At 47.8% G+C, this 71909-nt stretch overlaps 1 non-coding gene and 2 gene segments (V, D, J or C); all 3 read left to right on the top strand.

Annotated features, from left to right (window-relative positions):
- The first annotated feature begins 33310 nt into the window (after positions 1-33310).
- On the top strand, positions 33311-40456 carry LOC121438463. The segment is given in 6 exon segments: positions 33311-33551; positions 36490-36780; positions 37125-37445; positions 37547-37861; positions 39209-39339; positions 40373-40456. Coding segments are annotated over 6 exon segments (1383 nt in total).
- Positions 40457-61415: 20959 nt separating this feature from the next.
- On the top strand, positions 61416-67482 carry LOC121438462. The segment is given in 7 exon segments: positions 61416-61461; positions 62611-62895; positions 63203-63250; positions 63359-63688; positions 63799-64113; positions 65431-65561; positions 66102-67482. Coding segments are annotated over 7 exon segments (1239 nt in total).
- Positions 62137-62260, top strand: LOC121438722. Its single transcript, XR_005973110.1, has one exon. It is a non-coding gene; the product is annotated as a small nucleolar RNA SNORA40 (small nucleolar RNA).
- Positions 67483-71909: the final 4427 nt, after the last annotated feature.

Here is a 71909-nt window from a genome sequence, read left to right as displayed (position 1 = left end):
TATGAGCATGTTTTATTACCATTGGTCATTAAAGAAGCTATTTGGCCAATGGCTTAGTAGAGTAAAGCCAGGTGGGAAATCTGAACAGAGATATAAAGTAAGTGGAGTCAAAGAGACACCATGTAGCTGTCCAAGAAGAAAGATGCCCATGGGACCCTTACCAGTAAGCCACAGCCTTGTGTCGGTACACAGATTGATAGGAATGGGTTAATTTAAGATATAAGAGCTAGTTAAAAATATACCTAAGCTACTGACCAAATAGTGTTGTAATTAATATAGTTTCTGTGTGATTATTTGGGCTGGGCAGCTGGGAAATGAACAAGCAGTCTCTGCCTACATAGCAGAATATCATTAGAAATCAATTTATCACTACATTTTCCCCTCTTTTTTAGACCAATATTTTTTGGTTTTCTTCTATGTCCCTGGGCTATCTTGGTCACCCAAGCCTTATCAGATAGGGGTTACATCTTGTGGAATAGGCTTAAGTCAGATAAGTTTTTGGTTGGTTCTTCCCACAAGCTTTGTAACACCATTGCCCTAGCGTATCTTACAGGCAGGACACCATTGTAGATCAAGGGTTTGTGACTGGTTTGTGCTTATCTTTCCCTTTTAATGGTGTGCATAGTCCCTTCCTGTACCAAAGACACTGGAACACAGGTGTGAAGGCTCTAGGTAAGCACCAGCTCAACTTCTCCATGTTCAATATAGTATTGTGTTCATCAATGGGGTCTTGCTGTCCATTTGTAGAGAGCAACCTATACTCTTGACAACAACCTAGGTTGTTTGGGGATTCCCATGGGGCTCCTTTGGCCAACTACTCAATTAGATATAATCCAATCCTGGTACTGGACGCTTCAATGAGTAAGAAATGGCCTGTCTCCCCCATTATTTGGTAATTTCATTTCAAGGACCTTCATACATGCACATATTTTAGGAAAGTTATACTGTATTAGATTTCTATAATATCCCTCAAGTGTCCCTCAATTTTAACTATCTCTCCCTGTATTTCCTCCCACAAACCCCTCTTCCCTCTCTCTCTCCCTCCCAACTTGATCCTTCCATTCTCACCAATGCTCTTCCATCCATATCTACTTTATTTCTCTTTCCTAACAAGATTTATGGGGCTGGAGAGATGGCTCAGAGGTTAACAGCACTGGCTGCTCTTCCAGAGGTCCTGAGTTCGATTCCCAGCAACCACATGGTGGCTCACAACCATCTGTAGTAGGGTCTGGTGCCCTCTTCTGTCCTGCAGGCATACACACAGACAGAATATTGTATATATAATAAATAAATATTTAAAAAAATATTTATCTGTTCCCTCTGTCCAGTGGATCTCCATCTTCCTAATGTATACAGTGGGTACTTGTAAGTGGAAGGATCCACCTGGAGACAGAGAGAGGAACAATGTCTCAGTTCTTCAGATCATCAGAAATATGTGCTTTCTGGTTGCCTTAGGTGATCCCTGTAAAAGAGCCATTTACTACCCCCGAAGGGGTCATGACCCTCAGGTTGAGAACTACTGCTCTAGTTCCTTGCTCTATACCTACCTTTTGTGGTTCTGTGGGTTGTAGTTTGGTAACCATTGCCTTAACAGTTAATATCTACAATATAAACAAAAACATATTGTATTTCTTTTTCTGGTCTGGGATACCTCACCCAGGATGATTTTTTTCTAGTTCCATCCATTTGCCTGCAAATTTCATGATGTCAATTTTTAACAGCTGAGTAATAATACATTGTGTAAATGTACCACATTTTCTTTATTCTTTTGTTAAGGAACATCTAGGTTTTTTCCAAATTTCTGGCTCTTATGAATAGAACAAAAAAAGAACATGGTTGAGCAAGTGTCCTTGGGGTAGGAAGAATCATCCTTTGGGTATGTGGCAAAGAGTGGTATAGCTAGATCTTGAGGTAGATCAATTGCAGTCTTCCTGAGGAACCACAACACTTATTTCATAGTGACTGTATGAGTTTGCACTCCTGCCAAAAATGGATGAATATTCCCATTACTCCATATCCTCCCCAGTATGAAATGTCATTTGTTCTGTTGATTTTAACCACTGACAGGTTTAGATTGAATCACAAAGTAGTTTTGATTTGTATTTCCCTGGCTAAAACACTGAACATTTAAGTGTTTCTCATCCATTTAAGGTTTCTGTATTGAGAATTCTCTGTTTAGAGCTGCTCACCACTTTTTACTTGGGTTGTTTTCTTGTTATCTCATTTCTTGAGTTCTTTATATATTTTTGATATCAGTCCTCTATCCAATATGTAGTTGGTAAAAGCTGTGTACCATTCCTTAGGCTGCTGCTTCATCTGAATGATGCTGTCCTTTGCTGTGCAAAAGCATCTCAGTTCCATGAGGTCCCATTTCTTGATTGCTGATCTTAGTGCCTGAGTTAATGCATGTTAATGCTGTTCTGTTCAGAAAGTCTTCTTTTGTGCCAGTGAGTGTATCGGCGTAAATAAATGCAATGCAGATAATAAAGAATATTTACCACTTTAATGAAAAACTTACAGAACCGAAGTTCCAGCGTAGTACAGGAGGTAGGAAGGAAAAAAGGGCCGAGCTGCCTCCCCGCGAGCCCATTTATTGGCAGGCATTCGCCCGAGGCAAACCACGCCCCCTAAAGAGGCTGTCTTAACCCTACATCTCCCCCTTTTGTCTAAATAAGACAGAACTAAACCAAATATAACTATAAACAATAATAACAAATGATAAATATAACAAACAATATTGAGAACAAAAGTTTTGCTAGAGAGTAACAACAATTAAATAATCTTCAACTCCATCAAAGATCTGAGAAGGAAGTAAATATTACTTAACAAATGAAAGATATCCAAAATGTGCAACAAATGACAGAGACAACTGACTACCTGGGCAATCACCCAAAATCTCGTTTGCAATGTTGAGTCAACCAACTTTGGCTAAGGCCTAACATAACTGACATACAATTATCAAATGCAAGGAACTTTCTTAGAATTATCCTATCCTGTCTTGGCAAGATAAGACAATCCTGTTTCATATCCTAGTCAGTAGTTGAGGTATGGGTTTTTCTTAACCCAAAGGCCAGTTCTGCCAAGAAGACAAGCTCCCAGTGGAGTGTCTTTGGTGCTCAACGTTCTCTCGGGAGTAGAGTGGTGTTGCCAGGAGTAATTGTGTCTCGATGGCACAGAATTCTAGGTTAGATTAAAGGCCATTTTCTACAGCTCTTCAAAGAGGCTGAAGATTATACTATCTATACTAAAAATAATCTCTATGTATCTAAAAGACCTGATTAACCTAAAAATAATATGACAAACATATAATTCTCAATACCTATCTAATTTGAAAACTAAGAGAATAAACAACTGTGCAATATATGAAGACAATAATCTTCACCTGTAAACAATGTCATTACATATCAAAATGTAAACAATGTTATTACATAAATAGTACCAGAGGTAGAAATGTACATTGTGATATGATAGATGTATCCATACAATATAAGCATACTCTTATACAAAAATAGAGGTAGGAGCACTCACATTCAATATTCAATATATCAATATACAAGAAACAGTACCAATATAATTTTCTAAAAACAGTAAGTCACAAATACCAATCAACCCATCAAACCAGTTAATCCCCCTCTTTTTTTTTGAATATACCTCTAATTCCATACAATATCTCCCCATCCACTCAACCCTAAACCAACCACTAAAAGATGTCCCTAACCCTATGGGCAAACTCTGTTGGGAGAAGGGACGTCGTCCTCTTAGATTGCTTCTAGCTGACATGGGGGCGACATTCTTCTTAGGGGCCCCTGTGAAAGCAAATGATGGTAAAATTCCCAAATTAACCTTTGAGTTAAGAAAATTATAACTGGTCTCTGAGTGTTTTGAGAAGGTCCAGCCAGAGTGTTGTCAAAAATGTGCATCATTCGAAATTGTCTCTTGCAGTTGGTACCAAAAAACAGGTCTAATATTAGCGCTTAAAAAAAAAAGAAAAATTCATGATGTCATAAAAGCCAGATTGAGTTGATGTTGTGGGGCCCCATCTTCATCCTGAAAATTTCAAAGATTACTATAGGAAAATATGTTGCTTGTTATGGGAAATTTAAACATTAACAACAAGGACATATACTGACATATAAAGAAAGACACAGATATGAGGAAAGGCAAAGAAAGTTTATCAAATATAAAATTATTCTTATTCTGTCCCATTTCATGGCTCCTGACCTGAGACAGAAACTCTGAAATATCTCTTATCAACAGGCTTGGAATTGAAGAGGGACTGAGCCATAGTCCAACTCCAAAACCAGCTCTACACATTTATAAAGAAGTGTTCAATAAAACATATAAATATATATTAAAAAAATCAATACTTACAATATGTATAGAATTTTATTGTTGATGTTTAGTGGGTCGTAACTATTTTCCATCCATCAGTAATTAAATATTCAGGGTCCCTTAAATTCTTTGGAGATGAATATTTTCCTGTGGAGATAAGAAAAGAACCCTGCCCCCATCCTATCTGTAATCCTTACCATCTGAATGCTGGTCATCCTTGTGAATGAATTGTTATTTATCTTTTCCAAGTGACTTCTCTTCCTCAAACCGAACCTTTATTAATTTTGAGGGTATCCATAATTTTTCCTCACCTGTGGAGATAAGAGCAAAACCCCTTCCCCAACACAGCACATCTCCTGGCTTCCATTGTGAGGTCAGCACATCCTTGAAATAAACTGGTTGATTTAGTTCAGCAGACTTTTCCATTATCCAATGTCTTTCTGCAGCTGTCATTCCCTTCTCATTAGCGTTGAGAAAATTCAAGGTTAACAAAGCATTATGTAACCTATTTCTGGGGGTATTTTCCACCCTTTTCTGTTTGTTCAACATATCCTTTATAGTTCGATTTGATCTTTCTATGACTGCTTGACCTGTAGGATTGTATGGTATACCTGTAACATGCTTGATATTGTAATAATCAAAAAACCGTTTCATTTTCCTAGAGACATAAGCAGGACCATTATCTGTCTTTATTTGTGTAGGTATACCCATGATAGCCATGACTTCTAATAAATGAGTGATTACTGAATCAGCTTTTTCTGAACTTAAAGCAGTTGCCCACTGAAAGCCAGAATAAGTGTCAATGGTGTGATGAACATACTTCAATTTGCCAAATTCTGCAAAGTGGAACACATCCATCTGCCAGATTTCATTCCTATGGGTGCCCTTTGGATTAGCCCCTGCTGGCAGTGGCGTTTGGTTATAGAAAGAACAGGTAGGGCATTTCTTTACAATCTCCTTAGCTTGTTGCCATGTAATAGAAAACTCTTTCTTCAAACCTTTGCTATCAACATGATGTTTTTTATGAAATTCAGAGGCTTGTAGCACACTACCAATCAATAATTGATCAATTTCTGCATTACCTTGTACTAGAGGACCTGGCAGACCCGTATGGGATCGGATGTGTGTTACGTACATAGGGCAAAGCCAGTTCCTGATCAAATCTTGAACCTGGATAAACAGTGAGGTTAGTTCTGTATCATCAGGTATAAATTCAGCAGTTTCAATATGTAAAATAACTCTTTCTGCGTATTGTGAATCAGTAACTATATTAATAGATTCTTTAAAATCTCTTAGTACCATAAGAATGGCATATAATTCTGCCTTCTGGACAGAATCATAAGGACTTTGTTCCACCTTACCCAAGTCTTCTGATTTGTAACTTGCCTTCCCTGATTTATTGGCTCAGTATAGAATGTACAGGCTCCAGTTTTTTTTTTCTTTTTTTATTGAGAAAAGGAGAGAAAAAAAAAACAAGTTTCCACCTCCTCCCAGCCTCCCATTTCCCTCCCCCTCCTCCCACCCTACGCCCCCTCCTCCCACCCTTCTCCCCCTCCCCCCACTCCTTTCCCCCTCCCTCTCCAGTTCAAAGAGCAGTCAGGGTTTTCTGCCCTGTGGTAAGACCTAGGACCTCCCACCTCCGTCCATATCTAGGAAGGTGAACATCCAAACTGGCTAGGCTCCCACAAAGCCATCACATTACGTAGGATCAAACCCCCGTGCCATTGTCCTTTGCGTCTCATCAGCCCTCATTGTTCGCCATGTTCAGAGAGTCCAGTTTTATCCCATGCTTTTTCAGTCCCAGTCCAGCTGATCTTGGTGAGCTCTCAATAGATCAGCTCCACTGTCTCAGTGGGTGGGTGCATCCCTCGTGGTCCCGACTTCTTTGCTCATGTTCTCCCTCCTTCTGCTCCTCATTGGGACCTTGGGAGCTCAATCCAGTGCTCCTGTGTGGGTCTCTGTCTCTATCTCCATCCATCACCAGATGAAGGTTCTATGATGATATGCAAGGTATTCGTCAGTATTGCTCTAGGATAGGTCCCTATCCTCAACTGCCCAAGGAACTAACTGGGGACCTCAGCTTGGGCACCTGGGAGCCCCTCTAGGGTCAGGTCTCTTGCCAACCCTAAAGTGGTTCCCTTAACTAAGAATTGTGGTTCCGTGCTCCCCTGTCTAACCTTCCTTTATCCCAATCCTCCTGTTTTCCCAAGGCCCGACCTCCTTCCCTTCTAACTTTCAAGAAGTTCTCTTTATGAAGTTAAGCTGCTTGCCTTTTGGATAGTTGTTATTAATGTCTCCCAAAAAATTAGCACAAGCTCTTTGCCATGGTTCATTATCTTCCCATAATTTCTTTAGTTCATCAGCAGTGAAAGGCACTATAATTTCTGCTGGGTCTATGCCTGCTAGTTGACGAAGTCTCAGCTTGCCTTTTATAATTAACTCAGAGACTTTTTCCACATAAGTTTTCAGTTTCTTACTTGGTTTATGTGGTAAAAAGATCCATTCCAAGATAATATCATCTCTCTGCATTAAAATTCCTGTAGGAGAAATTTTTGATGGTAATATGACAAGAATACAATCGAGCTCTGGATTCACTCTGTCCACATGTGCCTGTTGTAATTTCTCCTCAATCATTGTCAGTTCCTTTTCTGCTTCAGCTGTTAATTCTCTGGGACTGTTTAAATCTTTATCACCATCCAAGGTTTTGTTCAAATGAATTATTAGATCTGGTGTTATCCCAATAGCTGGTCGTAGACTGGAAATGTCTCCTAATAGTCTTTGAAAGTCATTAAGAGTCCGTAGGCGATCTCTCCGAATTTGTGCCTTCTGTGTCTTAATTTTTTGCAAACCTATTTTATAACCTAAATAATTAACAGAATCTCCCTTCTGAATCTTTTCAGGAGCAATTTGCAATCCCCATTTAGGTAACAGTATCTGTATTTCTTCAAACAGTCTGTTCAAGGTATCTATGTTTGAATCAGATAACAATATGTCGTCCATGTAATGGTATACTATAGATTTGGGAAATTTCTTGCGTATTATTTGCAATGGTTGGTTCACAAAATATTGGCACAGGGAGGGGCTATTTAACATACTTTGGGGGAGGACGGCCCAATGGTACCTCCTCGAAGGTTGAGAATTGTTATAAGTAGGCACTGTGAAGGCAAATTTTTCTCTATCTTCTTTTTGCAAAGGTATAGTGAAAAAACAATCCTTTAAATCAATAACTATGAGAGGCCATCCTTTTGGTAATAAAGAGGGCAAAGGAATTCCAGATTGCAGAGGGCCCATAGATTGAATAACCTTGTTGATGGCCCTGAGATCTGTCACCATTCTCCATTTACCTGATTTTTTCTTAACCACAAATACAGGAGAATTCCAAGGGCTGGTAGATTCTTCTATATGTCCAGCATCTAGTTGTTCTTGTACCAGCTGTTCTAAAGCCTGTAACTTTTCCTCAGCTAAAGGCCATTGCTTTGTCCATATTGGTTTCTCAGTCAACCATTTTAGAGGCAAGGCTGTTGGTATCGCTGAAGGGACATCAATTGCTTGTTCTTGCACAGCCCTAATGGCCGGTTTTCTCCGTTTGTAATAACTTTTAATATTATTTTCAGAAATATGGGCTCTAGAAGTAGCAGGAATGTTAATTTTGGTATTCCATTGTTGTAATAGGTCACGACCCCATAAATTCATTGCAATATTGGCTACATATGGCCTTAATTTTCCTATTTGTCCCTCAGGCCCTATACATTCAACCCATCTCGTGCTCTGCCTTATTCGAGATAGGGTTCCAATTCCCAGGAGCTGAACATTTACATTCTGAAGAGGCCAATATGGATGCCAAGATTCTGGGGTAATGATACTTACATCAGCACCTGTGTCCAGCAGGCCAGTAATAAAAATGCCATTTACACACACTCTCAGCTTAGGTCTTTGATCATTTATAGAAGTTTGCCAAAACACATGTAACTCATCTTTCTGATTACTATTGCTTGTAACAGTAGGCATGTGGCTTTCTAATTGTCCTGACAAGGCATGTTCTCTGCAGAAACTGGAAATGACTGAACCATGTTTGCCATGGGGGCCTGAGAGGCCCCCCTCTCACGTTTCCCATCTGTATCAGGTTGCCTTGTCTATCTCTTGTAGACCTGCATTCATTCGTCCAGTGTCTGCCTTTTCCACATCTTCTACATAAACCTGAAGGCTGAGTCCTTCTATTCCTGTTATTTCTAGAAGATGCATTATTATTATTTCTGAAAACCCGTTGTTTACAATTCCTTTTCATATGACCCATTTTGCCACAATTAAAACATTTGGTATTCTGGTGTCTCCTTTTACCATTGGAAATTGCTTCTTCTACCCATGCTTCAGTGCCATAGTCAAATGTGTCAATATTTAGTGTATGCAAGACCCATTCTTCCAAGGACGCTGATCTGAACTTTAAAGGCCCCAAGATCTTTTTGCATTCCACATTAGCATTTTCATAAGCCAAAGACTCAATTATTATACGTCTTGCTTCTGGGTCAGATATCCCTATTTGTACAGCCTCAGTTAATCTTTGTAAAAAGTCACTAAAGGGTTCTCTCTGACCCTGTTTAACTGTGACAAATGATTCCATTCTCTGTCCTGGGTCTTGTACTCTGTCCCAAGACCTTAAGGCTGCTGTAGTACACATGGAGAGTATGTTTTCATCCAAATTAGCTTGTTCCTGAGGGTCAGAAAAGAGCCCTTCACCTAGAATTTTGTCTAGGGAAACGTCAATTCCCTTTGCCTTTTCCTGCTCTTCTAAAAGTCTAGCCTCTTGCCTGAATAAGCATTTCCATTTTAATTGCGGTCCACTCTCAAGGACCGCTGAGCTCAGCTGGAGCCAGTCCGGGGGGTTGCTCTGCTTGTCGTGGCCCAAGATTTTAGCATCTCTTTGACAAAAGAGGCGTGCATCCCAAAAGTCATGACGGCCTGCTTAATTTCTTTGAGATCATTCATACGGACAGGCTCCCATGTATCTTCCTTGATGACCCTAGGGTTTCTGGAACCAATCACCTTTTCTGTTGTTATTACTGGAAAGGCATGTAGAGCTGTAGGTAGAGCTTTGTGGAAATTGTCCCGGAGGGATTTATCCACAGATGTAGTTAAAATTTGCCTTTCTACCCTTTGCTCTTCTTCATCAGAATTTAGAAATTCCTCAATCTTTTCAATTCTATTCACCATTGCTTTTTGTAATGTCTGAATCTCCTGCCCAGAATAATGTTCTAACGCCTTCATTGAGGATTCTAAAGTATGAAATTTGTCCATTAGAGATAACTTGTCATCTTTGGACATAATTTTTATGGCATAAACCGTGCCTTCTTGTATTGATAATCTTTCCGCCAATCTGTCATAAGCTTTAGACAAAATTCAATTGTCACATTCAGCAGTTTTGATTCTCTCAGTTAATGTTTCAGTTCCTACAGAAAGGGACTGCTGGAACTTACTATCTAATTCAGCTGTTCCTTCTTCCATAGTAATGAATTTCTCCTTAACATCAGCCTGTACCTTTTCTAGATTTTGCTTAGTTAACTGAGTCATGTTAAACAAAGATCTGTTTTCTTCTTGGAGAACTTCAAACTGATTCTTGAGAAGATTGTTGTCATTCTCAATAGTTTTTAAACGTTCAACCTCTGCCTTAAGAGATTTGATTATTTTCCTATTATCAAACCAAATAGTGCTAAGGAAAATTAAGAATCCCAGAAATATCCATAGATGTGGGATGATAGACACCTCTTGTAAGATCTCCCAAATGGTGCACTCAAAAAAGCTGTTGAAATCTGAAATTGTCACATTCTCAGACATTATTTATAAAAGAAAAAATTCTGTTACCTGCAATGACCGATTCCTGCCAGTGGTGGCGAAAGAGTCCAGTTGAGTTCACGTGGCCTAAATCTGAAAAAAATGACTCAAAAACAAAATTGAAACAGATACCAGACTGATAAGGAGCAATTGGGCCAGAAAGGCAATAGAGAAAAGCCAGCAAAGTGAACAAATCAAAGGGATGCCGGCGTTTTTGTGCCGGGGCTCGCAAGGCCGCTGTCACGTGACCCGAGCGCTGGCGGAGGTGGGAGGGGAACAGAGAGTGATCACGCTATTACAGAGGCGCTGCCGATTTCAAACCCGGGGAGTGCTACCTCTCCCATCCCGCTGCATGATTCTCTAGCAAGCAGCAGGGAAAATTGAGTTACTCAGAATCTCAGCTGCTTCCGCGCCCAGGGAGACCACCACCACGGCCCGGCGGGGGGCCTCCAGAGACTCCGATTTGGGCCGGATCTGTGAAAGCCCCACGGGGAGGGCGCCAAATGTATCGGCGTAAATAAATGCAATGCAGATAATAAAGAATATTTACCACTTTAATGAAAAACTTACAGAACCGAAGTTCCAGCGTAGTACAGGAGGTAGGAAGGAAAAAAGGGCCGAGCTGCCTCCCCGCGAGCCCATTTATTGGCAGGCATTCGCCCGAGGCAAACCACGCCCCCTAAAAGGGCTGTCTTAATCCTACAAGTAAGTTCTAGGTTATTTTGCACTTTCTCTTCTATCAGGCTCAGTGTATCTGGCTTTGTTGGGGTATTTGGTTCATTTTGAGTTGAGTTTTGTGTTGGGTGGTAAGTATGGATCTATTATTCTCCCTGCTGCCACCCAGTGTGACCACCACCATTTGTTGAAGATGCTGTCAAACATCAGGTGCCCATAAGTATATGAACTTATGTATGAATTTTCAAGTTGATTCTATTGATTAATGTATCTGTTTTTGTGCCGATAGCATACTTTTTATCACTATAGCAATGTAGTACAGCTTGAAATCAAGGATTGTGATACTTCCACCAGTTCTTTTATTATTCAGTGTTGTTTTAGTTGTCCTGGGTTCTTAATTTTCATATGAAGTGAATCCTTTCAAGATCTGTGAAGATTTTGTGTTGGAATTTTGACAAAAATTATATGAAATGTGTAGATAACATTTGGTAGGGTGGCCATTTTTACTCTGTTACTACTACCAGTCCGTGATCATAGAAGCTCTTTCCATTTTCTGAAATCTTTTTCAATTTCTTTCTTCAGTAACCAGACATTTTCATCACACAAATTCTGGTGGTTTGAGAGAAAATGCCCCCAAAGGGAGCCTCCAACCTGGGTAGAGTTCTTCTGCTCAACCACAGACCACTTTGACCAGAAGACCAGAGAGGAAACAGAAACTGAGGAACAAATACTCATCCAACAAAGACAAACTCAGAAATCAGCACCTAGATCAACCCAAACCTAGATGTCTAGGTGCCAGTGAACACAATCACCAAAAGTCAAGGCAATATGTCACTGCCTAGAGTGCACTTATCCTACTATTGCAAGCCCTAAATATTTCATCCCCGCTGAAGCACAAGAAAATGAGCTTAAAACCAAATTTATAAAGAAGATGCAGATCTTTAAAGAGGAAATGAATAGATTCCCTTAAAGAAATAGAGGAAAAGACAAATCAAAAATTGGAGGTAATCAATAAATCCCTTAAAGAAAGCCAAGAAAAAAAGAAAGCAACAGGAAATGAATAAAACTGTTCAAGGCCTGGAAATGGAAAAGGACATAATTGTTTTGAAACACAAATTAAGGGGATTCTAGAAGTAAAAAGTTTAGATAAGTGAACAATAACTACAAACATAGGCATCACCAACAAAATACAAGAGATGAAAGAAGGAATCCTAGGCATTGAAGATACAATAGAAAAAAATAGATACATCAGTAAAATAAAATGTTAAATCTAAAAATATCCAGAGACAAAGCATACAGCAAATCTGAAACACCATAAAAAGACAAAATCTAAGAATAATAGGAATGGGAGGAGAGGAATTTCAGTTCAAAGGGCCAGAAAATAGTTTCAGAAAAACCATAAAATTTTCCTAACGTAAAGAAGAACATGACTACAAAGATACAAGAAGCTTACAGAACACCAGACAGATTAGACCAGAAAAGAGAGTCCCCTTGCCACATAATAATCAAAACACTAAACATACAGAACAAAGAAAGAATATTAAAAGCTGCAAGGGAAAAAGACCAAGTAGAATATAAAAACAGACCTATTAGAATTACACCTGACTTCTCCAGGGAGACTGTAAAACCCAGAAGGGCCTGGAAAGATGGCTGCAAACTCTAATTTAACACAGATGTCAGCCCAGAGTACTACACCCAACAAAACTTTCAATCACCATAGATGATTTTGGTAAGTATTCCATAATATAGTCAAATTAAATGATATCTATCTATAAATCCAGCCCTACAGAAGGTACTAGAAGGAAAATTCCAATCCGTGAAAACACAGGAAATAATCTCATACCAGCAAAACCAAAAGAAGGTGTTGAAATACGAGCGGTGGGCTGTGTCCCGCCACCCGGCTAGCTTTACCCGAAATAATTACACGGAAACTGTATTCTTTTAAACACTGCCTGACCCATTAGTTTCAGTTTCTTATTGGCTAGCTTTTACATATTGATCTAATCCATTTCTATTAATCTGTGTAGCCCACGAGCTGGCTTACCAGGAATGATCTTAACCTGCGTCTGTCTGGAGTGGGAGAATCATGACGACTCCTTGACTCAGCTTCTTTCTCCCAGCATTCTGTTCTGTTTACTCCACCCACCTAAGGGTTGGCCTATCAAATGGGTCTAGGCAGTTTCTTTATTAATAAGAAATCATTCCCACATCATTTCCCCTTTTTCTGTTTAAACAAAAAAGAAAGGCTTTAACTTTAACATAGTAAAATTACATATAGCAAAACAGTTATCAAGCAAGAATTACAGTTACAATATTTATATCTATTTTATCTTTTATCATAACTAAGGAAAACTATAACTATCTATTCATTCTTCAACTCCATCAAAGACTCCAGAAGGATATAATACTACCTAAGTAAACAAGAAATAAGAAAACTCTAGAAATGACAGAGACATCTCGCTGCCTGGACAGTCACCCAAAGTTCTTTTGTACCGTTGGGGCATCCATCTTCAGCCTTCAGGCCCATAGTATCCAGCAGACATTTTCATGAAGCAGGAAATTCCAAAGACAGTTCAGTCACTTTCTGCTGTATCCTGCAGAATGTCTCGCAGACTCTTTCATGAGTCAGGAACCCCGAAAGACCATCTCACCTTTAGGCAAGTTCAGCAGTCCTCTCTCTGCAGGTTCTCTGTGTCCGGTTTATGCAACAGTCCAGGCAAGAGCAGTTTCTTGCCCAAATGGCTATCAAACTCCATAAGGATCCTTTTTGATGCCCATCTTCCTCTCGAAGTAGATTGGTGCCGCCAGGAGCAGATATGTCTCATTGTCATGAAAAGTCCTAAGTTATTAAAATATTTTAAATGCCATATTCTGTAGCCTTTGAGAGATATGAAGAATGCCTATCTGAAATATATCTCTATATATCTAGAAAATCTAAGTAACATGACTACAAACTTGACTATTATTTATGATTATCATCAACAACCTATATTTCCTAATTATACATTACATTTTAAAAATGAACTACACAACCTTATTCAAGATCAGAAATACATATACATATAATAAAATTGACCTTAAATCTCTATCAATAAAGCAAAATCTATACTAATGCAAATTATTCATATCTATATCATATCCCCCTTTAAATGTAAAAGAACATTTATAAACAATATTTTGGGAATTATGGGCGCAGTTTTTTCTCTCCAAACTGCTTCCTGCTGAATGGGGGCGTCGTTAATTAGGTCATTTAGGGTGTAACCTGGGTGCCAGGTTTATCTCAGTTGCCAGTTGAGTGAAGTAATTTTTTGAGGGTGTTCACAGGAACTTTTCAGGAGGTTGTGGTCTATCATACCATATCGGGATAGATGCAATCCACAGGGTCTGGTCCTCTGTGAAAACAAAAGAAGACCCTTTCCAAAGCATCATATCCTTAGACCCAAATTTTGAAATCGTAATACCCTTATATCCATCCTGGTTTAGCTTGGCAGCCCATGTAATGAAATGTCTCTCTGTACTTAGCTCCTTCACAGTCAAAAATTTTAAAGAAAACACAATATACATAATCCAGACTCTCTGTGAATTTTCCATTTTTACATGGCTTATTTTTCTTTATTTCTTTTAATCTCTTAACTATCTGTACTCTGTCTCTTTAAAGACTTTACCTTTTTAAAAAAAAAAAAACATTAACTTTATTTTCTATATTCTCTTTCTTCTCTCTCCCAAGTCTACGTACATTCATCCAACAGTGTGGTCTTTTATGTCTGAATCTGTTTTATTGTGAATCTGTAATTTTTTTTTTACTATCCAGGAGCATTTCTTAAAATGTTAAGCAGTTCTTAAAAACTTAAGTTGCACCATGTACAGGTAATACGGTAATAAGGTACAGCCTGTTTCCTGCCCAGTCTAAACCTTAACTGAGCTGTTTTTATGGTAATTACGGTAGTTCCTGCCTGAGACCAGCACAGTTCATCATGGCGGAGCCGAGCAGCTCCTGCCTCAGAGCCATTTGGTGCCCCTGAGCCACACACAGTTCCAGGCACACAGCAGGCCACACTGCCATCAAGCAAGCCGTAGCACATTACTCCAAATGCTCCATTCAAAAGCTCTGTCTCCCGCAGGATCCAGACAGAGATCGCATTGGTGGCACAGCCCAGAAAGTCACACTTTAAAATGACGCAGCTTTTTTTCTGCTGTTGTTGCTGATTCAGGAACTCTCTCTACAGCAAGCCACCAACAAACAGCCAAAAGCTGTGTTAAACTCTGTTTTTTTCTGTGATAAAAATTAAGCTCTCTCAGGTTTTACGTGGAGTTCATTAGCACGTTGGGAGCCACTCTGTTGAAATACGAGCGGTGGGCTGTGTCCCGCCACCCGGCTAGCTTTACCCGAAATAATTACACGGAAACTGTATTCTTTTAAACACTGCCTGACCCATTAGTTTCAGTTTCTTATTGGCTAGCTTTTACATATTGATCTAATCCATTTCTATTAATCTGTGTAGCCCACGAGCTGGCTTACCAGGAATGATCTTAACCTGCGTCTGTCTGGAGTGGGAGAATCATGACGACTCCTTGACTCAGCTTCTTTCTCCCAGCAAGAAGGGAAGAAAACACACACACCAACTACAACAGCAGCAGCAACAACAAAAGAGGAATTAACAGTCATTGGTCATTGCTCTCTCTCAATATCAATGGACTCAATTTCCCAATAAAAAGACACAGACTAACAGAATGGATTTGAAAGCAGGATTTAACCTCCTGCTGCATACAAGAAACATACCTCAGCATCAAAGATAGACATTACCTCAGAGTAAAAGACTGGAAAAAGATGTTCCAAGCAAATAGACCTAAGAAGCAAGCTGGTATAATCATTTTATTATCTAACAAAATAGACTTCAAACCAAAATTACTAAAAAAAAATGGGTCTGGACACTTCATACTCAGCAAATAAAACATCCATCAAAAATACATTTCAATTCTTAACATCTACATTCCAAATGCAAGGTCACCCATGTTTGTGAAAAAATTAATAAGGCTTACATCATACCATTAACCCTCACACTTTGATGTGGAAGACTTCAATACCCTACACTCACCAACAGAGACGTCATCCAGACAAAAGTTAAACAGAGAAATATTGGAGTTAACAGATGTTATAAAACAAATGGACCTAACAGATGTCTATAGAACAGTTCACCCAAACACAAAAGAATTTACTTTCTTCTCAGCACCTCATGAAACTTTCTCCAAAATTGGTCATATATGTGGTCAAAAAAGCAAGTTTCAACAGATACAAGAAAATTGAAATAACCTCCTGAATCCTATAAGACTGCCATGGATTAAAGCCGGATTTCATGTACACTATCATATCATCTGCAAATAATGAAAGTTTAACTTCTTCCTTTCCAATTCGAATCCCTTTGATCCCCTTATGTTGTCTTATTGCTATTGCTAAAATTTCAAGCACTATATTGAAAAGGTATGGAGAGAGTGGACAGCCTTGCATATCACCTTAGAACCTACATCTGGTGATAGATCGAGATAGAGACAGAGCCCCAAATTGGAGCACCGGACTGAGCTCTTAAGATCCAAATGAGGAGCAGAAGGAGGGAGAACATGAGCAAGGAAGTCAGTGCCGCAAAGAGTGCGTCCACCCATGGGACAGTGGAAATGATCTAATGGGAGCTCACCAAGGCCAGCGGGACTGGGACTGAATAAGCATGGGATGAAAACAGACTTTCTGAACATGGCAGACAATGAAGGCTGATGAGAAGCCAAGGACAATGGCACTAGGTTTCGATCCTAACATATGAACTGGCTTTGTGGAAGCCTAGCCTGTTTGGATGTTCACCTTCCTGGACCTGGATAGAAGTGGGAGGACCTTGGACTTCCCTCAGGGCAGGGAATCTGGACTGCACTTCATTCTCGAGAGGGAGGGGGAATGGAGTGGGGGGAGGGAAATGGGAAATGGGGAGGAGACAGAAATTTTTTTGCAACAACTAAAAAAAATAAAATAAACAAAAAAATAAAAAAAGCTGAATTTCAACAACAGAAAACCTAAAAACTCATAGAAAATGAAAAACTCTTTACTGAATAACCACTGAGTCAGAGATTAAATAAAGAAATAAAGACTTCGTAGAACTCAATGAAAATGAATGTAAAACATACCCAAACTTATGGGAAGTGGTGATAAAATGAAAGTTCAAAGCACTAAGTGTATCATAGAAAAAATGGAGAGATCTCATACTAGCAACTTAACAGCACACCTGAAGGTTCTAGACCAAAAAGAAGTAAGCACACACCAAGCAGAGGAGATGGCAATAAATAATCAAACTGAGGGCTTAAATCAATGAAACAGAAACAAAAAGAACAAACAAAGAATCAATGAAACAAAGAGTTGATTCTTTGAGAAAGACAACAAGATAGACAAGCCCTTATTCAAACTAACTAAATGACACAGAGAATAGCCAAATTAACAAAATCAGAAGCAACAGGGGTACATAACAACAAACACCAAGGAAATCCAAAGAATTATCAGGTCATACTGCTTTTAATTTTTAATTTTTCATACTAGCCCTAGTTCTTCCTTCCTCCCCTCCTCCTACCACCTCACCTTTTCCCATTCTACCCTCATCCACTCCTGAAATGGGATAAGGCCTCCCTTGGGGAGTCACAAAGTCTGGTACACCAAGTTGAGATGGGACCAAGCCCCTCCACCTTGTATCAAGTCTGAGCAAGGTATCCCACAATAGGGAATCTACCATAGGGAATGGGCTCCCAAAAGCCTGTTTACATACCATTAAATCCTGGTCTCACTGCCAGGGTTCCCCCAAACAGATCAAACCACATAACAGTCACCCACATTCTTAGTTTGGTCCCATGCAAGATCCCCAGCTGTCAGTCCAGAGTCTGTGACCTAGGGTCAGTTATCTCTGTGATTTTCCCAATCATGATCTTGACCCCACACTTGCTCATATGATCCCTATTTCCTCTCTTCAACTGAACTACAGGCAATGCTTGGCTGTGGATCACTGCATCTACATCATCAGTTACATGTAGGTTCTAGGACAATTAGGGTTGTCGCATTACAAGGGAAGACCAATTTAGGCACCCTTTCCACTATTGCTAAGGAGTCTTATCTGGGGTCACCCTTGTGAATTTCTGAGAAATTCCCTAGCACCTCCTTTCTCCCTAATCCCAAAGTGCCTTCTTCTATCAATATATCTCTTCCATTGCTCCCCTTCCCTGTCCCTTCTCCAGCTAGGCCATTCTCGAGCCCTTGTGTTCCCATCCCCCAACCCGTCCCTTCTACTTCCCTTCCCAGTTTAACCTGTACTCCACAAAAGTGGAAAATCTAAAAGAAAACATGGATAATTTTCTCAATAGATAGCCCTTACCAAATTTAAATCAAGATCAGATAAACAACTTAAATAAAGCTATAACCCCTATAATAAAATAAAGCAGTCATTAAAAGTCTTCAAACCAAAATAAACCCGGGGCCAGGCAGTTTTAGAATAGAATTCCGTAGTGGCATTTCAATTGCATTTTAGTAAATAAAGACTGCCTGAAGATCTGAGAGTAAAACAGTCCCACTGGACAGTCTTACAGACCAGATTATGGTAACATGCACCTTTAATCCCAGTAGCCACTAGTTGCCATAGAAATAGGGTGGTGCATGTCTTTAATCTCAGTGTTGCACGACTTTAATCCCAGCCCTAGAAAAGAATATAAGACAGGAGGAGACAGGTCTCAGAGACAGTCTCATTCTGAGATTCCTGGAGGCCGGATAGCCATTTTGGACTGATGTTGAGGTAAGAATTGGCTGTTTTGCTTTTCGGGTATTCAGGTTAAACCCCAGTTTCTGGCCCTGAGTTTTTATTAATTGTGCTTCAGAATTCTACCAGACTTTCAAAGGAGAGTTAACCACAATACTCCTCAAATTATTCCACAAAAAAATAGAAACAGAAGAAACAATAATTTTATGAAGCCACAGTCACCTGGATTCCAAAATCACACAAAGATTCAACAAAGAAAAAAAAACTACAGACCAATTCCCCTTTTGAACTTTGGTGCAAAAATACTCAACAAATTTTCACAAACCAAACGCAAAAACACAACGTAAAGGTAATCCACCATGATCAAGTAGCTTCATCCCAGAGATGCACGGATGGTTCAACATATGAAAATCAGACTCCACACTCCACACACCACGCTCCTCTGAATTCCAGTCTCTTCCCCTTTATATTCCTTTCTCTCTGTCCAGCCATATCACTCCTGTCTCCAACTCCCTAGTGCTGGGATTAAAGTGTGTGACTCCCAAACACTAAGATTAAAGATGTGAACCACCACCACATGAATATGTTTCTGGATTGATCTTATGTGCCACATGGTAGCTTTAAATTCACAGAGTTTTGTCTGCCTCTGTCTCCTGAGTCCTGGGATTAAAGGTGTGTGCTACCATTCCCTGGCTTGTATGACTAAGTAGTATGGCTGCTTTGCCCTCTAATCTTCAGAAAAGCTTTACTTATTAAAACAGAAATAACATGCCACTATATTTGCCCTTTCGTCTAAAACAAAAAAGAAAACTGTAACTAATATAGGAAAAATATATTCAATAAGTACAATAACTATATGCATTATATACAGGTACTAAATACATCATCAATGTCTAGTTCATTTGTATTTGACAAATTCAGAGAAAATATTTCATTTCTATCCTATCTTGGTGAGTCCAAAGTCTTGTACCTAATTTACTTTCTATCATAACTTGCTTTCTGCATCTGGTAAACAAGGAAAATTTTATAACTATCTAAACATCAATTCCCTCAATGACCCAAGAAGGAAATAATATTAACTGAGAAAGCAGGAATTGTGAGCAAGAGACTTCCAAAAAATGTGAGAAATGACAGAAAAGGATAGCTGCCTGGACAGTACCCAAAGTTCCTCTGCAACATTGGGCCATCTATCTTCGGCCTACAGGTCTAGCATATCCAACAGACATTTCTGTGAAGCAGGATATTCAGAAGGGCTGCCCCTCCTTATCTTTCTTTCTTTTTTTATTTTATTTTATTTTTTTAATAAAAATTTCTACCTCCTCCCCGCCTCCCTTTTCCCTCCCCCTCCCCCTACTCCCCATGTCCCACTCCCCACCTTCTCCCTCTCCAGTCCAAAGAGCAGTCAGGGTTCTCTGCCCTGTGAGGAGTCCAAGGTCCTCCCCCCTCCATCCAGGTCTAGGAAGGTGAGCATCCAAACAGGCTAGGCTATGCTGCAAGTACATGCAGTAGGATCAAAACCCAGTGCCATTGTCGTTGGCTTCTCAGCAGCCCTCATTGTCCACCATATTCAGAGAGTCCGGTTTTATGCCATGCTTTTTCAGTCCCAGTCCAGCTGGCCTTGGTGAGCTCCCAATAGATCAGCCCCACCGTCTCAGTGGGTGGGTGCCCCCCTCGCAGTCTTGACTTCCTTGCTCATGTTCTCCCTTCTTCTGTTCCTCATTTGGACCTTGGGAGCTCAGTCCATTGCTCCAATGTGGGTCTCTGTCTCTATCTCCATCTATCGCCAGATGAAGGTTCTATGGTGATATCCAAGATATTCATTAATATGGCTATAGGATCTGGCCATTTCAGGCTCTCTCTCCTCAGCTGCCCAAGGACCTAGTTGGGGACATCTCTCTGGACCCCTGGGAACACCTCTAGAGTCAAGGCTCTTGCCAACCCTGAAATGGCTCACTTAATTAAGATATATACTTCCCTGTTTCCATATCCATCCTTCCATTATCCCAACCATCCCATTCCCCCAAGCTCTCCCTATCCTCCCCTTCTCACTTGTTTCTCCCCATCTCCCCTTTCCCCCATCCCACCCCACCCCCCAGTTCCCAATTTTTGTCCAGCAATCTTGTCTACTTCCAATATCCAGGAGGATAGCTATATGTTTTTCTTTGGGTTCACCTTCTTATTTAGCTTCTCTAGGATCGCAAATTATATGCTCAATGTCCTATATTTATGGCTAGAAACCAATTATGAGTGAGTACATCCCATGTTCATCTTTTTGGGTCTGGGTTACCTCACTCAGGAGAGTGTTTTCTATTTCCATCCATTTGCATGCAAAATTCAAGATGTCACGGTTTTTTACCGCTGAGTAGTACTCTAATATGTATATATTCCACACTTTCTTCATCCATTCTTCCATGGAAGGGCATCTAGGTTGTTTCCAGGTTCTGGTTATTACAAATAATGCTGCTATGAACATAGTTGAACAAATACTTTTGTAGTATGATAGGGCATCTCTTGGGTATATTCCCAAGAGTGGTATTGCTGGGTCCTGGGATAGGTTGATCCCAAATTTCCTGAGAAACCGCCACACTGCTTTCCAAAGTGGTGGCACAAGTTTGCATTCCCACCAGCCTACAGTTTCTCTATTGTTAAATGCCATTGTGCAACCCATACAGGTAGTCTGTCAATCATTTTAAAGGAGAGATATTGGTGCCTTTGAAAGATCAGCAGTTGTTGTGCCCTATTATTGTACAGCATGAATGGTCAGTAACTGTTCTTGTAAAACCTTCTAGTATTTTTGGCAAAAAAAAAGCATATATTAATTTATGGTTTGTTTCTAAGATTGCGAAAATGTTAATCTGAGTGTTCCATTGCTGTAACAAATCATGTTGCTACAAATCATTACTATGTTAGCCACATATGATTTTTTCTTTTCTATATTTTTATTAGATTTCTCTTTAAAAAATAGCAATCTAAATTCCCACTCCATCCCCTCTACATACCCCTCCACACCACCCCCCTAATGCTAAGAGAAGGTAAGGCACTTTGTTTTGTGGAAGGCCCAAGGCCCTCCCTACTTCATCTAGACTGAGCACGGTATATACAAAGAGAATACAATTCCAAAAAGCCAGTTCATGAAGTAGAAATAAATCGCTGTGCCATTGCTCATTGGCCCCAGCTATACAACTGTCAGCCACATTCAGAGGGACTAGTTTGGTCCTATGCTTGTTCCTTCCCAATCCATCTGGAGTTGGTGAGCTCCTATTAACTCAGGCAAACTGTTTCAGTGGATGAACCCTTCATGGTCTTGACCTCTTTGCAGATATTCTCATTCCTTCTACTCTTCAACTGGACCTTGGAAGCTCAGTCCAGTGCTCTGATGTGGGTCTCTGCCTCTGTTTCCATCTGTTGTTGGATGAAGGTTCTATGGTGATATTTAAAATAATCATCAGTCTGACTACAGGGCAAGGCCAGTTTGTGCACCCTTTTCTCTATTGCTTAGGGTCTTAGCTGGGGTCATCTTTGTGGATTTCTGGGAATTTCTCTGGGGTCAGGTTTTTGCTAACCCTATAATGGCTTCCTCAATCAGGTTATCTCTTTCCTTGCTCTCATATCTGTCTTTCCCCCATCTCAACTAAGTCATTCCCTCAAGTGCTCTTTAACCCTCCCCTTTCCCCTGGTCTTCCACTTCTCCCCTTCCTTCTACTCCCTACCCCCATGCTCCCAATTTTGTCAGGTAATCTTGTCTGTTTCCAATTTCCAGGTGAGTCTATATATGTTTTTCTTGGGGCTCACCTTATTACTTAGCTTCTCTAGGATCATGAACTATAGGCTCAATGTCCTTTGTTTATAGCTAGTATCTACTTATAAGTGAGTATATACCATATTTATTTTTTGGATCTGGGTTACCTCACTCAGGATTATGTTTTATAATTCTATCCATTTGCATGCAAAATTCAAGATGCCATTGTTTTTTTACCACTGAGTAGTACTCTAATGTGTAGATTGCCACACTTTCTTTATCCATTCTTCAGTTGAGGGACATCTAGGTTGTTTCCAGGTTCTGGCTATTATAAATAATGGGCTATGAACATAGTTGAGCAAATGCTTTTGTAGTATGATTGAGCATTTTTTGGGTATATTCCCAAAAGTGATATTGCAGGATCCTGAGGTAGGTTGATTCACAATATTCTGAGAAGCCACCATACTGATCTCCAAAGTGATTGTACAAATTTACATTCCCACCGACCATGGATGAGTGTTCCTCTTACTCCAGATCCTCTCCAGCATAAGTTATCATTAGTGTTTTTGATCTTAGTCATTCTGATAGGTGTAAGATGGTATCTCAGAGTTGTTTTGGTTGGTATTTCCCTGATATCTAAGGAAGTTGAACATGTCTGAAAGTATCTTTTGGCCATTTGAAATTCTTCTGTTGATAATTCTTTGTTTAGTTCGGTACAACACTTTTTAATTGGGTTATTTAGAATTTTAATGTCTAATTTCTTGAGTTCATTTTATATATATTTGGAGATCAGTCCTCTGTCTGATGTAGGGTTGAAAAAGATCTTTTCCCATTCAGTAGGCTGCCTCTTTGTCTTATTGACTGTGTCCTTTGCTTCACAGAAGCTTCTCCGTTTCAGGATGTCCCATTTATTTATTGTTGCTCTTAGTGTCTGTTCTACTGGTGTTATATTTAAGAATTGGTCTCCAGTGCACCCACGCACTGAGACAATGGGGATGTTCTTTCGGGAACTCACCAAGGCCAGCTGGACGGGGTCTGAAAAAGCATGGGATAAAACCGGACTCTCTGAACATAGCGGACAATGAGGACTGCTGAGAAGTCAAGAACAATGGCACTGGGTTTTGATCCTACTGCACATACTGGCTTTGTGGGAGCCTAGGTTGTTTGGATGTTCACCTTACTAGACCTGGACGGAGGTGGGAGGTCCTTGGATTCCCCACAGGGCAGGGAACCCCGTCTGCTCTTAGGGCTGATGAGAGAGAGGGAGTTGATTGGGGGAGGGGGAGGGAAGAGACAGAAATCTAAATTAATAATAATAAGAATAATAATAAAAGAATTGGTCTCCTGTGCCAATTGAAGGCTACTTCCCACTTTCTCTTCTATTTGGTTCAATGTGGTCAGATTTATATTGAGGTCTTAATCCAGTTGGACTTGAGTTTTGTGCGTGGTGATAGATATGGAACTATTTTCATTCTTCTAACATGTTGACATCCAGTTATGCCAGCACCATTTGTTGAAGATGCTTTCTTTTTTCTGTTGCATAATTTTAGCTTCATTGTCAAAGATAAGGTGTTCATAGGTCTGTAGATTAATATCTGGGTCTTCAATTCAATTCCATTGGTCAACATCTCTGTTTTTATGCCAACAAAGCTGTTTTCGTTACCTTAGCTCTGTAATAGAGCTTGATGTCAGGGATGGTAATGCCTCTGGAAGTTTCTTTATTGTATAGGATTATTTTGGCTATTCTGGGTTTTTTGTTTTTTTCATATGAAGGTGATTATTGCTCTTTCAAAGTCTGTGAAGAATTGTGTTGGGATTTTGATGGGAATTGTATTGAATTTATAGACTGCTTTTGGTAGGATTGCCATTTTTACTATGTTGATCTTTCCTATTCAAGAGCATGAAAGATATTTCCATTTTCTGGTATCTTTTTCAATTCATTTCTTCAAAGACTTAAAGTTCTTATCAAATAAGTCTTTAACTTCCTTGGTTATTGTTACCCAAGATATTTTATGTTATTTGTGGCTATTGTGAAAGATAATGTTTCTCTGATTTCCCTTACAGCTTCTTTATCATTTGTGTATAGGAGGGCTACAGAGTTTTTTGAGTTTATTTTATATCCTGCCACATCACTGAGGTATTTATCAGCTGTAGGAGTTCTCTGGTAGAGATTTTGGGGTCACTTATGTTTGGGTGCCCAAACAAGCCTTGCCCTGTAGTCATACTGGTGATTATCTTAAACATCACCATAGAACCTTCAAGGCACCAAGCTCAGGAGAGAAGAGTTTGACACTGGCATAGGCTCAGAATAGACCCCTCATGGTATTATCCTTGATAGGTCAAGACCTCCTTCCATCTCTGTGTCCAAGGTACAGAACATGAGCATTTGGCCAAAAGGATTACTCCTTGAGCAGATAGGGAATGAGCTTCAGGAGAGACAGAAGGGAGTCCTTGCTTCCTTAGGCTTAGTACTCTTCGCTAGCTGACAGGATGAGCCAAGCATCACTTCCAGGGGACCCTTGTTTCTCCTATCCTCTCACTAATTTTCTTGTCCACTTTGATCTGCTGGCTGGGTGGTTACATTGCAGGTGACAGTCTAGCTGGGCTGGTGTAGGAGGCAGAGAGGTTATTGTGCTTAAATGTAAGCACTAGGTAAAATAGGATTGTTAAACATGTGGGGTTGTCTCTTCAAAGGGGAGATTGTATAAGTTGTTTGTCACCCAGAAGGCTGGAAGTGGAGGTAGCATATAGTGCTGTCTATATGACTAAAACAACATCAGATCCCTACCCCCCCCCAAGACCCTCAAGATGTCACTTGTAGCCAATCTATAGGACCCATCTTTATGGAAGATGTCACTTGTACTTTACAAAGACTTTCAATGCAGTCATGCCTTAAGCTCTGTTCTGCACATGTAATTGATTTAATTATCACCAGGAAACTTTTTTCCAAATTATACTGTGCTTAAATATGCCTAAAACAAACAACCCTGTGTCAGACCCTCAAAGTTTAAGCCAACAATGGCTACTGAATTGTGTTGAACTGAACTTCCTCTTGCCTCACACACATTGACACTCCACTGTCTGTGGTGTTTTCAGAGACCCCCATAGACCAGATGCTGGTGGGCACTTTCATTGAGTAGCTGAGTGAGTAGAGCCTGGATGAAAAGGTCACTGAACATACCTCCAGAGCTTCAGGACATGGTCACTGACCAGGCAACCAAAGGTCACTGCAGAGCCAAATGTGTCCCCATACTAGGGCTCAGGTATAAGACAGATTGCACCGTAGTACTTGATACAAGAAAAGGAGAGTGTGTAATCACACTGCCAGATATGGCTGAGCACAGGCACTTGGAAACTCTCAGTCCTCACCCAGACTTCCCAGGACCCTAGCCTTCTGCAAATACCAAGCAGCGTCCAGAACTGGACTCACAGGTACTACATGCACACCTGACTAGTTCTACCTGCTTCAACTTTATTATTTTTAACCTATGGATCACCAGGCTAGGCCAACTCTGTGGCATTCTAAGCCCATCCCATCCCTAGTCCATGTCCAGAAGCTGCTGGAGTGGCTGTCCAGGAAGGCAGTCCACAGACCACTCTGATGCCTTTCCCTCCTGTGCTGCATGGTTTCAGAGATGATCAGTGTCAGTATCCAATGGCCAACCACAGGCAGCTTAGCTCAGGGGCCTCCAGACCCTTCCCCATCTTTGCCTGGCTTTGGCTCTTGCTATTTTTTAGGTTCCTTGTCTCACTCTGACCTGTTAGTCCCTTACTTGACTACTGGTTTCTGTTCTCAGGAACCCTGAGTTCTCAACAATTCCAAACACCCAGCCCTGGCTTTTTCTAAAGGCTGTGTCTTCTCAAGTTGTCTCTGAGGCAATCAGCACCCTCTCCGGTGTATGGACCCACATCCTGCCCTCATACAGCCCTCCAGAAGCCTCCTCTTCAGCCCATGCCCTCCCTAGCCACCCCAAGCTCCTAAATATGTGTTCTAGGTCTCAGCCTTGGAACTCAAAACTCTTGGACCTGCTTCTGCTTGCTACAGTTTTCCAGCATGGGAACCCCTGACCTGTCCTGTCCTCCCAAGCCAACACCTGCTTCTTGTTCTCTGCAGAGCAGTCTTCCTGATGAGGTCCTCCTAATCTCCTGGCTCTCCACCTTTCTCTTCCCCTTCTCAAAACTTTCTGCCTTGTTTTGCCTTGTATAATGTCAGAGTCACTAAGTCCAGAGAAATGCCAACTAGTCCCAGGCCTTCAGGATGGGGTGGACACTCACTCTCTTGGGATAGGCAGTCCCTTGACCCCTGTGACCCTATTCCCCTTCCTTCAGTCCTAGGACACTACTCCCCCTCCCTGTATCCTACCTCCTCCTGCCTCTGCCCAAACCCTAAATGAGCTCCTTCTTCTACTCTGTGGGATGGCCTATGCATCGCACTGTTACAGCAGGTTTGAGCCCCCCGTTCCATATCCTCATGCCAGATCTCTGGCATCAGAAATGAAACCCCTGATTCCACAACTATAATCCACCAAGTTCCTTTGGCAGTGCCAGTGTTAGGGACTCTCTGGACAAGGTGACCAGGTCCCCTCTTAATTTATTCAAGGGCTCCTCCTGAATCCCAGTATGGCTTTTCTCTGTAGCCAAGATTTCTACTTCTAGAAAAATCAACCAGAGCCCCGAGCCTCTTCCTTTTACCATTCAATTTGTACTTCATACTCTGTCACAGCCCTCAGTCTCTTTCCTGTGCCTCGGCTTATCTGAGTTTTCTTGAGATAGCACTAGCTGGAGACAGGTACATGGAGATACGGTCACAAAAGCTGGACTTAGGTCAGACCCGAATGAGAGGCCCAGGTACTCTCCAATGAGGTGGTCAGGAAAGAGTGGGCATAATCAGTCAGCCTCAACCAGACCAGGGAGCCTGGAAGGCCCAGGTGCACAGAGCAGAGGGTGCACAGTCTGGCTTGCCCCTGAATCTCAAGTGTACCACCTCACCCACCCCCACACATCCACATGAAGTAATCTCAGTCAGCTTTTGGACTCTCCCTCACCCCCAAACATAGAAACCCCCAAAATAAAGGGGAACTTCAGGAAATGCCTTAAGCCACCCACTGTCAATCCTGTTCTTAGTCATGCATGGGGTGGAAGTGGGTGGCATTCACATCTCTGGGACAAGGGCTGTGACTCTGGAAAAAACAAGAGAAAACCAAAACGGCTTCCACAAGAGTGGGTCCAGCAGGGACAGGAGCTGTGAAGGGAAGGGACCAGAGACTGGGGGCATCAGTGGCCCTTCTAGCTTTCTGAGTCATCATATCACAGCAGACTTGGAAGGACTTGACAGATCAGCCCCGACAGAGGAAGTCTGTGTGTTGAAGAGTAAAGGTTCCTGCCTGCAGCCTGATGTCAACCAAGCAGACTCTGGGAAGCCCATGGAGAGAAGTACAAGCAACTAAAGCCACGTACACCCACAGAAGGACTGGCCACATCAAACCTCAAAGAGTAGGGCAGGAGGATATATCAGAAAGTCTGAAGGATGGATTTGACCTGGACTACAGGTTGATCGAGCCAAGGCAGCTAAGCCAATGAAAAAAGGAGCTCCAAAGGAGTGAGTGTTGATGCAGAGACCTGCGGTAAGTAAAGGAGGCAGGTGACGTCCAGGAGCTCATCTGGGAATGCCTTTAAGCCTGCTGGGAAAAGATGGGAGAGAAAGTAGGTACTCTGAGGTCCAAGGGTCAATCACAGCATTCAAGAGTCACACCAGGAGTAAGGCCAAGAGAAGAAAAGACATGTAGAGAGAAGCTCAAGGAGCTCAAAGAACCAGGCAGGACAGCTTCAGGTGAGCAGTGGATAACAGTGTGCTGGAGGAGCCAAAGTAAGCCCAAGAGGTCGCAGGAACCAGCGGAGCAGCTTCATGGGGCTCAGGTAAGTAAGAGTCTGGCTGGACAGAGAAACCCCAGCTGTCATGGGGCTGAGGGGTATGCAAGCATAGGTCACCAAGCTGAACTGCACAAAGGATCTAAGGTAAACGGGAATGTTAGGGGTCTAAGGCTGAACAGCTTACACAGGGCTAGGTAGACAGGAGGGTTAGGGGGTCAGGTCATCACCAGGAGCACAAGATGCCAAGCTGGGCAGATAAAGCTAACCTGGGGCAGGCAGCCATATTGGGGACCAAATTGAGCAGATAGAGAAGAATTGGGACAGGTGTAGTTAAAGATGGGGGACACAGGCTGGCCAGCACATGTCAACGGAGACTGATAGAAGTGCTGGGGTTCAGGGAATTCCAAGAAGCTCAGTGGACCGGACTGAGGTACACATGGAAATTAGGACAAATGGAGTACTGGGAACTCGGTTCGTCTCCCAGGACCTTAGGGAATCAGGCTGATTGGCAAAGGGGAACTGAGGCACGTGGCAGAGCTATGAGGAGGCACAGGAAAGTCCCAGGATTCGGAGATCAGTCCTATCAGCTACAGAGGAACTGGAAAAGAAAAGGATGGTGAACCAGGCTGAGCATCAGAGGGAAGCTGAGAGATGTTGGGCGTACTGGAGCTAGCTGGGTAACCACAGGAATTTGGGACTGAGACAAAATAAATGAAGATGGCCCAGGAGTAGGTGGGAATGCTGGGTGCCTAGGGTAGTCTCAAGAGCTTAGGAAACCAGGTTGAGTAGCTACAGGGGAGCTGAGGCAGGAGGATGTGCAGACAGATCCAGAAGGAGCAGCTACAGGGGAGCTGAGGCAGGAGGATGTGCAGGAAGCCAGAAAGAGCAGCTACAGGGGAGCTGAGGCAGGAGGATGTGCAGGGAGCCAGAAGGAGCAGCTACAGGGGAGCTGGGGCAGGAGGATGTGCAGGGAGCCAGAAGGAGCAGCTACAGGGGAGCTGGGGCAGGAGGATGTGCAGGAAGCCAGAAGGAGCAGCTACAGGGGAGCTGGGGCAGGAGGATGTGCAGGGAGCCAGGCAGAACAGCTACAGGAGAGCTGAGGCAGGAGGATGTGCAGGGAACCAGCAGGGCAGCTACAGGGGAGCTGGGGCAGGAGGATGTGCAGGGAGCCAGAAAGAGCAGCTACAGCTAAGCTGAGGCAGAAGGATGTGCAGGGAGCCAGAAGGAGCAGCTACAGGGGAGCTGAGGCAGGAGGATGCTCAGGGATCCAGGCAGAGCAGTTACAGAGAAACTGAGGCAAGAGGATGTGCAGAGAGCCAGAAGGAGCAGCTACAGGGGAGCTGAGGCAGGAGGATGTGCAGGGAGCCAGCAGGGCAGCTACAGGGGAGCTGGGGCAGGAGGATGTTCAGGGAGCCAGAAAGAGCAGCTACAGTTAAGCTGAGGCAGGAGAATGTGCAGGGAGCCAGAAGGAGCAGCTACAGGAGAGCTGCGGCAGGAGGATGTGGAGGGAGCCAGGCAGAGCAGCTACAGCTAAGCTGAGGCAGGAGGATGTGCAGGGAGCCAGAAGGAGCAGCTACAGGGGAGCTGCGGCAGGAGGATGTGCAGGGAGCCAGCAAAGCAGCTACAGGGAAGCTGAGGCAGGAGGATGTGCAGGGAGCCAGAAAGAGCAGCTACAGGGGAGCTGAGGCAGGAGGATGTTCAGGGAGCCAGAAGGAGCAGCTACAGGGGAGCTGAGGCAGGAGGATGTGCAGGAAGCCAGAAAGAGCAGCAACAGGAAAGCTGAGGCAGGAGGATATTCAGGGAGCCAGCAGGGCAGTTACAGCTAAGCTGAGGCAGGAGGATGTGCAGGGTGCCAGCAGGGCAGCTACAGGGGAGCTGGGGCAGGAGGATGTGCAAGGATCCAGGCATGGCAGCTACAGCTAAGCTGAGGCAGGAGGATGTGCAGGGAGCCAGCAAAGCAGCTACAGTGGAGCTGAGGCAGGAGGATGTGCAGGAATCCAGGCAGAGCAGCAACAGGCGAGCTGAGGCAGGAGGATATTCAGGGAGCCACCAGGGCAGTTACAGCTAAGCTGAGGCCGGAGGTGTGCAGGGTTCCAGGCACAGCAGCTACAGGGCAGCTGAGCAGGAGGATGTGCAGGAAGCCAGAAAGAGCAGCTACAGGGGAGCTGAGGCAGGAGGATGTGCAGGAATCCAGGCAGAGCAGCAACAGGAGAGCTGAGACAGGAGGATATTCAGGGAGCCAGCAGGGCAGTTACAGCTAAGCTGAGGCAGGAGGATGTGCAGGGAGCCAGCAGGGCAGCTACAGGGGAGCTGGGGCAGGAGGATGTGCAGAGATCCAGGCAGGGCAGCTACAGCTAAGCTGAGGCAGGAGGATGTGCAGGGAGCCAGCAAAGCAGCTACAGGGGAGCTGAGGCAGGAGGATGTGCAGGGGTCCAGGCACAGCAGCTACAGGGGAGCTGAGGCAGGAGGATATGCAGGAAGCCAGAAAGAGCAGCTACAGGGGAGCTGAGGCAGGAGGATGTGCAGAGAGCCAGAAGGAGCAGCTACAGAGGAGCTGAGGCAGGAGGATGTTCAGGGAGCCAGAAGGAGCAGCTACAGGGGAGCTGGGGCAGGAGGATGTGCAGGGAGCCAGAAGGAGCAGCTACAGGGGAGCTGGGGCAGGAGGATGTGCAGGGAGCCAGAAGGAGCAGCTACAGGGGAGCTGGGGCAGGAGGATGTGCAGGGAGCCAGAAGGAGGAGCTACAGGGGAGCTGGGGCAGGAGGATGTGCTGGAGCCAGAAGGAGCAGGTACAGGGGAGCTGGGGCAGGAGGATGTGCAGGGAGCCAGAAGGAGCAGCTACAGGGGAGCTGAGGCAGGAGGATGTGCAGGGATCCAGGCAGAGCAGCTACAGCTAAGCTGAGGCAGGAGGATGTGCAGGGAGCCAGCAAAGCAGCTACAGGGGAGCTGAAGCAGGAGAATGTGCAGGGAGCCAGCAGGGCAGCAACAGGGGAGCTGAGGCAGGAGGATGTGCAGGGAGCCAGCAGGGCAGTTACAGCTAAGCTGAGGCCAGAGGTGTGCAGGGGTCCAGGCACAGCAGCTACAGGGGAGCTGAGGCAGGAGAATGTGCAGGGAGCCAGAAGGAGCAGCTACAGGGGAGCTGAGGCAGGAGGATGTGCAGGAAGCCAGAAAGAGCAGCAACAGGAAAGCTGAGGCAGGAGGATATTCAGGGAGCCAGCAGGTCAGTTACAGCTAAGCTGAGGCAGGAGGATGTGCAGGGTGCCAGCAGGGCAGCTACAGGGGAGCTGGGGCAGGAGGATGTGCAAGGATCCAGGCATGGCAGCTACAGCTAAGCTGAGGCAGGAGGATGTGCAGGGAGCCAGCAAAGCAGCTACAGTGGAGCTGAGGCAGGAGGATGTGCAGGAATCCAGGCAGAGCAGCAACAGGAGAGCTGAGACAGGAGGATATTCAGGGAGCCAGCAGGGCAGTTACAGCTAAGCTGAGGCAGGAGGATGTGCAGGGAGCCAGCAGGGCAGCTACAGGGGAGCTGGGGCAGGAGGATGTGCAGAGATCCAGGCAGGGCAGCTACAGCTAAGCTGAGGCAGGAGGATGTGCAGGGAGCCAGCAAAGCAGCTACAGGGGAGCTGAGGCAGGAGGATGTGCAGGGGTCCAGGCACAGCAGCTACAGGGGAGCTGAGGCAGGAGGATATGCAGGAAGCCAGAAAGAGCAGCTACAGGGGAGCTGAGGCAGGAGGATGTGCAGAGAGCCAGAAGGAGCAGCTACAGAGGAGCTGAGGCAGGAGGATGTTCAGGGAGCCAGAAGGAGCAGCTACAGGGGAGCTGGGGCAGGAGGATGTGCAGGGAGCCAGAAGGAGCAGCTACAGGGGAGCTGGGGCAGGAGGATGTGCAGGGAGCCAGAAGGAGCAGCTACAGGGGAGCTGGGGCAGGAGGATGTGCAGGGAGCCAGAAGGAGGAGCTACAGGGGAGCTGGGGCAGGAGGATGTGCTGGAGCCAGAAGGAGCAGGTACAGGGGAGCTGGGGCAGGAGGATGTGCAGGGAGCCAGAAGGAGCAGCTACAGGGGAGCTGAGGCAGGAGGATGTGCAGGGATCCAGGCAGAGCAGCTACAGCTAAGCTGAGGCAGGAGGATGTGCAGGGAGCCAGCAAAGCAGCTACAGGGGAGCTGAGGCAGGAGAATGTGCAGGGAGCCAGCAGGGCAGCAACAGGGGAGCTGAGGCAGGAGGATGTGCAGGGAGCCAGCAGGGCAGTTACAGCTAAGCTGAGGCCAGAGGTGTGCAGGGGTCCAGGCACAGCAGCTACAGGGGAGCTGAGGCAGGAGAATGTGCAGGGAGCCAGAAGGAGCAGCTACAGGGGAGCTGAGGCAGGAGGATGTGCAGGAAGCCAGAAAGAGCAGCAACAGGAAAGCTGAGGCAGGAGGATATTCAGGGAGCCAGCAGGTCAGTTACAGCTAAGCTGAGGCAGGAGGATGTGCAGGGTGCCAGCAGGGCAGCTACAGGGGAGCTGGGGCAGGAGGATGTGCAAGGATCCAGGCATGGCAGCTACAGCTAAGCTGAGGCAGGAGGATGTGCAGGGAGCCAGCAAAGCAGCTACAGTGGAGCTGAGGCAGGAGGATGTGCAGGAATCCAGGCAGAGCAGCAACAGGCGAGCTGAGGCAGGAGGATATTCAGGGAGCCACCAGGGCAGTTACAGCTAAGCTGAGGCCGGAGGTGTGCAGGGTTCCAGGCACAGCAGCTACAGGGCAGCTGAGCAGGAGGATGTGCAGGAAGCCAGAAAGAGCAGCTACAGGGGAGCTGAGGCAGGAGGATGTGCAGGAATCCAGGCAGAGCAGCAACAGGGGAGCTGAGGCAGGAGGATGTGCAGGGAGCCAGAAGGAGCAGCTACAGCTAAGCTGAGGCAGGAGGATGTGCAGGGAGCCAGCAGGGCAGCTGCAGGGGAGCTGGGGCAGGAGGATGTGCAGGTATCCAGGCAGGGCAGCTACCGGGAAGCTGAGGCAGGAGGATGTGCAGGGAGCCAGAAGGAGCAGCTACAGTGGAGCTGAGGCAGGAGGATGTGCAGGAATCCAGGCAGAGCAGCAACAGGGGAGCTGAGGCAGGAGGATGTGCAGGGAGCCAGCAGGGCAGTTACAGCTAACTGAGGCCGGAGGTGTGCAGCGGTTCAGGCAGAGCAGCTACTGGGGAGATGAGGCAGGAGAATGTGCAGGGATCCGGGCAAACACAGCTACAGGGGAGCTGGCGCAGGAGGATGTGCAGCGAGCCATCAGGGCAGCTACAGAGGAGCTGAGGCTGGAGGATGTGCAGGGAGCCAACAGGGCAGCTCACAGGGGAGCTGAGGCAGGAGGTTGTTCAGCACACCAGGCAGAGCAGCTACAGGGGAGCTGAGGTCAGTGGTATTGTTGTATCCAGGCTGAGCTGGATACAACAATACCACATGGAAGCTGGAGTTAACAGGGATATAGGAGACCAGGCTGAGCAGCTAAAGAGGACCTGGAGTAGGTGAAAATGTGGGAAGTCAGGCTGAGCAGCCACAGGGCATGAGATAGGTGGGAGTGTCGGGTCCCAGGATGAGTAACTACAGACAGATAAGAATATGGGAAAACAGTCTGGGCAGTTACAGGAGAGGAGTTCTGGAAGATTAAAGAAGCCTGTAAGCATAGCAAGTAGGAAAACAGACTACAGCAGAGCTAAGGCAGGTGAGGGTGTGGGGGCATGGGCTGAGCAGGTACTGGGGGGCTGAGGCGGGTGAGGGTGTGGGGGCATGGGCTGAGCAGGTACTGGGGGGCTGAGGTGGGTGAGGGTGGGAGCATGGGCTGAGCAGGTACTGGGGGGCTGAGGTAGGTGAGGGTGGGAGCATGGGCTGAGCAGGTACTGGGGGGCTGAGGTAGGTGAGGGTGGAGGCATGGGCTGAGCAGGTACTGGGGAGCTGAGGTAGGTGAGAGTATAAGATATTCCAGCTGTTAAACAAAGGGAAACCAGGCAGGTGAGAATGTGGGGGAGCAGACTGAGGAGCCTCCCAGACCACCCTAGCAGGGCCTGTATACTGCCAGAAGCTATATTAACTGCCCGTAAAAATCACTCTGCTGGGTACCAAGGGCAGGGTTTGAGGCTGCGTCGAAATGGTAGGCAATGGACTGTTTGTGGGACCCCTGGCAGTGGGACCAGGATCAACCTTGGTGCATGAGCTGCCTTTTTGGACCCCATTCCATTTGGTGGAATGCCTTACTCAGCCTCGATGCAGGGGAGAGTGTCTTGGTTCTGCCTCAACTGACTGTCCCATGCTTTGTTAACTCCCCATGGGAGGCATTACCCTTTCTGAGGAGAGGATAGGGGGTGGCTTGGGGAGAGGTGAAGGGAAGTGGGGAGAGAGAAAGGAGCGGAGGGAGGGGAAAATGTGTTTTGCATGTAAAATGAATAAAAATTTAACAAAAGAAAAAGAAAAGGTAGGCAAGGTAGAAGACCAATGACAGAGGGGAGGGCTCAACTATCCTTACTTCACACTGAGAGTGAGAAAAGGAGAAACTAGGAAGGGTAAAAAGCCCAGAGGTGAAGGCTGGAGCTGATCCAACTGTCTGCTGTGATGGGGACAGGCCTGAAGGTATGTTGGCAGGTGAAATCAGGGAGGTTGATCCAACAGAACAAAGAGGGCCTAGTAGAGCAAGAAAATTCTGGAACTGGAATCAGTAGAAGCCTGCAAGGCCCACAGAGTCCAGGAGATCATAAGGGAGAGAAGAGGGCAGAACAGGAAACTCCTTGGGAGAGAGAGGTACCCCTAGGGGCTCAGGAAGCAAGCCCAGTGCAGGCGATATTGGGGCTAGGGGAAGGCTGGATAGGCAGCAGGCAGTCCCAAGAGCATAGAGGGCAAGAGGCAGACAGGAAAGTGGATCAGGTCTAACAGGGCCACCTGAGATACTCAGGACAGAGAAAACTAAAGGAGCACTGCGTGCAGAAAGAGCTGCACTGATGAAAGCAGCAAGAACAACTAAAGGCTTAGAGATAACCAGTCCTGGGGGTGGAGGAGTCAGAAAGGGCCTCTGGCCAAGCAAGAACCCAGATAGGCAAGGGTCCTAGGGCTGGCATTACCAAAGGATCTGTATGGACTGCAGCTCTCGAGTCAGGGATGCTAGCTATGATCCTAGGGGGTTATGGAAGCAGGAAAACCAAACCTGTGCCAACAACATACATACCCAGGGTCAACTTACAGAAGAAAGAGAGGGTGACGTCTAGAACCTGGAAAGGGGATGTCAGAGCTAAGATGTAGGAGAGACCAGCAAAGCTCTGGAGATAACAGGAGGAACCAAGGATAGAGAGGACAGTGGTTCTGGCCAGCTTCATGAAGAATGGGGATGTTTTCCAACTTCAAAGGCTGAAGGATGCTGAAAAAGGAAAGGGACTTCTCTAGGATCTGGCAACACAAGTACCATGCAAAGGGAAAACCCAGGACAGTGTGAAGAACAAGACTGAGCTCACCAGGGTCTCATCAGTATGACTACATGGCAGGGAGGTAGCAAGGTGCTGGCCAGTCAGGACAGGACAGGACAGAGCTGCCCGCACTGAGAACCTATAAGGTGGGAATGTTGGTGGTGAACTGTAAGAGCTGAAAGGAAGGCAAGAGGAGAGGATATGGTACAAAGAAGTGGCCAAGAGTACACATTTAGGAGCCTAGACTGACTTGAGAGGGAATAGGTAGAGAAGGTTGTGGATGGGCAAGATGCGGGTCCAGACCCAGGAGTAGAGAGAGAGTGCTAACCCTACTTAGTTCAAAGTCAACTAGAGAAGACACCATCTTCACAGCAAAGCTATGGCCAGAGCTCTGGGACTGTGGAGAGTTCAGGGAACCTAGGAACATGGGCCATCAGTCAACCACCAACCCACCAAGGCAGGAGCAAGCAGCCTAGGAGTTGGCAAGAGCCAACATGGTTGGATAGGCAATACCAAGAAGGGGTTACAGACTGCAAGACTGTGCTGGCTTCAGTTTGTCATTCAATATTGCCCTGATTGTGTGAAGCCATATGGCCTAGGCATAAGAGACCAAAGAGTGGGGACCTACAGTAGACAGCTGGTATGGCAGTTTTCTGAAAGTGTATTAGGAATGGGTCTGTGCTCAAAGTACCTCAGGCCTGACCTAACCTGGTGATCCTGACATTCACCAAGCCAATTCTTGGATATTGCCTATACCATATAGAGAACCAGAGCCTTGGGAGGGGTGAAAGAAGAGGCCTTCTAGAGGCTTGGGTCAGCCATGTCTGACAGCATGACTACATAGACCCCTTTTCTTGCAGCCACAACAACAGCCCCATCTGTCTATCCACTGACTCCTGCATGTGGAGGCCCAACTGGCTCCACAGTGACCCTGGGATGCCTGGTCAAGGGCTATTTCCCTGAGCCGGCGACCGTAACCTGGAACTCTGGAAGCCTGACCAGCGGCGTGCACATCTTCCCATCAGTCCTGGATTCTGGGCTCTACTCCCTCAGCAGCTCAGTGACTGTGCCCTCCAGCATGTGGCCCAGCCAGGCCATCACCTGCAATGTCGCCCACCCGGCCAGCAGCACCAAGGTGGACAAGAAAATTGGTGAGAGAACGAGCAGGGGAAGAGTGGTTCAGGCTTAAGACATTTGCCTACCTAGACCAATCAGGTTGGGCAGCCATCACCAGGGAGCGAACATCAGCTCAGGGTAGCAGGAGATCCTGTCTGTGTTCCCTTTTTTGCATCTTGGTGCCTTCTCATCTCCAAACTCCAGTAACACTCAGTCTTCTCTCTGCAGGGCATGGGTCAGACCCTTGCAAGCCTTGCACATGTCCAGGTAAGTCTACAGGCCATTTACTCCAGCCCTGTATACAAGTGACCTAAGTAGTGTCCACATTCAAGAATGGTCCAGGTATTGGCCTATTTCCGTCTTTCTTCTTCATCTACAGGCCCAGAAATATCATCTGTCTTCATCTTCCCACCAAAGCTCAAGGATGTACTCACGATCTCTCTGGAACCCAAGATCACATGTGTTGTGGTGGACATTAGTCAGGATGATCCCGCGGTCCAGTTCAGCTGGTTTGTAGATGGCAAGGAAGTGCACGATGTTCAGAAACAGCCCCGGGAGCCACAGTTCAACAGCACCTTCCGAGAAGTCAGTGTCCTCCCCATCTTACACCAGGACTGGCTAAATGGCAAGGAGTTCAAATGCAGGGTCAACAGGGAAGACTTCCCTGCCCCCATCGAAAAAACCATCTCCAAAACTATGGGTGAGAATTGCAAAGTGGATGATGTAGTAGCAGCAATACATGAACAGACTTCTACCCTGTCAGTGACCTCTGTGCTGACTATTTATTCTCTGTACCCACAGGGCAACTTCGCGTTCCACAGGTATACACCATGCCCCCACCCAAGGAGCAGCTGACCAAGAATGAAGTCAGTCTCACCTGCATGATAACGGGTTTCTACCCTGCAGACATTGATGTAGAATGGAAGAGGAATGGACAACCAGAGAAGAACTACAAGAACACCCCACCCGTCTTGGACACAAATGAGTCTTTCTTCCTCTACAGCAAGTTCGATGTGAAAAAGAGTGATTGGGAGAGTGGAGATACTTTCGTCTGCTCTGTGGTACACGAGGCCCTGCACAACCACCACACAGAGAAGAATCTCTCCTACACTCCTGGTAAATGAGCCCAGTGTCTTGTGAGCCCTCTGGTCCTAAGGGATGCTGATACCCACCTCCACCCCTTCACTGTGTAAATAAAGCACCCAGCACTGCCCTGGGACCCTGCAAAAATGTTCTGGTTCTTTCTGACACATAGAATATTCCTACGTCATGGGCTGTGGCAACTCCAGGGTTTAAGGTCTTGAATTAACACTAGGGAGAAAAAATGTGAGCCTGTACTGCCAGACTCAGCACTCTTGAATTTGCCTGGCCTGAAAAGAACCTATTCCTCACTGGAAAGGCTTATCCTTAGGCAGGGTCTCTCACTTGCCCTCCCTCTAACTAGCAGTTCATCTGTTCTGGGCCCAGAGATGCACCTAAGACACCCACGAAGAAAGGGACACACAAACCCCATCTCCTCAGTCTGTCCTTGCCTCCCTCCCTGTCCAAGGATATCTCTGAGTGCACTGAAAAAATATATGTGGTCATAGGCATTCAGACAGACCCGGTTGTACCTCTGCTCGATCCAGGAAGCTTTGCAGGGGCTAGGTCTTGCCATATGTTGAGAACGAAGGTATCTCTCGCTGCCCATGAGAGAGACTGTCAGATGTTCACATGAATCCAGACCTATTAGAACCAATCTGCTGGCAACACCCAGCCCACAAGGCCCATATGTACACACACACACACACACACACACATGCACACACAACTGGGCCCTCATGTGGGCATCTCGCACAATACTCAAAGTTCAAAGGGCATCAGGTCTTTTCACATGGCCCTCCTCAGCATACACAAGAGGGTCGACTGAGACAGATACAACATTTCTCTGCCGAAGATGCCCACACCCTCCTCTTACACACAAAAATCCTCTCAAGCCCAGTCTGTCCCTGGACCTCAGGCCTACCTCACGCAACTATTCCAAAGCTGTATAACACAGTTCACTTCCCAGTGTGGACTTTGTCTGAAGTCCAGGCAGCACCAGGCACAGACTCTGCCATCACTCCAGAGGACAAGCAAAAGACCAGGCAAGCTACACAGTCACTACCCACAAGAGTCGCAGGCTCTGACTAGCCTAGCCAGTCCCAGAACTAAGGAGTTGAGCAAACAGAATGGTCTCCTACACAGTCGAGGCCATCAGGTCTAGTGTGTCTGCCTGAGCCCAGAAACAAAAGTGGAACACTTTTGGGAACTGAGGTTTCTGGTCCAAAGAGAGCAGAAATAAAGCTGGCCCCAGGAAGGGTCTGCTGGCCCAGCCCAGCTGGCCCTTTCTCCTCTGCCTCCATGCAGATCCACTTGCCACATAGGGAATCCCTCCCAGTTACATCCTGTTGGGACGAACACTGACTGCCCCTCTCTGTCCAGAGCTGGAACTGGACGACAACTGTGCTGAGGCCCTGGACGGGGAGCTGGACGGGCTCTGGACGACCATCACCATCTTCATCACCCTCTTCCTGCTCAGCGTGTGCTACAGTGCCACGGTCACACTCTTCAAGGTCAGCCACACCTTCCGTCCCCACAGTGTCCATACTGTCCTCACACTGCTTCCAATCCGTCACCATGCTGTCCCCATACTGTCCCATGTCACCTCTACATGTTCCCAGCTTGTCCTCTTGCTGTCTCTACTCTGTCCCCCCAGTGCCCCATGGCTTTGCTTGCTGCCCCATGTTGACACACTGCTTCCATGACACGGTCCCCCACACTATCCCTGTGATGTCCTAGGCCCCACGCTGTCCCATGCTATTTGTCACTTGTTACATGCTTGCAATGCTGTCTACCCTGCTGTTTTGACACAGACTCCACAATGTCCAGTGCCATCTCCACGATGCACCAAACTATCTCGGTTCTGTCCTATACTGTCCTCATGCTGCCCCACATTGTCCCTTGCTAGCCACTGTGCTTTTCCATGTCGATGTCTGTACGTTCATGCTACCCTACTGTCTCATACTAACCCCGTTATCTCCCAAAACTGTCCGCACACTGAACCCTGCTGCCCCATAATGTTCCCGTGCTGTCCCCAGCCCTGTCCCTACACCAGTGCTACAATGACCCTCTTAATTCTTGTGTTGCTCCCACACTGCCTTGTGCTATTCCCCATGGTGTCCCACGCTGCTGTATCTTGTGCTGTCCCTACACTCACCTATAATGTATCACGTACCTGTTGTTCCACGCTATCCTCACCTCATCGCTCATCCTGTCCTTCTGCCACACCCCACTCCCACTCTCTCACCATCCTCCCTACTCAGTGTCTACATTGTCTGCACACTGACCCATGTTGTATCCTCAGCCTGGCCCCATGCTGTCCAAAACTCTATTCCATACTATTCCCACACTGTATCCCCGACATACACCCCCTTCTATCCCCTCTGGTCCCCATGCTGTCCTCCAGACTCCAACATGGTTTGAGAGGAGCTCCAGCAGTGGGTACTCACCTACCTGTATAGAGGGGACTTTAGGTGAGATAGTCCTTGGTTTACCCACAGGATAGAGTGCAGGCCTGACCTTTGTCTTCCCCATCCTGCCCCACAGGTAAAGTGGATCTTCTCCTCAGTGATGGGACTGAAGCAGACACTGGCTCCTGACTACAAGAACATGATCGGACAAGGGCCTTAGGCCATCTCCTATAATGGGCAGAGGGTTTCCTGGGCCCAGAAGGATCCTGTCCACCATGTCAATCAGCCTAACTCAGATCACACTGCCCACACATGCTTCACTATCCTCTAACCCTGAGACCCAGCCACCCTCAGTTCTTCCCTCGTTGGAGGACCATGTGAAGAGTATATTCTGTCCCAGGAAACAGCCAACAGGACCTAAAACACCATCACAGCAGCAGCCAAGATACTGGATGGGGCCAGAAGGGCCATAGTTTCCTCAACAGTGTATCCAGACAGTTGGCACAGAAGAAGAGACAAGTGCCCACATTGTCTGTGTCCAACTGGAAAGGGACCAACCTTGGAGCCAGCCATGTTCAAATTATCCTCTAAAACACAGGGATTCCTGACAGAAGAGGCAGTTTTCAAATCCCCAAGAGTAGACATCTTTCAACCAAGCCAGGAGGACCAAGGCGACCATGACCCAGATGAAGCTCACTGGAGTTATTCCAGTGGCCTTTGCATTGCCTATGTCCAGCCAGGCTCCTTTTGACCTATTCCATGAACGCTGGGATAAGGAAAAGGCCTGTGTTTCTCAGGGTCTTGGAACCTGAGAGCCTTCCAAAGATTGGGTTCCTTGTGTGGATCCCTCTTCTGGACACTGGTTCAACATACTGGATTCTCATACCCTGACCCCACAGCCTTGAGACCCAGACACTGCCCCCTCTCTGAATATCTCAACTACACTCTGGACACCTAGCAGAAGAGGGCCTGGACTTCATGGCTTCTATGTGGCTGTGGCAGGAACAGGCACAGAGGACACTGTTCAGGGGCTGGGTGACCAGCAAGGGCCTCCTGGAGAGGGGCCTGATGAGCAGGTTCCAATCAGTCCAGAAGAAAGAAGGCAAAGAGCAATCGTAGTCAAGGGACACGGAAAAGATTAATGGTACAGCAGGCTCATACTCCAGGCCTGGTACCTGCTCAGGACACTTACAGCAGTTAATAAGAGTTGGAGGAGAAGCCCAAGGAATTGTCATGGCCTGAAGCACTATCTACTGATGTGTGGAGTAGATCTACGGAGGCCCAATGCCTGCTTCTCCATCATTTCTCAGCCAATGAAGACACAGTGGGTACCTGCCATTCCATGACTGGGAGGAAGTTCTCAGAGGGCTTGGGGCTTTGGCTTCATCTGATTTCCTGGAGATCCTTGATACATCTAAGATCTCTCTCTAGTTTGATTTTGTTTGTTCGGTTTTGTTTTTGTTTTTTGACAATAAAACATTCTTTAGAAATTCTACAAGCACTGTGTTCTTCCTATGTGGACCAGCCCTGACATTCAGGAACAAGGTACAATTAGGCAGCCCAGTGAACCATGCAGGCCCCTGTACCTCTCTCCTGGTCATGTGTTCTCCCAGGCTTCCCTAGTGGGCCCTTCACTGCTGGGCTTAGCTCTGCCACCTCAAACCACGAGGCCCTCCGCCTTTCCTCACTACAAGTAGCTTCTTCCCAGCCTGAGGCTACCCTGAAGCCCAGGGTGTCCTCCAAGCTGGCCAGGCAAAGCCTCCAAACCAGACACACAAACTGAGAAGCATGTGGCCTTCAGTGACATTGAGCTGCTATGGATTCAGCAAAGGACAGGGATTCATTCAGCTGCCTCCATACCTGATGTTTATTGTCTCAAGTCCTAGTAGAAGCCCCAGACCAGGTGTTGACAGGGTGGGTTCTCAGCAGGGCTCTGCTTGGCTTCTCCTCCGTGTTCTCACAGGCCATCCGTGTGTGTGCGTTTGTGTGTGTGTGTGTCCCCATCTCTCCTCATAAGTGCACAGTCAGGCTGGAGGAGGCACACCCTAACCCGCACTATAACTTCCCTGTTTAAGAACCTGTCTGTGCCAGGCAATGGTGGTGCACGCCTTTGATCCCAGCACTCATGAGGCAGAGGCAGGCAGATCTCTTTGAGTTTGAGGCCAGCCTGGTCTACAAAGCAAGTTCCAGGACAGCCAGAGCAGCTATACAGAGACACCCTGTCTCGAGAAAAGAAAAAGAAAAGATCCTGTCTGCAAACATAGGCACAGTCTAAGTCCTAGGGACCTATATATCAACTGGTAAATCTGTTGAGGACAGAATCTAGCCCATGATAGCTTGCCCAATGGCCCCTAAAAGTTCATATCTTTTCTACATACAATGTCCTCCATGCTGATATCCCAACATCTCACCCATCCAGTGCTCAGCTATATTCCAAATATCCTCCAAATGTCTGCTAGTTAGGGAAGGGTGAGATGTGGATGAGACACTTTCGGGGTCAGTTTCAGACCATAGCTGTCAGGATGGAGGTCAAGGCAGTAGGCACAGAGCAGATATTTACACCAGGATCAGCTGAGCATATGCTCGGGTTCAAAGGCAGATTGTAGACGGAGCTCATGCTGTGGAGAAGATGGTCCATGGTAATCCTCTCCCACTAGCTCAGTGATAACACCCTTCCTATAGGCTGCCCAGTGTCTTGGTGCTGCGTGAGTTTGTGTCCTACCACAGCTGGATTCTGTCTTCACATGGAGAACAGGAGACACAGACAGACTCCATGGCCTGACGCATCCCTGTAGAGGGATATCTGGGCCCAGGAAGATGTTTCTGAAATATAAGGATTAGCATCCATGGAAAGAGAAGATACACAATCAAAGACCTCCTTAGTTGACACCCCAAGAGTCTGTGCCAGGTGCTGGCTGGGCAGTGAGTTCTCAGGTGGAATTTGGTAGCCGACATGTCCTAAGGCATATCCTTGATGGTTAGAGACTGTTCTTATCTATATAAGCTCTAGCTGTGGCTACACGAGGGAGCTCAGCTGGGTTGGACTGGTCAGGAGAGGATCTTTTCAGCACAGCTACAGGCGGTGCAGAATCCAAACTGACCTATGCCACCACAGCGTATGGTGCTGGGCAAGACTTGAGGAGCAGCAGATTCCCGAGAATGGCACTGCTGCCATGGAAACCAAAGGGAGGTGGACAGAGGAGGCAGTGAATCTGTGCCTCATACACAGAGAGATGCATGGACCTGGGCTTCGGTCATGGACACTGGACAACTGATGAAAAGCTCTGCACTCGGGACACAGAACTGGGAGTGAAGGCAATGGAACCTGGAGCACCAAGAGGACAACTCTGCCTTAGCCCTGAGGAAAACAGTTTAATCCTCCACAGACTTTCTGCTTTATGTGACCAAACCAACCTCCCTACAAAGTAAGGGAGATAAGTCATAGAGATTTTTATTTTAGAGACCATTTGGGCCTGGGATAATTTTGCTACTCTGATAGTAGCAATGAATAGTGAATGAAAACTTCGATTTTGTCTCATAGCTCAAGTGTACAATCCACCGTTGCAAGTGTCTTAGTTTCATTTCTGTTGCTGTGTTAAAACAGAAGCGGTAGCAGCTTTATTCAGCCTGCAGTTTGAGGTTGCAGTCTGTCGCTGTGATCAGGGAAAGCAGGAACTTGAGGCAGCTAGTCACATCCACAGTCGAGAACAGAGAGCGTGGGCGCATGCTCACTCGGTGACACATAAAGTTAGGAAGAAAATGTGGTGGGGATAGAAGAGGAGGTATGGGATGAATTTTATCAAACAGTATATGTATGTGTGAAATCCTCAAACAGTAAAGAAAAATAATGCAGGAATAACTCAGCAGGCAAAGGCACCATGCATGAAGTGTGATGGTGAAAACCTGTGTGTTGAAAATCCAGGAACTGAACTTGGGCACCAGGACACATGTGGTAGAAGGAAAACAATCAAATTATTCCCCAAAGTTGCCCTCCTACCTCCATATGTACACCATGGCATGTGCACACACAAAGAGAAACACAAACATGCATGGACACACTCAACACAAACACAACACACATATAAAAACATACATACACACACTCATGCACACACATACATAGACACACATAAACACACATGCATTTTTTAAGGACTGCATCCTTTATCTATCTTTCTGCAGGTACTTGTGCTCACACTCCTGTCTTTGCCAAACAGCGTATTTTCCTCATCTCTACATTCTGCTTTCTGCTTTCACTGTAACTCTGGCTATGAAAGTGAGTCACAAACGTGCCCAACCTCAGTGTGATACTGACTTGAAATTTCCTCCACCAAACAAATTACTTCTTCCCTCTGAACATAGTCAGAGGCTTTTCGAGAAGGTAACATGGATCTCCAGGTCAGTCTTGATGGAAACTTGTCCCCTTCGCAACCTCATGAGCTGGATCCTTGCTGTCTACAGTCCCTTTTTAATGTTTGCCTGCACTGGGCTTTCTCTTCCTGTAACATCCACGTAAGTTATCCTTAAAGGTGCCCCCATCTTTTCCTCTGTGCACAAATCCATCCATCTTACTTTTTAAGTTCCTAGACTGGGTATATTCTGAGAAAGCATTTGTTTACAGTCAGAGAATTATATATTTCCCATAACTCCTTCTGCTCTGGTTATTGATGTCATTGGTCCTTAACTTGTGTTTGGCCCTTTATAATGACCAACACCCCCCCCCAAATTCTCTCATTCTCATTCTCTCTCTAACTCTCTCTCTCTCTCTCCTCCCCATTCTTTGGGGGGGAGAAGGAGGAAGAGAGAGAAAGAAGGAGGGAGGAAGAGAGAGGAAGAAAGAGAGGTGTATAGGAGTCTGTGAAGGCCAGAAAGGGCATGTCATGTGATCCCTTGAAGCTGGAGTTACAGAAGGTTGTGAACCCCCTGGCATGGGTACTGAGAACCTGAGAACAAGACTCAGGTCTTCTACAAGAGCAACATGTGCTCTTAACTGTTGAGCCATTTCTCCAGCACCCCGATTTTTCTTTTGAGGCCTTGTATGTCATCCAGAATAAACTCAGTCAATACATATTCAGTGCAACCCAGCACGGACAGAACAACCAATTTAGAGACTTGGAGGACTGAGCATCCTTCCAGCTGGGCACTGGGATCTGGTTTCTGCTAGGTGAGAGACTCCATCTTCAAAATGAAGAAATCGAGTCTGCTAGGCCCTAGAGCAGGCCTGAGCCCTGGCTTTCGGTGTGGGCAAGCGTGTGTCCTGTTTGTTACCACAGCTAGAAACAGATGCTTCTGCTGAGAAGCTGCCTGTGAGGAGGCTGTTGATACAGACGAGTTGTGAAGCGTGGTAACCACCACAACCCACGTGACAGGCTGTTACAGACTGTGGCTTTGGTGCCGGGAAAGGCATCCACCAACAGTCCTACAGTCCTCCAGTGCAGCAAGGCCATCACATGCCTGGAGCAGATGGATTTCAATCAACACTTCTATGACACAAGAAGGGACTCATGCGGCAGCATACCCTTGTGTTGCTGTGAAGATGGGGAACTCACGTAGCAAGACTACGGCTGTGTTTGAGAACCTTGGCACCAGAAGGGTTTGCTAAAGGAGTATCACAGCATCATTGTACACTTTTATCTTCTAGCTGGAGAAAACCTCCAATACAGACTCTCAGGACAAACTAGGCAGCTTCCATCACCAAGACAGGCCATGAGTCTCCAGCCTTGGTACTCTATGTTCCCCAGGGTTGCCCAGAGCTGTGTTATGGGGTCTCTGATGGGAAAAAAAAACCAAACCAGAAAGCCAGAGGTGACTCAGGTCAAGCAGAGCAATGGCCATAATCCCTCCAGGAAGACTTCTCCAATAGGCTGAGGTAGGCAGGCTTAGGGAAAGGTGTCATCCAGGGTCTCAAATGGTTTTGTAAGCCTTGAGACATTTGCTGAGCAGCATGGTCATTTGTCTACTCATTGTTTCAGGTGTTTTTAGTGTGTGTGTGTGTGTGTGTGTGTGTGTGTGTGTGTGTACGCACGCGCGCTGGGGAGCACATGCCACTGAACGCAGAAAAACCAGAGGAACTGCAAGAGTCAGTCCTCTCTACCATGTAAGTCCTAGTTATTAAACTCCAGTCATGGAGTTTGGCATCCTTACCTACTAAGCCATCTCACTGGCCCACTCTTACATTCATCCATTTATTAAACTCCAGTCATGGAGTTTGGCATCCTTACCTACTAAGCCATCTCACTGACCCACTCTTACATTCATCCATTTATCTGGCTCTCCAGAGGCCAGTGTGTGCCCTTTGTCCTCCAATCCCTAGAGCCAGAACAGGAAGCGAATTGATACTGATGGACACATAAGAGAAGAAATAGTGCCAGAGATGATGCCAGGGCACAGAGAGACTGCCAGTACCAGGCAAAGGGTGAAGCTCTGAGGACTGTCTTGGGAGGACTAGGGGAGCAAGCAAGGCCTCTGGGGTAGCAGAGATCAAGCACTCCAGGCCAAGTGACCCTAGAGAGGTTTAATTTTTCTCTGCTATGACAAATGGATTCTTAGAAAGGACATGTGGGGCTAATGCGGAGCTGTGGTCAGCAGTTGGGGTTTGAAGTTGGGAGCCTCCATGGGAAGCCTGTGGAAAGGTGGACAATGCTATGGAAAGACTGGAGTCCTGCCGTAGAGGGCACTGGGATATGCTGGTCAGCTTGAAGGGTGATGGTCACTGCTGGGTCACAGATGCTCACAGGGCCTTACAGATCTGGTGTATCCGTGGCAGGGAGGAGAGGCTGTCAAGAAGGTACCCCAAAGCCCTCTGGGAGCTTTTGCTCTGTACCCTTTTCTGAGAGTCTCTCAGTTGGTACCCTGAAGCTTTCCAGGAACACAGACTTCTCCTGGGGGGAGGCATTCCGCTGCTGCCAAGGGTCCCAGAATTTTTACTTTCTTATTTGAATTATTTCCCCTGAATAGCAAATAAAGTTCCCCTTGTTTTCCCTTCAATATCTTTCCACTCAATTCTTGTAGGGTGGTGGACAAGAAACCAAGATAGGAAAAATTATCACTTCAATATAGTCCCAACTGCACACCCCAAGTACCCTACTCCCTCCATTAGGCCCTCCATCACCACCTCCCAATAATGTCATCATATTCTTAATCCATCCACAACAAGCTGACCCCCTGGTTAGTTCAGAGCTCTCAAGGTCTAACCATCTCTGGCAAGCCCTGCATAGACAGGAGAAATGCCATCACTTAATCCAGTCAAGGTGACAGCCAAATGAACCATCTCATCAGAGAAGGAAGAATCTCGTTACAAGTTCACAATATCAGCTCCTGCCTCAGTTTCCATCCTGCTGGCTTGTCCCAGGTATATCAAACTTATCAACCACATATTCGGCCCAACTGTGTGGCCAGTCCCTTAAGTCTTCAGTTCCTCCCCCATTCCGTCTGTAACCAGGTCTCTGTCTGTCTATAAAATCATCCTTCTGGAGTTGGAGCTTTATTCTGTGTGTCACCCATCTGTCTGTTGTCTGTCCTCCCCCTGTTGTCTACGTGCCTATCACCCCATTTCATCGTCCTCTATCTCTACCGTCTACTGTTTATATCCTCTGTCATCCATCATCCACCACTTGTTCTGCTTCTCTGAAGAACTTGGGTACTCATCTCTGAGACTCTGAAAGATGAAAAAGCCTAGTGTGATATATGGCAGTCATGATGATTGGACTGTGCTTGTTTGTAAGTTTGCTTCAGGGGGGGACCAGCATTTGGATGGTGTCTGTTTTAGTCAGTTATACCAGGGAAAACTTTGGTAACAAGAACTGCCTGGAGAAAAGTCTCCTTCTAGCAGGCTCATCTCCCCTAGTTCTCTGTCTACTATGATGTGTTATCTCTGGGACTTGGGTCCAAAGAACAGGTTATTTCTGGAACATGATTGGCCTGTGTCACACTCTGTCTTGGATGTCCATCTAGTCCCTAATTCACATATGACCCTGGTCAGAAGGTTCATTAGGGGTCAGAGACCTGATGTTACTTTATAAGGGACCAGGAGCTTGATAGACTCACAGACATGGAGCTGAGGATCTTCCTGTTGCCAACGTTCGGTTTTCATGGGGATATGGACACCCATGATCATTGCATAGAAAAAATGCACAGAGAGTTATAATGTCAAAGGACACTGAGTCCAGAAGGGAGTGTGGCCTAGGTATCACACAGATAAGAGAAACGGATGAGATTTTTCAAAAACACCTGGCAAGTCCTGCGCCCCTCAAAGCTCCCCAGGCCCTCTGCCCAATCATGTTCTTATAATTGGAAGTGGTCATCTGTTTCCTTTCCACCAGCATAGAAAATGTCCGCTTCGCCTGCCGGGCAGGGTACATGAGATCACTGACCAAGCCCTTTCATTCTGTGAACTGACCATAGATAGCTCTGCTATTTCTATGAATTAACCAGAGATAGCGCCTGCTGGGCAGATGGTGTGGGGACCAGGGAGAAGATGGAGGTGGGAAATACAGGGATAGAGTAAGGTACAGCAAAGGAACATCATGGTGTAACGGAGCTTCAGTGTAAGGACGGAACGTGAGCAGAGTGTGAAAAGAGTGAGAACAACTTGGAGGTCAGCATCTGTAGTATGGGACAACAGGGATATACAGACGTGTGAGCACATGGTGGAGACATGAGGATAGCATGTGAACGTCAAAGCTACTGGAGGACAGTGGCTCTCAACCTTCCTAACGCTTTGACCCTTTAATACAGTTCCATATGCTCTGGTGATCCCCAACCATAAAACTATCCCACTGATACTTCATAACTGTAATTTTGCTACTGCTATGCATTGCAATTTAAGTATCTGCTATGCAGGATATCTGATATGTGACCCCTCCCCCAAGGGCCATGACCTACAGGTTGAGAACCACTGCTCTAGGGGCTTACAGGGGACACCATGTGGACGCACGAAGACAATATGGGAACACTATGGAAGCCGCATGATGACGATGTTATGATGGCATGAGGCTGGGGTGGGGTCTTGTGAGGACATGGAGGGGCAGCAGGTTACACAGCACAGGACATCATGGGACATTGGGTGAGATGGATGGGAAGCAGTGCAGGGATAAAGTAGCTGACCTTGAAGAGTGTGACAGTGGCACTGTAGCACACGCTGAGCAGGAAGAGGGTGATGAAGATGGTGATGGTCGTCCAGGGCCCGTCCAGCTCCCCGTCCAGGGCCTCAGCACAGCTGTCGTCCAGTTCCAGCTCTGTATAGGGAGGGACAGTCAGTGTTCGTTCCAACAAGTTGGGACGGGGCAAGTCCTTATATGGCAGGTGGGTCAACAGGGAGACTCAGGAGAAAGCACCGGCCAGCAGACACTCCCTGTGGTCACCTTTCTGTCTTCTCTAGGCCAGCAGCCAAAGATCCCCCAACTGCTCCAGTCCAGACACAGTAGACCTGACGGCCACCTGGACTGTGTAGCAGCCCCTGCCTATCTGCTCCACCCCTCCGTTCTGAGACTGTCTGGGCTGAGTCGGGGCCCCTGACCCCTGACCCTCGCTGCCTGTTCTCAAGTTCAGAAAGCCAAAGTGATGGCAGAGCCTGTGCCTGGTGATGCCTGGGTTTCAGAGAAAGTCCACATTGGGGAGTGAACCAGGACACTCAAACATGTGGGGAGGGGGTTATTGCTGGAGTCCAGCTCCAGCGGGGTTCTGAGCCACAGGACGGAGATGTGAGGTTTTAGAAAATGAAGACACTGGCCTATGACTGATGGCATCAAATAACCCATTTTTATTTATACAAATAAACATGAGCAGTTTCGATATGCTTCTCTTTAATCATTTTCCAAGAATCATTATCATTTACCCATTTTGGTTTTTGTCTTCCCCACTCCCTTGACATCATTGATCTTTACCCCATTCCATTAATTTTTATATTGCAAGCCAAATGATTACATCTAGCCAGGCACATCTTATTCATACTATGCCATAGCCAGCAACAGACACTTGGTTACAAAAAAGGGATTCAAGCCTTATGATTAGTCCTTATCAATGTGAAACTTTTTATATTTTTATAATCAGCTGAGTGGATGCTGCCAAACCTAGGATATTATTTTCAAGTATAAGCTAATTTATCCCTGTATATCACTTTTATGTGGACAACAGTTATAATTCTATTCTTTATAAATTCTCAAAATGGTCATCATTACCTAACTCTAACTTTTGGGACCAAAGTTCTATTCTTCCTAGCAGTTTCTACGTGTACTTTTTACTTCCAAGGAAACTTGGAGTTTTATCTGAAAAAAATGTTTAACCATTCATGTCCTGGCCCCAGAGACATGTCTGACCTTTCATTTCCTCTACCTTTTTCTTGTGTGTCCCCAGAAGTTCTTAATGCCATCTTGTAAGAAACTGTTCGCCATTGACCTGAGCTAGCGTCAGATATCACTGACACTGGATATCTGGAGAACCTGCATAGGCCCCAGCTAGGCCCTCTGAATGTGGGTGACAGTTCTATGACTTGGGCAGTCTGTGGGGCCACTAGCAGTGGGACCAGCATTTATCCCTCGTGCGCGAACTGACTTTTTTGGAGCCCATCCCCTACGGAGGGAAACCTTGCTCAGTCTTGATATGGGGGGAAAGGGCTTGGCCCTGCCTCAACTTGATATACCAGACTTTGCTGATTCCCCATGGGAGGCTTTATCCTTTCTGAGGATGGATGGGGGTTAAGTAGGGGGAAAAGTGGGGGGAAGCTGGAGGAGGGGAGGGAGGGGGAACTGTGGTTGGTATGTAAAATGGGAAAAAAATTAAAGCAAAAAGAAGAAGAAGAAGAAGAAGAAGAAGAAGAAGAAGAAGAAGAAGAAAAGAAAATGTCTTCCAAGTTCTTAAGTTCTTTTGGATATTGTTATCTCTTTTTTAGAATAGTTAAATAAACAGAATCGTTCACCTTAGTGAGTTCCCTCTGCTTAGTCTGGATGACTACAAAGGCAGCCAGGGGAGACCAGAGAAATCGGTTCCTTCGAATAACTGTAGGGAGGTTTAATTTCTTTGTAGAAACTTTTAGAAAAATTATCAACTTTTTGTTCCCAGTAAACTCAGCTACAATCACACACCTGCCAAGGCAAAACTAAGAATACTCACAAGAGTAAGAACAGCGAAAGTTAAAGAGGCCTAAGCCCATGGGCCCCTTAAGATCTGCTCACAGGTCTACAGCATCAGTTCCACAGGTCCTTACCCAAGCGGTGTGCTGTGGGGCTGGTGTGGATGCAGCTGTATCTGTCTCAGCTGACCCATACGTGAACCTCGAAGAGGAGGAGCCTAAGAGCGGGCCTGATATCCTGCTGGGTCTGAGTGCTATACAGGGTGCTCATACGAGTGTGGAAGGCTTGTGTAGTGCTCGTGCACACTAGGGTGTTCATATGAGTGTGGAAGGCTTGTGTAGTGCTCGTGCACACTAGGGTGCTCATACGAGTGTGGAAGGCTTGTGTAGTGCTCGTGCACACTAGGGTGCTCATATGAATGTGGAAGGCTTGTGTAGTGCTCGTGCACACTACTGTACACGCCTGTGCAGGTGCCATGTGGGCTGAGTGACAGTCATCAGGCAGGTTCTAATGCGTCTAAATTCTACATGCATGTGAGTATCTGTACAGTTTCTCCCTTAAGGCGACCTCAATCCTTTTGAGGCCAAAGATTGAGTATACTCTGTCTGCATGGGGAATGTACCAAGAGGTAGACGACCTAGCCCAAGTCAGGCAGAGCTGACTGTGTTGGGTGTGTTGTTTAAAGGCTAGTCTGTATGTGCATGGCTAGACATGCCTCTTCAAGATCACAGAAGAAAAAGAAGACTTGATCAGAAGGGGGACAAAGACAGACTGACAGTTGCAAGGTTAATGTGTTCCTTCTCTTGAGGGATTGCAAAAGGGATCCTGTCATAGTGTTCAGAAGCAGCGAAGTGGAGAGAGGGCCTAAGAAGCAATTGGCTAAAGTCAAGCTCCTTCCCCTGTGAGAGATGACTTTGACACGGCCAGGAAGACCCATATGCTCTAAGCAATGGCAGACATCAATGTCCCCTAGGACGCAAGGGTGAGCACTGCATTCATTTATCTGGGAAAAAAAGAGCGGGTCTTCTCTGTGTGGTAGTTGTATAGAGCCTGTTAGACCATAGAGTAAACAGTTCCCTTTTGCTGCCTGTTCTTGTCCACAGGAGCTTGCTGTGCAAGAGCCTAGGATGAGATAGGTGTTCTTAAAGTTTCTGATCTAGCTTTCCATTGCTGTACCACAGGTGGAAGCCCATGGAGATCAGACTGAACTTGTTCTTAGTTATCCATTCCTATTGGGTGGAGGCATGGTCTAAGCTTCCAGCACAAGGCCAGCTCCCTATGAGGACAGGTGACAACATGTGTGTGTGTCATTGTCAAGGTAGAGAGCAGCCTACTCCAGGCTCTGCCTGCATGCCCATGACACTCCACACAGTCCCATCTTTGGGTTTAGAGATGGTTTTTCTCCATGGGTGCTGGAAGGCCCCGTTGTTGGTCCTGTACTTGAACTCCTCACCCTCCAGCCAGTCCTGATGCAAACTGAGGACACTAACCACACAGAAGGTGCTGTTGCCCCACTCCTCTGGGGGCAGTCTGAGCTATAACTGGAATGGACCTTGGAGTCATCCGAGTTAGTGCGCACCACCACACACATGATCCTAGGAGTCAGGGAGAGCACAAGTGCATTCTTGTGATTTAGGGGGAAGATGATGATCCTGCCGGGAGACCAGGAGTTGGTGAGGGGAGGAGCTGGGTCAGCACCTGGGCCACCTTCTGATGTAGTGTGACTCAGGACACTAGTCATCTTCCTGGAGCTGAGATCAAGGCCTAGCAACTCACCTAAACTTCGGCACAGGTTTGAGCCCATGGTCTCTGAGTCCTACAGAAAAAAAAAAAAAAAAAAAAAAAAAAGCTAAATGGTACTGGGATCTGGAGAAGAGAAAGCACCAAAGTACGGAGATGAACATTTAGTTCTAATGTGTGCTCAGGTCAATCTGCTTCTGAATGATGCTGGCGGGTCAAGACCCATGTCCACATCTGCTTCCAAGATATGAGACAAGGACACCCAGCCCAGAAAACTATTCTCCAAATAGAAGCACCTTGAACAAAGACAGACACACAGAAATTCCTGTGCTTTGGACTGAAGTCCCCTCTCGGGACACAGCTGCTCATTCTGGCTGATCTAGGAAAGAGAATGGCATAAGCCTAACCTCCGATGAACCTTCTCTCTGCAGGACATCCTCTCAGTAATTTTCTTGCTGGCCAGATGTGTTACACAGCAGGTAGCAGTTTGGCTGGTTCAGGTGCTAGCGGGCATAATTACTGAGATAGTGACGGAGTATAGCTTGAACTATAAGACAGAAGAAAAGTGGCACATACCACTAGACAGGGCTCCAGAATTCCAAGACACGGTTACTGGCTCAGGGAAGTAGCCCTTGACCAAGCAACCCAGGTCACCATAGGAACCGGGTAATAGACGGATAGGGCAATAGTTCTGACTGGGAAAAAAAAAAGAGGAATGAGTGAGCATGCTGTCTCACCTAGAGAAGCCCTTTTCTCCATTCGGCCCTGTGTTTTCTAGGATGGAATGTACCCCAACTCTTCATGAGCCTGGCCAGTCTCTATTCCCTCTAACACTGGCCCCTATTCTCAGTCACAGAGCCTTGCTGTACCCCCAAACCCTTCCTTACCCTGGCAGCATCTGCTCTGGTCCCCATGGGCTCTCTTCTTCCCAGTATAGGGTTAACTATCCTGAGTACTCCTCTTGGTCCCTGTTTCCTGTGAGACCCCAGAATCAGAATTCTGATTCATGACCCCGAAATGAACCCCGTGTAGCTTCAGTCCCAGAGACCCTCTGCTCTCTTCATTTAGCTAAGAGCCAGTTCTGGACCTTTGCCATGCTTCTCGGTGCTGCCGCATAATCCACTCCTAGTAAGCACAGCCAGAGGCCTGAGCCCTTTCCCTTCCCCATCTGATCTGCACTCTGCCCTCCCACTCTGGTCTTCGTTTTACTCCCTGAGACAGGGATACTTTCGGGATCTCCTGATAGAGCACTACCTGGAGAGAGGGAATGGCAGAGATTACCACCTAGGCTGAGTGAAAGACTTCTCCAGTGAGATGATCAGGAGCGAGTGGACATAATCACTCAGCCCCAGCCAATCCAGGAACTCTAGGTTGTGACAGCCAGGCTTCACACCTTCTTCTATGGGTCTCAAGAGTATCACCTCACCTGCCCCTACATGAGGTAACCTAGACCGTATCTGGACTCCCCCTTGTCTCTCCCTACCCCAAACACTGAAACCACCAGAAGAAAGAGGAACTTCAGGAAGCGTCCCGTGTCACCCAGTTTCAATCCTGTTCTTAGTCTGTACTAGGTTGGGAGAAGCGTGGCATTCACACCTCTGGGTCAAGGACTGTGAATCCTGGAGAAACAAGACAGCGCTCAGAGCTGGACTGCTAGGAACCCAGACCCAAAGCAAGAAGCGTAGCAGTCATCTTCACGAGTCCCAACATGAGAATATGATCAGCAGAGAAGGCTAGAGCTGGAGAAAGCCACAGCCTAGCAGACAGCACATCAAAGGAGGATGGAAAGGAGTCGACAGACTAGCTCCGACAGAGGGGCCTGTCTGTAGCTAAAGGAAGGTGTCTGTCTGCAGGCCGGTGTCAACCAGACAGTCTCCGGGGATTCCATGGACAGAAGCACAGACCATGAAACCTGTGCACACCCACAGACCACCAGAGTATGCCTCAGGGAGTTGATGGGATAGACCCAGAAACCTGGGGGATGGACTTGACCTGGCCTGGAGCCTGATGGAGCCAAGGCAGCTGAACCAACAGAGAAAAGGGAATCCAGGACAGCAATGGGAGGGCAGAGAGTTGGTAAAGAGGGAGCGGGGAGGTATGAGGGCTCATCTGGGAAGGCTGATACACCTGTTGGAGAGAGCTAGAGTAAGAGTGGATGCCCTAGGGTGCAGGAATCAAGACCAGCATTGGAGAGCAGATTCCAGGAATGAAGATGAAAGAAGGTAAGTTGGGCAGGAGGAAGCCTGCCAGAGGAGCTCAGGGACCAGGGAGGAAGCCTGCCAGAGGATCCCAGGGACCAGGGAGGAAGCCTGCCAGAGGATCCCAGGGACATAGGAGGAAGCCTGCCAGAGGATCCCAGGAACATGGTAGAAAGCCTGCCAGAGGATCCCAGGGACCAGGGAGGAAGCCTGCCAGAGGATTCCAGGGACATGGGAGGAAACCTGCCAGAGGATCCCAGGGACTAGGCAGTATAGCTTCAAGAAAGCTCTGGAGGGTAAATGAGGAGTCATGATAGCTCCAAATGCTCAGAGGACCTGGCAGACCAGTTACAGGGAATCTGGGGCTGGTGGGAGTCGAGAAGACCAAGTCAAGCAGCTATAGGTGAGATGGGTGTGGAGGAGATACGGGAATCGAGGTGAGGAGCTACAGAAGGGTGGGAGCTGTGTCAAGTGAGGTTAATAGGCATCCAGGGCAACCCCAGGGACCAGGAAAAGCTTCGCAGGAGGCTTAGAACAGGTAGAGTTGGGAGGGCAGACTGAGCATCTATAGGATACTGTGACAATTGCTGGAATTTGGGTACCAGAGCCGTACTAGGAGCTTAGGTGATCAGTCAAAGCAGCTACAAGGGAGCTGGGGAGGGTTGCATAACTGGAGGGGGCTGAAGATGTGAGGACCAAATTGTCCAGCTACAGAAGGAATGGAGCAAGAGTACTGGGGGCTCAGGATTGCCAAGTAGCTCAAGACCAGGGCAGAGCAGTAACTGAAGGGCTACAGAAGATGAAAGGACTGGGGTCTAGGGTAGCCTGGAGACCAAGCCAGGCAGTTAAAAAGGAGAGTGTAGTGAATAACACTGGTGTAAAGGGGACCCAGATGAGCAGCTACAGGAGGTCTAAAGTAGATGAAAGCTGAACAAGGCAACCCCGGGAGCTGTGGGATCAGGCTGGGCAGCTACAGGGGAGCCAAGGATGGTAGCTACGAGGTAGCTGGTGGGCATATGGGGGGATGGAGCAAGTGGAGGTGAGGGATACCAAGCTGAACAGCTACAGGTGCCACCTGGGACAGGCAGAATAAGAGCAGGGTAGCTCCAGAAGCTGCGGGGACAAGGCTGGGCAACTATAGGGAGCTGGGGCAAGTGGGAGTGACTAGGCAGCTACTGAGGAACTGGAGCTGGTAGCAGAGGAGAGGCCAGCAGGCTAAACAGCTACTGGAAAACTGAGGTTAGTGGAGGAGTAGAGGGGGCCAAGCTTAGCAACTGCAGGGTGTCAGAAACAGAGGAGAAGGTTAAGTAATCCCAAGAACTGTGGGAACCAGATCTAACAATTGTAGGGGAGATTGGGAAGGTGGGGATGTGAGGAACCAGACCTAGCTACTGTGTGGGAGGTGGGGCAGGTGGGAGTGTGAGGTACTAGACCTGCTGTGGGGAAGCTGGGGTAGATGGGGGTGGGAGGGAACAGTCCTAGCTACTATATGCGGGCTGGGGCAAGTGAGGGTGTGATTGGCCAGACCTAGATGCTATGAGACAGCTGAAGCAGGTGGGGGTGCGAGGAACCAGACCTAGCAGCTGTGGGGGAGCTGTAGCAGGTGGGGGTGTGGGGGACCAGAACTAGCCACTGTGGGGGAGCTGGGGCAGGTAGGGGTGCGAGACACCAAATCTGGCAGCTTTTGGGGAGCTGGGACAGGGAGGGGTATGAGGAGTCAGGTCTAGCAGCTTGGGAGGAGCTGGAGCAGGTGGGGGTGCCGGGGACCAGACCTAGCTACTGTGGGGGAGCTAGGGCAGGTAGGGGTGTGAGGGACCTGACCTAGAAGCTTTGGGGGAGCTTTAGCAAGTAGGGGTGCGAGGGACCAGACCTAGCTACTGTGGGGGAGCTGGAGCAGGTAGGGGTGCGAGAGACCTGACCTAGCAGCTTTGGGAGAGCTGGAGCAGGTGGGGGTGTGAGGGACCAGACCTAGCTACTGTAGGGCAACTGGAGCAGGTAGGGGTGTGAGAAGCCAGATCTAGCAGCTTTGGAGGAGTTGGGGCAGGTAGGGGTGTGAGGGACCTGACCTAGCAGTTTTAGGGGAGCTGGGGCAGGATGGGGTGCGAGGGACCTGACCTAGCAGCTTTGGGGGAGCTGGGGCAAGATGGGGTGCGAGGGACCTGACCTAGCAGCTTTGGGTGAGCTGGAGCAGGTGGGGGTGCAGGGGACCAGACCTAGCTACTGTGGGGGAGCTGGGGCAGGTAGGGGTGCGAGGAACCAGACCTAGCTACTGTGGGGGAGCTTTAGCAGGTAGGGTTGCAGGGGACCATAGCTGGCTACTTTGGGGTAACTGGAGCAGGTAGGGGTATGAGGAGCCAGATCTAGCAGCTTTGGGGGAGCTGGATCAGGTAAGGGTATGAGGAGTCAGGTCTAGCAGCTTGGGAGGAGCTGGGGCAGGTAGGGGTGCGAGGGGTCTGACCTAGCAGTTTTGGGGGAGCTGGGGCAGGATGGGGTGTGAGGGATCTGACCTAGCAGCTTTGGGGGAGCTGGAGCAGGTGGGGGTGCCGGGGACCAGACCTAGCTACTGTGGGGGAGCTTTAGCAGGTAGGGGTGTGAGAAGCCAGATCTAGCAGCTTTGGAGGAGTTGGGGCAGGTAGGGGTGCGAGGGACCTGACCTAGCAGTTTTGGGGGAGCTGGGGCAAGATGGGGTGCGAGGGACCTGACCTAGCAGCTTTGGGTGAGCTGGAGCAGGTGGGGGTGCAGGGGACCAGACCTAGCTACTGTGGGGGAGCTGGGGCAGGTAGGGGTGCGAGGAACCAGACCTAGCTACTGTGGGGGAGCTTTAGCAGGTAGGGTTGCAGGGGACCATAGCTAGCTACTTTGGGGTAACTGGAGCAGGTAGGGGTATGAGGAGCCAGATCTAGCAGCTTTGGAGGAGCTGGATCAGGTAAGGGTATGAGGAGTCAGGTCTAGCAGCTTGGGAGGAGCTGGGGCAGGTAGGGGTGCGAGGGGTCTGACCTAGCAGTTTTGGGGGAGCTGGGGCAGGATGGGGTGTGAGGGATCTGACCTAGCAGCTTTGGGGGAGCTGGAGCAGGTGGGGGTGCCGGGGACCAGACCTAGCTACTGTGGGGGAGCTGGGGCAGGTAGGGGTGTGAGGGACCTGACCTAGAAGCTTTGGGGGAGCTGGAGCAGGTAGGGGTGCGAGGGACCAGACCTAGCTACTGTGGGGGAGCTTTAGCAGGTAGGGGTGTGAGAAGCCAGATCTAGCAGCTTTGGAGGAGTTGGGGCAGGTAGGGGTGCGAGGGACCTGACCTAGCAGTTTTGGGGGAGCTGGGGCAAGATGGGGTGCGAGGGACCTGACCTAGCAGCTTTGGGTGAGCTGGAGCAGGTGGGGGTGCAGGGGACCAGACCTAGCTACTGTGGGGGAGCTGGGGCAGGTAGGGGTGCGAGGAACCAGACCTAGCTACTGTGGGGGAGCTTTAGCAGGTAGGGTTGCAGGGGACCATAGCTAGCTACTTTGGGGTAACTGGAGCAGGTAGGGGTATGAGGAGCCAGATCTAGCAGCTTTGGAGGAGCTGGATCAGGTAAGGGTATGAGGAGTCAGGTCTAGCAGCTTGGGAGGAGCTGGGGCAGGTAGGGGTGCGAGGGGTCTGACCTAGCAGTTTTGGGGGAGCTGGGGCAGGATGGGGTGTGAGGGATCTGACCTAGCAGCTTTGGGGGAGCTGGAGCAGGTGGGGGTGCCGGGGACCAGACCTAGCTACTGTGGGGGAGCTGGGGCAGGTAGGGGTGTGAGGGACCTGACCTAGAAGCTTTGGGGGAGCTGGAGCAGGTAGGGGTGCGAGGGACCAGACCTAGCTACTGTGGGGGAGCTTTAGCAGGTAGGGGTGTGAGAAGCCAGATCTAGCAGCTTTGGAGGAGTTGGGGCAGGTAGGGGTGCGAGGGACCTGACCTAGCAGTTTTGGGGGAGCTGGGGCAAGATGGGGTGCGAGGGACCTGACCTAGCAGCTTTGGGTGAGCTGGAGCAGGTGGGGGTGCAGGGGACCAGACCTAGCTACTGTGGGGGAGCTGGGGCAGGTAGGGGTGCGAGGAACCAGACCTAGCTACTGTGGGGGAGCTGGGGCAGGTAGGGGTGTGAGGGACCTGACCTAGAAGCTTTGGGGGAGCTGGAGCAGGTAGGGGTGCGAGGGACCAGACCTAGCTACTGTGGGGGAGCTTTAGCAGGTAGGGTGCAGGGGACCATAGCTAGCTACTTTGGGGTAACTGGAGCAGGTAGGGGTATGAGGAGCCAGATCTAGCAGCTTTGGAGGAGCTGGGCCAGGTAGGGGTGCGAGGGGTCTGACCTAGCAGTTTTGGGGGAGCTGGGGCAGGATGGGGTGTGAGGGATCTGACCTAGCAGCTTTGGGGGAGCTGGAGCAGGTGGGGGTGCCGGGGACCAGACCTAGCTACTGTGGGGTAGCTGGGGCAGGTAGGGGTCTGAGGGACCTGACCTAGAAGCTTTGGGGGAGCTGGAGCAGGTAGGGGTGTGAGGGACCAGACCTAGCTACTGTGGGGGAGGTTTAGCAGGTAGGGATGCGAGGGACCAGACCTAGCTACTGTGGGGGAGCTGGAGCAGGTAGGGGTGCGAGGGACCAGACCTAGCTACTGTGGGGGAGCTGGAACAAATGGGGGTGCGGAGGACCAGACCTAGCTACTTTGGGGTAACTGGAGCAGGTAGGGGTATGAGGAGCCAGATCTAGCAGCTTTGGAGGAGCTGGATCAGGTAAGGGTATGAGGAGTCAGGTCTAGCAGCTTTGGGGGAGCTGGAGCAGGTGGGGGTGCAGGGTACCAGATCTAGCTACTGTGGGGCAGCTGAAGCAAGTAGGGGTGCGGGGGACCAGACCTAGCTACTGTGGGGGAGCTGGAGCAGGTAGGGGTGCGAGGAGCCGGAAATAGCAGCTTTGGGGGAGTTGTAGCAGATGGGGGTGTATGGGGGTGTGGAAGACCAGACCTAGCTACTGTGGGGGAGCTGGCGAAGGTGGGGTGTGAGGGAACAAACCTGGCAGCTATGTGTGAGCTGGGGCAGATAAGTGTCTGAGGAACCAGATCTAACAAATTTTGGGGTACTAGATCAGGTGGAGGTTTGAGGGATCAGTCCTAGTTACTGTGGGGGAGCATGGACAGGTGGGGGTGTGAGTGACTAGACCTAGCTATTATGGGGAAACTGGGGCAGGTAGGGGTGTGAGGGACAGACCTAGCTACTATAGGGCAGCTGGAGTAGGTGGGGTGCAAGGGAGCAGACCTAGCTACTGTGGGGGGGGTGCTGGGGCAGGTAGGGGTGTGAGGGACCAGATAGAGCAACTGTGGGGGAGCTTGGCAGATGGGATTATAATGGACTAAGCAACTTTTGGGGAGCTGGATCAGGTGGAGATTTGAGGGACAGACCTAGCTGCTATAGGGCAGCTGGAGTAGGTGGGGGTGCAAGGGAACAGACCTAGCTACTGTGGGGAGCTGGGGCAGGTGAGGGTTGAGGGAACAAACCTGGCAACTATGGATGAGCTGGGGCGGGTAGGGGTGTGAGGGGCCAGACCTAGCAGATATGGGGGAGCTGGGACTGGTGGGGATGTGAGGGGCCAGACCTGACAGTTATGGGAAACCTGGGACAGATGGGGGTGTGATGAACCAGACCTAGATGCTATGGGGAGCTGGGTCAGGTGGATGGTTGAGGGACTAGACCTAGATGTTATGGGAGAGCTGGGGCAGACATGTGTGAGGGACAAGACCTAGCCACTGTAAGTTCAGGCAACTACACTGAGAAGCTTTAGTGGGGCTGGGACAGGTAGGGGTGTAAAGGACCAGATGTGGCTGCTTTGGGGGAACTGGGGTAGTGGGAGTGTGAGGGATCAGACCTGGGAGTTATGGGAGAGCTGTAGCAGGTTGGGGTATGAAGGACAAGACCAAGCAACTACAATGGGTTAGGGTAGGTGAGATGTGGGAGACTGGATAAGCAGCCACAGAGTGGCTGGAGTAGTTGAGAATTTGGGGTACTGGGCCAAACAGTTACAGGAAAGCTGTGCCTTATGGGCATTTCAGGCTGACTGCTACAGCACACATCCTTGTGAGAGGAAGCGGGTCAAGCTGCTTCCGAGGAGTAAGGACTGGCGGTGGTGTGGGGGAATGAGCCAAGCAGTTACTGAAGAGCTGGCTGAGAAGGAATATGGGGTACAAGGTCAAACAGCTCCAGGAGATCTGGGGCTGTGGAGGTGTGGAGGGCTGGACTGAGAAGCTACAGTGTCTGGAGTAGGTAGAGTTGGTGATGGTCCAGAGAAACCCAGATCAAGCACTAGGATAACTCTGAAGCAGATAGGAGTGAGGGAAGGTATCAAAGTCAGGGTCCCAGAGCAGCCCCAGGAGTCTAGGGCACTGGGACAGAGCTGCAAGAGCTTTGGGAGAGGTGGGAATGTTGGGGCCCAGAGAAGTTCCAGTAGCTCTGGGGATCAAGCCGAGCAATTGCAGGGGAACTAGAGCTGGGAGGGTGTCAACGACAAGACCGTGTAGCTACAGGAGTGTTGGAGAAGATAGAGTATGAAAGACTCAGAAGTAGCTACTGAGGAGCTGGGTTGGTATGGGGCTGGGGGAGCCAGGTCCAGTACCTATAAAGCTAGAGTCTTGTGAGCCTGTGGGTTACAGTTCCAGTATAAGAGGTCCTTGCTGTGATCCTGGGAGCTTACGGCAGCATAAAATAGCGGGGGGGGGGGGGGGGGGGGGGCGGGGAGGAGTGTCAGACCTATTATGGCAGAATGAGTTGTGCCCAGAGTTGACCCACAGAAGAAAGGTAAGGTAACTATTGAAGCTTGAGTAGGGGATTGCAGAAGGTGGGGTTCAGAGAAGGTAGAGAGAAGACCAAAAGGCTGCTGGGAATAAGAAGAATGAATCATATCATTTGCGTGTGGTTTTGTTCAACAAAAACAAAGGCGGGGAAGAAAGATACAAAACTAAATTCTCTTTTGCAACCCAGACTCATTGTTCAATACGAGTTTGAAACATACAATAAGAAATATGCTATTAAAAAGAAAAGAATGAATCAGAATCAGAGGGATAGTAGCCTATCCAACTATTTCAAGGGCCACTGGGAAAAGAAAGGAACTTTTCTGGGGTCTGGCAGTATTAGCACTCTCAGGTGCCTTTCCCCCACATCACCTCCATCAACTTTAGACTCCCCATATGAGGCCTCACCCTAAAAAGATCTTTAAGGTCAGAGTCCAGGATCTAGAACTGGAAGCTGCTGGCCTTACTTGACTCAGAGAAACTCAAGAATACACAGTCTTCAGAGCAAATCTAAGGCCAGGCTCTCTCCAAATATCTGAGCCCACCTGTGTCAGACAAGCTCACACATCCCCCTTCTCTTGCAGTCTCAACAACAGCCCCATCTGTCTATCCACTGGCTCCTGCATGTCCAACTGGCTCCACAGTGACCCTGGGATGCCTGGTCAAGGGCTATTTCCCTGAGCCGGCGACCGTAACCTGGAACTCTGGAAGCCTGACCAGCGGCGTGCACATCTTCCCATCAGTCCTGGATTCTGGGCTCTACTCCCTCAGCAGCTCAGTGACTGTGTCCTCCAGCATGTGGCCCAGTCAGACCGTCATCTGCAATGTCGCCCACCCGGCCAGCAGCACCAAGGTGGACAAGAAAATTGGTGAGAGAACAAGCAGGGGAGGAGTGGTTTGCTAGAGGTGGGTCTTAAGCCATCTGCATACCTAGACCAACCAAGCTGGGCAGCCATTGCCAGGGAAGGGACCACAGCCCAGAACAAGGGGAGATCCTGTCTCTGCCTCTCTCCCGTCCCACCCAAGGAGTGATCCCCTGGCCCTCAGGTCTCAACCCACCAAGGATCATTTCTAGAAGCAACTTGGGCTAACCCCATGCCAGGAATAAGCATTCCCCTCCCTGGCTTGGTGTATTCTCTCCTCCAAAACCAGTAACATCCAGCCTTTTCTCTGCAGAGCGTGGAGGTGAATTTGATCCGTGTCGTAACTGTCCTAAGTGTCCAGGTAAGTCACTAGGCCTTGTGCTCTAGCCCTAGAAGGATGGCAAGTGCACTGAGTGACCCTACATTGGAAGGTGACCCAGGTACTGACCCATTTCCATCTCTTATCCAGCTCCTGATCTCTTGGGTGGACCATCCGCCTTCATCTTCCCCCCAAAGCCAAAGGATGTGCTCATGATGTCCATGGAGCCCAAGATCACATGTGTGGTGGTGGACGTGAGTGAGGAAGAACCAGATGTCCAGTTCAGCTGGTTTGTGAACAATAAAGAAGAGAAAACAGCTCAGACACAGCCCCGTGAGCAGCAGTACAACAGTACCTTCCGCGTGGTCAGTGTTCTCCGCATCCAGCACAATGACTGGTTGAATGGCAAGGAGTTCAAATGCAAGGTCAAAAACAATGCCCTCCCAAGCCCCATCGAGAAAACCATCTCGAAACCCAAAGGTGCGTTACGTTGTGTTAGTGAGGCAGGTGTGTAATATATTAAGAGAACGAGGTCTGAGATGGACAGTTCTCCACTTGAATGACCTCTTTGTTTACTTCTAACTCCTCAGGGCAAGTCCGAATGCCACAGGTCTATACCTTTCCTCCACCTGCGGAGCAGATGACCAAGAAAGAGGTCAGTGTGACCTGCTTGGTCACAGGCTTCCTCCCTGAGGACATCCATGTAGAGTGGCAGAGCAACGGGAAGGAAGAGCAGAACTACAGGAACACCCCACCTGTCTTAGACTCTGAAGGCTCTTACTTCATGTACAGCAAGCTCACTGTGCCAAAGAGCAGGTGGGATCGGGGAGATAGCTTCAACTGCTTCGTGCTACATGAGGCTCTGCACAGCCACCAGACGATGAAGTCCATCTCCCGGTCTCAGGGTAAATGAGCTCAGCACCCGGAAAGCTCTTAGGTCCTGAGGGACACTGGCACCCTTCTCCACCCTTCCCTTATATAAATAAAGCACCCAGTACTACCCTGGGACCCTGTGAAGCTGTGGTTCTTTCCAGGATATAGAGGCTAAGTCATGTGCTGTGAGATCTGGCCATGGTTTGAGGCCTGAGTTGTCTTTAGGAAGAGAATGAGGTTTCTGCACTTCCAGACCCAGAGCTCATGAGTTTCCCTGACCTGGGGTGCCAGGGCTTAGCCTTAGACAGTGCCTCTTCCTTGCCTTCCCACTAACCAGCAGCTTCTAGACAGAGAAATATACCTAGGAAACTCCCAAGGAAGAAAACACACAAACTTCCCTATCTCAGTCTATTCTTGAGCCCTTCCCCCACTTCCATATCTAGGGGTTTCTCTGAGTACACTGCAGAGGCAAGCAATGGCGCTGGGCATGCCAAAGACTCTGCCATCGCTTCACTCAACTCAACAAGCTTTGCACGGGCTAGGTTTGCACACCCATAGGACACTGGCCACCCAGTGCACACTCACTCCTATGCCCTGAGAGAGAGACTACTAGACACCCACATGCATGCTGAACCCTGACCCATCAAAACCAGGCTGCTGCACATCACCCAGTCCGTATGGCATATTACGCACAGGCACATGCGCAGGGTACACATAAGACATTGGGACCTTATCTGTGTACCCTGCACAACACCTACACCCAGAAATGCATCACGATACCCCCAACCACCACCTTACAGTCCACATTTGTGCCCCCACAAACAAACACAACTCTCCTCTTCTGAAGGCTCCCGCATTCTATGCTAAACCCAAGTCCTCTGGAGACAAATCTGTCCCTGGTACCTCAAGGTCATGTTTCAATCCCACACAAATTATACAGCCCACAGCCATAATGGTCTGGGTTGCTTCACATTCTGGAGCTTTCCAGGCATGACCAGGCACAGGCTCTATTGGTGACCGGGGGACAAGCAAAGGTTTAGGCAGGCTGTAGAGCCACTGCCCACTGTGATCACAGCCCCTACTCCTCCTGCCACTTCCTCCTGCACTGAGGAATGAAGGATGAGGCAAAAGCCTTTGCACAACCCAGGCTACTGTTAGGTCCATTGTGTCTGGCAAATCTCAAGGCAGTTGAAGGGAACTGAGATTGAGAGCTGACCCCATGGAGGGTCTGCTGGCCCAGCCCAGCTGGCCCTTTCTCCTCTGCCTCCATGCAGATCCACTTGCCACATAGGGAATCCCTCCCAGTTACACCCTGTTGGGACAAACACTGACTGCCCCTCTCTGTCCAGAGCTGGAACTGGACGACAGCTGTGCTGAGGCCCTGGACGGGGAGCTGGACGGGCTCTGGACGACCATCACCATCTTCATCACCCTCTTCCTGCTCAGCGTGTGCTACAGTGCCACGGTCACACTCTTCAAGGTCGGCACAGCTCCCCCACTGTCCCCTGTGGTGTCCTACGCTGCTCCCATACTGTCCCCACACTCCTTCTCTGATGGCGTATGATGTTTCTTTGCTGTCCGTACTCTGTCCCACCATTCCCACTGTTCCCTGCCCCATGTTGTTCTCTGTGACCCCCCATAGTGTCCCATGCTGTCTGTCATTCTGTCTGTCGTGACATCCTGTGTGATCCTCGTGCCATCCCCATACTGTCTTTCGACACACCTTGTATTCCACACTACTCCTCACAATATCCCTTATTGTCCCATGCAATATCACACTACCCACTTAATGATGTCCCCATTAAACTCACCAAGGCCCAGTGTAAACTTCACTGTCCCAGTCTCAACCCCCACAGTGTCTCCACACTGTCTGTTCGTGTATCCTAGCCTGGTCCCTTGCCATTCCCAGTCTCCTACCTGTATGAAAGGAACTGCAGGAGGGAGGGGCCTCTGTCTCACCCACAGGATTGAAGGGCCCGAGCTTGGGTGTGGTCTCTGACTTACTCTCACCTCCCCACAGGTAAAGTGGATCTTCTCCTCAGTGGTGGAACTGAAGCAAGCAATCTCCCCTGACTACAGAAATATGATTGGGCAGGGGGCCTAGGCCACTTCCTCTGAGATGATCAGGGTTTCCTAGGCCCTGCACAACCCCATCCATCTTACTATGGAAGCTAACATGGAGCCCACACTGCCCTCTGATGTCACCACCCTCTGACCCTATGATGCTCTGAATCAGCACTCTCAATTGTTGACCCTTCGGAGAACCATGTGGACAGCAGGCTTTGTCCCAGATCTGGGCAACACCCCCACAGCAGTTGCCAGATAACTAACTGTTTGGAACCAGAAGGACCATCTCCCTTCAAACTGGCACCAGGGGATCTGAGACCTCAGAATGTTTGCCCAGGAGGAGTTGGGAGCCCACGTTGCCTGAGCCCAGCTGTGCTGGGGCCCAGCCTTGGAGCTATCCTTGCTCACACCATCCTCTGAAGAGGGTTTTCCCAGAAAGGAGAAAGTTTTTAAATCCTTGAAAGGAAACATGTGTTAAGAAGACGAGGGTCACCACAGCCCAAAAGAGACCACTGAATGTCGGTACCCTTGTGCCCACTATGCTTGGGCAGCTTCCTTCCTGGCACTTCTGTGAACCCTAGGCCAAGGAAAGGGCCTGTGTCTCTCAAACTGTTGGGACGTGCCTGCTGGAGATAAGAGTAGTGACACCGGTCCCTGTTCCTGCTACTCACTCAAAATGCTGGATTCTCAGATGCAGGATCCAACCCACAGACACCGTTGACAACAAAACCTTGAGATAAGGCCACTGCCACCTCCATCGAGATCCCAGCCACACTCTGGGGAGACGCTCAGAAGAACTGCATTGCGAAGCCCTAGCAGGGACAAGTGCAGAGGCCACTGAGTATTGGCTGGGTGAACATCCAGAAAAACCTCCAGGAAAGGGCCCTGGTGAGAATATTGCTATCAGCACCCCTCACCAAAAAAGAAGGCTGCCAATGAGCAACAGGGAAAAGATGTGAAGGGCTGACTGGAAGCGAGCCACAGTGCGGCAGACCTGCCCTGCCGGCCTGGCATCCAGACTGGACCACTTACAGCAATAAACACCAGTCAGGCAGGAAAACAGAGCTGGGGTACCAGGGCTGTAGCGGCCAGGGGACAGTAGCCCTGTGTCTATTTCTCCATCACCTCTCAGGGCCAGTTGAGATGTCAGAGTCTCCAGACAGGATGAGAGTGTGGGCATCTGCCCTTCTGTGAATGGCAGGAAATGCTTAGAGAACTTGGACCTTTAACAGCTTCTTCCTTCTGGAGACTATAAATGCCTTTAAGGTCTCTGTGTGTGCAAGTGTGTGTGTGTGTTGCTGTTGTTTAGGTATTTTCAACAATAAAACATTCTTCTAATAATCTGTATCTCACTGTGCCCTTCTTGTATGGGTCAGCCCTGACATTCAGAAACTAAGCAAGATGCCCAGAGCAGTGAGCCAGCCATGCAGGCCCCTCTACCTCCCACCTGGTCCTGTGTCCTCAGCGAGTCACTCACAGCTGGACTCTAGTCCTGCCACCCAGAATCACCAAAAGCTTGGGCACTTCCTCCCTACAGATAGTTTCTTCCCTGCTGGAGACTGCCCTTCTCCCATGGGCGGGCTGGGAAGCAGGGCCCAAGCCCAGGGGACGACCCCCAGGCTGGCCAGGCAAAGCCTCCTACACCAGCTGAGAAGCATGTGGCTTTCAGTGACTTTGAGCTGCTATGGATTCAGCAAAGGACAGGGATTCATTCAGATGCCTCCATAATTGTCTGATGTTTATTGTCTCACTGGTAGAAGTCCAAGACCAGGGTGGGTTCTCAGCAGGGCTCTTCTTGGCTTGTAGATGCCTTCTTTTCTGTGTGTCCCCACAGGCTGCAAACATAGGCACAGTTTGAGGTCCTGGTGGCTTAAATGCCAAACTGGTGAATCTGCTGGGGACAGAATTTAGCCTTTAACAATGACCTTAAGGTCCCTACAATTCATAGCCTTCCTACATACAATGCCACTCCCCCTCTATGCCAACATGCCAAAACCTAAGCCAACCAGTAATGAGCTCTATCCCAAGTCTCCTCCAAAGGTCTACTAGTCAGACTGTGTGGGATTCATTCTGGGGTCAGATTTAACCCACACAGGCTGTGGCTACCAAGAGGAGGAGCAGGAGAGGCACAGGGGAGAGGTGTATACCACAATGAGCTGGGCAACCCTGAAATTCAGGGGTAGGGTAGTAATGTGTGATAGAGAAGACCATCAAGTCTTCTGGACTCCAGCTCCCACTGACCAATGAGACCAGTGAGATCCAGCCCACTCTTCCTCCTGGGCATGGCCCTGCTTCTCTAGTTGTTTGTCCCTAGAGTAAGTGTTGGTCTCCAGGGGCTTCACCTTCTTTTTTAATTTTTAACTGTTTATCTGCTCCATGCGTATGTGAGTATGCCTAAGCGTATGTCTGTGTGCCTTGTGTGTGCAGGAGCACATGGAAGTGAGAAGAGGCATCAGCTATCCTGGAACTGGAATCACAGATACTTGTGAGCCACCATGTAGGTGACGGGAATTGAATCTGTGTTCTCTGCAAGAGCAGTAAAAGCTCTTAACCACTGCTGAGCCATTTCTCTAGCCCTGCTTCAACTTCTTATTGGGAGATGATCCCAAACCAAAGCTGACCACGTGGTCTCAGGAAGTGCAGACGTCCTACCTCCAAGCCCCTCCCTCACTTCTGCATATGTACTGACCCTGCATCGCCCTCCACCACCTCCTGGCACCCCACTGCACTCTAGACTCCACCCAGGGTCCCCCACCCCATGAAGTGTCCTAGCCTCCTGAGCCCTAACATCTCCATCAGCACTAAACCTATAGACACAAACACTACAATCACTGGGCATGCCTTCCGAACCTCCAGCTCTGAGACCAACTGGTTTCAGGCTGAGTTTTACTGCTTGTTTCCCTGATGCTATCTGAGTTCCTCCCTGACCTCTGTGGTATGATATCCAAGGTGTGTATTCTGTGGTGTGACATGTATGTGTGGCGTTCATACTATGATAATTACATGTTTATGTGTGAGAGAGAGATCCCCACATGACGTCTCTGGTGGACATCTATGGTATAGCCTTTATGACATGCATGTGGAACTTCTATAGAGGGCATCAATTACAGTTCCTAACAGGTACAGCCTAGAGGAGACAGAATTCCCGTGCTGGCCAGGCACAGAGGTAGTAGCCATGACTGACCATACAGAAACTGACACTTGACCTACTTACAATCTACCACAACCTGAGAACCGTCATGTGACACAAATACCGATTATAGCCCAGGTCAATCGCCTGCATGAGAAGTGACATATGCATACGTATGATATGCGCACACATAAATTACATGAAGACTGTCTCAGAACACAGAGAGACATGTCCACATGGGCATCACGGTGTGGTATCATGTAATAACCACAGCACAGGAACCATACACGACACAGTCACGTAAGTCCTTACAAGAAGATAAATGCTGACTAATTCCCAGCACCACTCCCCTTGGACGCAGTGCCCATGCCTCAGGCTTTGCACACACCGATCTCCCTCCTGTGTTTACTCCACGGCCTCCAGCATATCACCCGCCTTCTCTTCTATGACTGCCCTCACCCTACCCAGCAAGCACCCCACTACTCCACTCAGTGACCATGGATGTCCACCTTCCAGTGAAGTTTGAGCTCTGTAGACAGGAATGTCCCCTCTAGATCATGTTCCTGCAGGTCCATACAACTGCTGGGCACTTACGATAAAGTCACACCAGTTTCCTCATCCCTAACTGGCCTTCTAATCTGGCACAGATATGTGCTGGGAACTAAGTGGCTGTTCCAGGTAGGATGTGACACGGGCCAGTTGGGCAGAGCAGGAGGTCCATACATTTACTTGAACTCCAAGTCTGCCAAGCATGCATACACACATATGCACACATGCATACGCACACATGCATGCGCACACGCACTCACACATACACACATGCGCGCACACACGCGCGCACACACACACACACAAGCATCACATAGCCACAGGATCTTTTCCTGTAGCAGGCTGAAGATACCCCATAGAGAGAGACCAAGTGGCGGAACTCCACCATAAGAGTGAGGCCACAGGGCTTAGAGAACATGGCGGACTTAGGGAACCCATCCCCTGCTCCCCAAGCACATACTCATCCTAGTACCAGCTCCCTCACTGTTCACTCCATGCTCGGGCATTCTGGTCTTGGAAGGAAGAGCTCAGCCTCAACCAGGATGTGCATGAGAGCAGCCACAGTGTGAGCCCACGTGGTTCTGTCCTTTTGCCCCAAAGTGTCACGTTCCAGAAAGTACTTGTCCCTTTGAGCTAGACCCCAGAAAAGAGACCAAACACTGTGATAGACACAGAGATGAGTGAGAACACACCGATACTTTGTTTCCTGCAGAGCTTGTTGACACACTCATCCCTGGCAAAACTTTGAAACAGACGTCATCAAAATACTAGTCCTGGTTATAAGTATATATTTAGAAATATATGTAAATATTTGTGTTAGACAACAATTAAAGAAAAAGAAATAGAGGCAATGTTGGATGAGTGGAAAGGGAAGTGGGAAATGATATCATTATATTTTAATCTCAAAAAAAATAAACATATGTTTTAATTCTAGTCCTGGGCTAGGGATATAGTTCAATTGGTAGAGGCCTTGTATAGCATGAGGGAAGCCCTGGGTTTGATCCCCATTACATAATTACACCAGGTGTGGTGATGCATACCTGTAATCCCAATACTTCACAGGAATACACAGGAGGGTCGGAAGTTTGGGGTCATTTTTGGCTGCATAGAACATTAGAGACCAGCCCTATATTTTTAAAAAAAAAAAGGTTCATCATAATCCTGATCTTTCACTTGAAGTAAATTTATCCAGTTATTGTACCTGATGTGCACTGTGTTTTAGGGTTCCAGAGATAAGTACCCAAGACCCTCCAGAGAAGCACAACTAGTGAGAGATGATGGATAATGCATGACAGAGTTAAAAAACAATAGAAGGAATAGGTAAGTAGATGAAAAGGGATAGCAGATAATAGACAGAATTTTTATGGTTCATCTTGATTGAACTAAGTGATATAGAGGTGTCTGTGAAGGAATTTCCAGAGGTGGCTAAGTATTGAGAGCTCTGAATAACAGTGGATCAAAGCCTTGGTGGAGTCAGAATGTGGCGGCGTTGTGGAGAAGTAGGGAACAGTAGGAAGAGGGCCAGATGAAAGAAGCAGGTCACATTATATTCTACCCTGGACTCTATTCCCTTTATCTCTGCTTCCTATCTGTCAAGAAATAAATAACCTCTTCCACACACTTCCACTGCTATGATGTTTGACTGAGCATGAGGCCAAACAAAAATAATTCTTTGCTCCCTTAAGCTGTTTCTTTGAGGTATCTTGTTACAGTGATACAAGTACATCTCACAAACCCAGCTTTACTGGAAAGCCCTTCAACCAACTGGATGAGACTGGCCACATGACACCTTACTGTAGGCAGAAATTTCTGTCCCATCAGACAGCTCCCAAATAACCACACAGAGATTATTATTGATCATAAATGCTTGGCTAGTAGCTTAGGCTTGCTACTAACTAGCTCTTACAACTTAAATTAACCCATTATCTTAATGTACATGCTGCTAAGTGGCTCATAGCTTGTTACCTCATCTTCTACACATTCTACTCCTTCTGTGTCTGGCTGGTGACTCTGTCCTTCTTCTTCCCAGCATTCTTTCAGTCTGTCTCTTTCTGCCTAGCTATTGGCTAGTTAGGTCTTCAT

This window comes from Microtus oregoni, unplaced genomic scaffold (assembly GCF_018167655.1).
Source record: "Microtus oregoni isolate MIOR12 unplaced genomic scaffold, Mior012 000056F_ref0000123, whole genome shotgun sequence".
In the NCBI taxonomy this organism is placed as follows: domain Eukaryota; kingdom Metazoa; phylum Chordata; class Mammalia; order Rodentia; family Cricetidae; genus Microtus; species Microtus oregoni.
Note: the sequence above shows the minus strand (reverse complement) of the source record. Positions and strands in the feature narration are given on the sequence as shown.